This window comes from Xenopus tropicalis, chromosome 3 (assembly GCF_000004195.4).
Source record: "Xenopus tropicalis strain Nigerian chromosome 3, UCB_Xtro_10.0, whole genome shotgun sequence".
NCBI lineage: Eukaryota > Metazoa > Chordata > Amphibia > Anura > Pipidae > Xenopus > Xenopus tropicalis.
The window spans coordinates 124,811,159-124,872,106 of record NC_030679.2 but is presented as its reverse complement, the minus strand read 5'-3'; the positions used below and the strand labels follow the sequence as shown (position 1 = coordinate 124,872,106).

The 60,948-nt window shown below is 40.4% G+C and overlaps 1 protein-coding gene across 1 annotated transcript; it reads right to left on the bottom strand.

Annotated features, from left to right (window-relative positions):
- Positions 1-5,620: 5,620 nt before the first annotated feature.
- prom2 (prominin 2) lies at positions 5,621-47,402 on the bottom strand. The gene is made up of 23 exons (NM_001256292.1): positions 47,181-47,402; positions 37,762-37,811; positions 36,946-37,139; positions 31,935-32,055; positions 30,421-30,484; positions 29,510-29,599; positions 27,384-27,583; positions 26,746-26,820; positions 24,839-24,902; positions 24,585-24,744; positions 21,985-22,134; positions 21,779-21,902; positions 21,607-21,698; positions 21,270-21,354; positions 18,758-18,904; positions 17,722-17,793; positions 17,032-17,124; positions 12,921-12,974; positions 10,234-10,314; positions 9,451-9,519; positions 8,686-8,775; positions 7,210-7,316; positions 5,621-6,108 (listed from the first exon to the last, which is right to left on the bottom strand). The coding sequence occupies exons 1-23, from the start codon at positions 47,269-47,271 to the stop codon at positions 6,015-6,017; spliced, it is 2,367 nt and encodes a 788-aa protein (NP_001243221.1). The 5' UTR covers positions 47,272-47,402; the 3' UTR covers positions 5,621-6,014.
- Positions 47,403-60,948: the final 13,546 nt, after the last annotated feature.

Here is a 60,948-nt window from a genome sequence, read left to right as displayed (position 1 = left end):
AGCTGGCCATACACGCACCGATAATATATGTATGGCAAGTCGGCGAGTCGACCGGTATTGCAGGAAGCTGCTGATATCGGCCGACTCACCGATCGGGCGGGTTAAAAGATTTTGGTCGGGCACCATAGAAGGCGCCTGATCAAAATCTGCCGTCAGCGCTGAATCGGGAGAAGGAGGTAGAAATCCTATTGTATCTACCTCCTTATCTGCCGTTTCAGCCCTGACTGGTTAGTGGCCGATTGACCATCGGTCGCACGAAAGATCGGAAATTGCCACATGTGTGCCCACCTTTAAAGGACATCTGGTCAGTTTGACTTCAAATATAAATAGACAGATATATAATGAGAAATGTGCTTTTTGGTTCACAGATGACAATTCAGGTAAATTTGACTCTTGTGTATTAACACCTAGCAACGAATCAGAATTTATCTTGCTGTAGTTGATTGACTAGAGCAAACTGCTGTTACTATTGGTTGCAACCCTGGAGTAGAATGACTCCAGTCTAGTGATTCCCCCTACTGAAGAATAAAATGCCGACTTCATTCACTATATAGGGAATCTTATTGGCTCACAGCCATCCTAGGGGTTTTTTTTCACCATGGAATGGAAATGCACCGCATTTACTAAACAAGGGCCCCAATTAACTTTCCTTGCACATTATTTGCATCTTGTACAATGCACCGGCAATAAATAAGTTAACAAATGAAACCGAGAAGCTTCCTGGAACCTCATAGGTTTTCCATAGTAACGCCAATTAAACGGAAATCTAAAGAGGGCTGGCCATGTAGGTCAGTAACGAGCCATAGCAGTGGAATGATTTTATTTTAGTAACGTATGTGTCACTGGGAAGCTAAATTGAGAAGATGTCAATGATTTAATTATGAGGCACGGAAGGATATTGCTGTATATACATATATATTTTATAAATCTGTAATAAAATCTAACGGAATTCATTTAGAACCAGTGCCTTTAATGCATGAGTGACGTCTGTGCATAGAGGTAGGACACCAGGGGGTTTATTTAATTTTTCTCATATTTCTCACTCATTACTTGAATACTCAATTATTTCATAGTTTTGACTCTATAAGAGGAAGAGATGCGCTATTGCCTATATCTGCTGAGATGTTTATCGTAGACCTCAAAGAAGAGCAGTGCCCCTGTTGGCCAGGAATAAACAGAATTATTGCTGTTGTTGCCTGTCTTACGGCAAGCTGTAAACTTAAGTGTAGAATCCATCAAAGAAATCTGTGTTTTAACTGAAATGAACCAAAGTCTATAGAGTCTTTCAGCTTGTGGAGTTCCTTTTGTTGGTTTTACATTCACCCCCTTGATACAGGCCATGGCCATCTTGGGCATTTCTGTGTTCTTTGACTGACAGTGTTGAAGAGGCCATCAGTGCAAAGATTTGGTTGGGAAATATGGCCAATTTTCACCTTACTGCCCACCATCAATGGTTTTTGGCCACCCTTATTTTGCACCAACATGTGCTGAAGTGAGATTGTCTCAGTATGGCCACCTCTATTGCTGTTTATTGAAGATATGTGTGTTGATGTAATAGGTTCTGGGTTTGAGTAGTGAGCAACAGGCAACTCATTAGGAGACCGTAGGACTCAAGTATAGCCAATATTTTGCCATTAAGAGAAACCAAATGGATTTTTACCAGAGATGCTCATTGCAGAAGGCTCATTGATAAGAGGCACACGTTAATTATTTCCCCTGAAGGGGCTGATAGGAAACTCAACAAGGGTAAAGATTTGCATTGGCTTGTGTAATAATAACTGATCCATTGGGCATGAGTAGGTGGCAGTACATAAAATGGACCTTAAGAGAAACAATTTCCTAGGCAGGTAGCTTAGGCTCATGGGTTGTAACTTAGGTCAGATCCTTTAAGGAATAGCATGGAGGGGCAAAACCTGGCAGTGTTCATAAATGAACCTAATATTTGAGTGAATTGTGCAGTTTTCCAGTCAGGGCTGCCACCTAGCCAGGCAAAATGAGACTCCCTGTCCTTGTTAAGGAGGTAAGGAATAACAGAGAGAGAAGATGGTGCCAACTTTATCCAGAGTATGTGATAGTTTGGCTACTCTCACCCATGTGCGGAGAAATGTTTCCCACAATGCACTGTTTTTTCCCCAAGCATTCACTTTGTGAAAATATTCGGCACACCATCCAGTGCAACAGTCTGTCTGCTGCTATTTCCAGTTTGGTGTGCAAATCACATCTGTGTCAGATTCTTTAGCCGCCTATTGACGCAGGAGGCTAAAGGGAACCTGGGGTTACCGCCTGGTCAGAAGGTGGCAATAGCTCCAGGGTTCTTGGATGTAAATGAGCCCTAAGGCGTGTCCTCCCCCTCTGTGGGAAACAGTGCAGAAGATAGGACACATAGATGGGCATGTAAAGGTGCTTAGAAATCCCTCATCCTGCCTCCCTGTCACAGGAGATGCTTATTGCTATACATGGCTCATATTGTTTCATAAATTGACATATTTTGATTCATTATAGGAAGAATTTTCTATAATTTTCGCTTTTATTTCTATTGTTTCCATTGTGTTCTAGAAACACACACACATACACACGCACACACACATATACACATGCACACACACATATACACATGCGCACACACATATACAAAGGTAATAAGCAAAGTCTATCTTTCCAGCTACTCCCCTCTATTTGTCCCTAGCTGCCATCCTATAAAGCCATGGGTGGATTAATTGCCCATGGGTACATCAGTGACATTCACATGCCAATCGCACAGCCCCTCCCGGCGTGTCACATGTAATTTTTCTCCGGCACAGAAGCACATACAGAACATTGCAGTGGCACGCGGTGACAGGGACGTTTCCTAACATGCAACACAATTCCTGTGATTTGTTCTTTTGCACACAATAATGTCAGGTTGATTCTGAGCACGCATTCTGGAATGCATTCGGATTATATAATGGCATTTCCTGGCTCTGTGTGGCCCGGCCACGTCGTCTCACTTCCATCTCAGGAAACTTATTATATGGACCTTACATTGACCATGGGGGCATTAGGGCATTGGAATAGGAAAGGACCTTCCCAAAACTGTTCCTACAAACTAGGAATTGTCACAAACGTCATTGTATGATCAAGTGGCACCTACGTTGGCAGTGATGGATGTGCCTTAAATTGCCAACTCTAATAATAAGAAGGGGTGTCCAAATACTTCAAGCTATGTAATATATTGGTATTTATATTGCTCTGCCCAAAGAACGCAGCATCTTAAGAATTGCTGTTAAAAGGCACATCTTTGCCACACAATGCTATAAGGAAGCTGTGGTGCCACACTGTGGTGCAAACACTTCTTATAAACACTCTGTGAGATAAACTGTCCCTACGTCAGTCATTACCGGGGTTATGTAATAAACAGCGCTAAGTCTGCTGAGGAGCAGTAAACCCATAGCAACCAATCAGCAGCTAGCATTTACTGGTCACTTGTTTGAAAACAAACATCTGATTGGTTGCTGTGGGTTACTGCTCCTAGGCAAACTTAGTGTTTTTTTATTACATATGGGGGTAAGGCATTGTATGCATTATTATGTAAATATTATATAATTACCTAGGACTTTTTTGTTTTAAATTTCAGCTTTATTTTTTCTTTTAAAATACAAGACATGGGGTTATGGATTCATGTTTTCTCAGGGTGCTGTAGACCCTTTCCAAACATGTCATTTTTATACACCATCAATTCTGCTTCATACACGCATCTGTCAGGGAGATCCTGGGATGTTCTGCGTCACACATGGGCCCTAAGGTTCCAACATCCTGGAGAGTTGTCCTGCTGTCTGTATGATGGGCCCACATAGTATTAATGCTATAGTCCTACAGCAGGAGGGGCCCACATAGTATTAATGCTATAGTCCTACAGCAGGAGGGGCCCACATAGTATTAATGCTATGGTCCTACAGCAGGAGGGGCCCACATAGTATTAATGCTATGGTCCTACAGCAGGAGGGGCCCACATAGTATTAATGCTATAGTCCTACAGCAGGAGGGGCCCACATAGTATTAATGCTATAGTCCTACAGCAGGAGGGGCCCACATAGTATTAATGCTATAGTCCTACAGCAGGAGGGGCCCACATAGTATTAATGCTATAGTCCTACAGCAGGAGCGGCCCGCATAGTATTAATGCTATAGTCCTACAGCAGGAGGGGCCCACATAGTATTAATGCTATAGTCCTACAGCAGGATGGGCCCGCATAGTATTAATGCTATAGTCATACAGCAGGATGGGCCCACATAGTATTAATGTTATAGTCCTACAGCAGGAGGGGCCCCATAGTATTAATGTTATAGTCCTACAGCAGGATGGGCCCACATAGTATTAATGCTATAGTCCTACAGCAGGATGGGCCCACATAGTATTAATGCTATAGTCCTACAGCAGGATGGGCCCACATAGTATTAATGCTATAGTCCTACAGCAGGACGGGCCCACATAGTATTAATGCTATAGTCCTACAGCAGGACGGGCCCACATAGTATTAATGCTATAGTCCTACAGCAGGACTGGGTAACTCTATGGCAGGCAATATCATGTTGCCAAGATGTCTGTGAATTAAAATCTTATATTCAACATGATGTACATTTGGATAAGCCCCTGGGCATAGTCTTAGGATTAAAGGGTCAGGAACAGAAGGAAGTGAAAATGCCCGACGTGCATTTACACATAGTCTGCTTACTATATCTGCACTTTCAAGAATTCCAAAATATTTTTCTATAATTTATTAATGGATGGAACTAACCAGTATGATAATTTTATAAATTCTTTATTTTCCTTTTCAGTGGCCCTTTAAAGGCAAAGTATTCAGTATCTAACCACTGACGCTGCTATTCAGCTAGTGTTTGTTTCTGTGAAGTATCCAATAAAGGGCTGCAATAATGAGTCCAATAGTTATTTCGATATATTTTTATTAGAAACAGTACAGAACAAAAACATCTTGTAATAAATTATATTTTTTTGTAAAAAGTTAGTGCTTAGATTTGGGGTCATAGAATAATTAATAAAAGGACAGGCAATAAAGTACAAAGAAAAGTATTGGGGGTGGTCCACTCTGAATCACTGCTGGGGGCACTTACAGTACATAGTGTGGCCCTATAGAGCAGCAGTGCTCAGTAGAACTGAGTGCTGGAGAGCTCCATAATGTATTCCTATACGTGTCCCTTGAATGGGTATCTAGCTCTATGAAGCCTGCTGTGGGTGCAGTAGAGCAAAATGGCAATCAGAGCCAAATTTTCTGTATAGGTATATGTGGCAGGGAGCCTAGGGTGGCATAGGGGAACCTTTGGAGAAGGGGGTTGTCCATTTCCAACCGATTTGGCACCTTGTGGCTAGGGTGGTGGCATGCACTGATAAAAGCCCTAATGGCAACAGAATCACCAGTTATTGCTTTGCCTTTTTTCTATAACCTTCACCTTTCACAGATTTTCTGCCTGTTTTTCTAACTTTGCCCAGTTGATAACTTGGATTTTTGGCACAAATAACTTTTTTTTAAAGAGACTAGGGACTAAGTGCCTGATTCAAGAAGAAATTATCTTTGTTTTGATGTTGTTAAGGTATTGAAATAATGGAATTTCGATAATTTTCCAGCTTTGGCCAAACTTCTATTAGTACATCAGTAACAATTTGAATTTCATCTGCAAACAATAGAAACTTTTGGAGCATTTATAAATAGGCACTTCTGTCATTGCTCATTGCCGGACACTTTATAACTAGCACCTAAATGGAGACCCTTCAGTTGTTGTTAAACTTACAGCACCACTTTGTTGTACTCTGTAATCATAAAAGTCACCCCTAACAAAGCACCAGTTACATTTCTATTTGAAGTGGACTGCCCTTCACAAAGATGTTGACTGTTGACAGCTTACAGAACCAACAGAACACTTCAAGTACTCTCTGTGGCATTAAAGTTACTCTTAACCAGGCCCATTGGTTTCAGAAGGTCCCAAAGCAGCAGTGTAAATCCCTCCGGCAATACAAATCTTCACAGTATTTCACTGGTCCTTATACTTTGAACAGCAAAAGGATGGCTCTTTCCAGTTAAGGGAAAGGGGTTCTCTTCTTCCAGACGGGAGTGACTGCAGGTAGAAGTGAGAAATGGAGAGACAAAAGAGGGTAAGAGCCGTGAAGCTAGAGAGACACGCTGTGCGGGGAAGGCAGAAATGCAGTGAAAGGAAGAGAGGGACAAAAAAAGGCAAATAATATGGCAGAATATTAAACAAAAGGGAAAGCAACTAACGTATTTTAGTTGCATTTACCATGCACACCAAAAGACAATAAATTAACACTATATTACTGCAAATTGCCATTGACAATGCCTACTTTATAGTTATATACATAAAACCATGTCAGACTTAAGGCCAAATATATTAATATTATCAACATATTCTGCTGTGCTGTCCAAGATTTACATTACTGGGATAATTCTGCTTACATAAAACCACTCAGCTGTCAGTCCCAGGCATTTATACGGACATGCAACTCTTTGGTTATTTCTAATATCCATTGTTAATAAAGAAGAGCCATGAATAAGCTGTAAAATATATCCTTATAAATGTTGCTTAGTGATTTAATCTGTTATACCTAGCGCTTAGTAAATTGCTTTCACTGCATGGCTTGTGTATTATCAAAATAATGTATTACCCATTGTAAAATAGGAGGATATTAGAAGTCACCTTGGATATTGATGAACTGTATAAAAGCACTCAGTCTGGTCTGGACCTTTTGCCTTGTAAAACTCTTTAGTGTATCCTTATATTTTACAGAAGCCAATACATTATTATGGTGGGGATCTCTAAGTTTTTTTTACTCATTAGCCATGCTTAGATGTAAAAAGTGTTGGTGAGCCACACAAAAGATCTTTAGGGATGCCAAATCAGGACAGTGATTGGCTATATGGTAGCCCCATAGGGACTGCTGGCCTGCAGGAGGCTCTGTAGGAGTAAATCTGTGTCTCTGTGCTTCCAAAACTTGTCTCCAAGCCAGAAATGTAAAAATGGCACCTACTTTGAGGCCACTGGGAGCAACATCAAAGGGGGTGGTTGGGAATCACTGCCTTATATGTTTGCACCCATTTCTGTCCTTTATGGCTTCTGCTTTACTCAACCTGAATTCTGTCCAATGGAAATATCTGAATATTATATCCATACATATGTTTGTGGAGAGATAGCTGCACTCACCTTGATATGGGTTTGAGAAGGGAGAAATGCTCCACGGACTTTATACTCAAAAGGATATTGGGGATTAGGAAGAATGTGCACCAGGCAAGGCAAAACCAGAAACCATTCTAAAAAAAATGAAAAATAACCCCACAAGGTAATAGTTAGCTCTGTCTTCCATGGGCAAGAAGAAGGACGAGATGGAACTGTTCTTTACAAAAGGAAGAGTAAATAATGTAATGACTGCATTTTTTTTCTTTTTGTCATTTGCAACTTGGAGGAGATTTATGGAACAATTCATTGATTGGGGTTAAATGAAGCAAAATGGATCAATGGAAGGGAAGAGTGCAGGGATAACCCATCCATTACCCTCCTTCTGCCAATGAAATGCAACTCTGAGTTGTGTTAAACGAAATGAAAAGAAGATATTAAATAAGTGAAATAATACACAGGCTTGTTGGCATTAATGTGGGGTTTAGGGCTGCATGACAATGGGTGGCTATGCGAAGGCCTTTCTACCAGCGGCTCTTATTGTTGCCAGGGGAAAGGCATTTTGAGGCGGTTCGTCACCCACAATTTCACCGCAGAGAACTATCTCGGGTGATTAACACGCTCCATGGGATTATACAGAGGATTAAACATATATTAGGGAAAGTCATATTGATAAAGGGCAATATCTAGAGAAATGTGCTAAAACAAGGACTTTTAATCTTTGGATCTATAGTTGTCATTGGCTGACAGCATTTTGTAGATTGGCTAAAGCTTTGGTATAAGACAAATAGATACTGTATACTCTATGAAATTGAGCCCTTTGTCAAAAAAATGCTATTATGATGTGAGTTGATCCAGACGAGGTTAAAAAAACAAACCCCATCAGAATCTGTCTCCAATGCCAGAGACATGGAAGGCCAAATGCTAATTCTCAGGCCCTTCATTGGTTAAGCATTATAATATGTGTATTAAACCAGCAACACTCAGTTTCTTGATTTGCTAACCTCCTCTTCTAATCTTCAAAGGGTTGTCATTGGGTCCTCTAAAAAGATCTACTGTGAATATGGCAACACATAGTTTACTGTATGGACCCTTTATATATATAATCATAGTGATCATATCTCTCTTATCAAGTACAAACCATTCCAACTTTCAACCGACATGTTCCATTTCCAGTAGATCACTAAAGTAATGCAGTTGATATACTCTACCGCTCTCTAACATTGGGCTGCTCAGCACCACGGAGGTTAGAAGTTCAATATAAGAATGAAAGTGATAAGCTGGACCCATAGGGGAATTGACAGGGAGCGGTCATGTGGATAACTTGTAAAAGTGAGGGAGATTTATATGGAGTGAGTGATGGATGAGTGAGAAGAATCAGGTCTGGTATTGATTAACTGAGGTAAAACTGCTGTATGGAATAAATGGAGGAGCTACAGGGACACTGAATGGGAAATGGGATATAAATTATACACAGATGGAATAGATTCAGTGTATGTAACTCACCCAGGGATTGGTTATATTGTCACACACCACAGTGTGTATGTTATCCAGAGTCCGAGGCACTGACTGGCAGGAGGAGACATCTTCTGTTATCTAAAACAACAGGAAGATCTATCAGTTTTGCAAGAAGTGATGATTTCTTCATGGAAATATTCAAGGTAACAAGTGATAGACTGGGGTGTACAATACAGCCTGACAGTTCCCTACCTTCCCTGATACCACCCATCCTGACATTTTATACTCAAATAATTCTGAAGATCATGTTAACAAGAAGAAGAAGATCAGTGAGCATGAAAATCACCATGGGCAATGTGCATACTCTATGGCAAGGATACCTAGATCACGGCTTTTAGCAACTGTCATAACAAGCTATCATTCAATCACCTTTTTAAGATTAATTAATGTATATACTGTGTTAGGCAAATCTGGTACTTAGTTTTAGGTTTAACTACCTGTATTATTTAGAGCTGTGTGGGGCAAACCTATTTGGCAGCTCATGTAACAGGTCGTAATGGAACTACTCTGGGTTGTTAAACAGACCAAGTTCTCCAAGAAACAGCACACTTGCACTCCTGAACACTCCATGGTGGCCCCTTCTTGCCTCCCAAAGACTGAACTCTTGTCCTACTTCATCCTGCCAAGCACAGCTGCTCCAACCGCCCCAAACATGGCTGCACCACTCTTCTTTCTAACCCTTATTTAATCTTTAATCAGTCATAGACCCATATATACTGTAGGCTTTGCCTATATTTGTTCTTACTAACATACCAATTTTGTTACCCAATCCAGATACTGAGTAAAGTGCGCTATGGCTTTCCTGAGAAGGCAGGTACTTTCCTGGAAGAGAAATATAACATACAATATAACAGATGCCTTAAACGATCCCCTCTTAGCTTTATTATGCTTCATAAGGTTTCTCAGCAAATGGGAGTGACTATTAACATTAAATCTTCAGAATTGTGGTTTTCATTTACCATTTAAAAATCTTCTCTTCTCCAAGAGATAAAATGATGTTTTGATTTAACCAAGATCAGTTACCAGGTTTCAGAAAATTGATTTGGAGCAGTTACTCTGGCCTTTTAAGGACTATAACCTGGGAAGTACAACAAATGTTCTTGGATTTTCTCTATGTGGAAGTATCTGTCTTAACCAAGTTCCACTTTCAACCTTTGAAAATTTTGTGAAAGGCTTGGGCAAACCAAGAGGGAGAACTATACTATGGAAATGGAGATACCAGATGATTAACCTCTACAACCTCTGATGTTGCCTCTTTTATACAATAATAGGCCTCCTTGGCTTCTGTTGGAAGTACCCAGTTTCATTCTATAGTCTTTTCAATTGAAATAAGAATCTTATTAGAAATAAAATGGGGGTAGAAACCTTCATCACAACTTGCCATGGCCCAGTCTGTGCGGTGACTTTAAAATTAATTTAAAGTCTTCAATTGAGACTTTAAATTAATTCATTTATATGAATCTTATGGCACCACTTGTCACCACCATTACTGCCAATCTATCAATACAGCGTGACTACTGGATTATTATGACTTACATTTTTAAGCAGCTGGATGATACCGCCAATCAGCGTGTCTTGTAGGGAACGGATATTCTCTATGGTATGGTTAATATTAGCCTAAAATGACAAAACAATAAAGCATTTACATTTGAAAGTAGCACATTTAAGTATGTAAGTACTGTAAACAAGAACATTTTCACTCAAATATGTAACCCATTGGGGTTTATATCAGGTGTGGACCAGCAATCTGTGGATTCTGGCAAATGCCAGAGGGGCTGCTGTAAGATGCCATAGACACTCACTATTTATTGGGCTGGTGGGGGGCTGTTTGGGCCTCTGTGTATTTGTAATGCCAGGGCCTATTATGAAGTGCAGTGCAGCTCTGGTTCACATATAAATGCACTGATTCTGACAGTTTTGGAGATCAAGCTCATGAATGGTACCAGTCATTGGCTGACATGTGCATGAAAACCTAATGGAATCTCTCACAGCTCAATGAAATATTAGTTCACTGGTGTTTGGGCTTCAGCACAAAAAAGTTTTAGACTCTGTTCAGAACTAGGGCTTCCTGGTGAGCTGGGGCTTCTTGGGGAGCTTATTTCGAGTGGAGAGAACGTTTTCTTAGATAGAATAATTCCCTTTTCTCCTTCTCTATGATGGTACTCATCTATCCTACATGATATTCATAGTATTCCTATCTGGTAAGTTACCAGCAGTCACTTGATAAGTCGATTAGCTTTAATATCACACCTTGTGGTCAATTATCACCCCATAGAGAACTCTTTGGGCAATAAAACACAAGGAGATTTGTAGTCAGTGTTTAAAAAATGCTACTGCTGGCAACAAATACCCCCTAAAAATGCCTTGTAATAGACTAACACTGGGATAGCCACAAGTAAAACATATTGCAGTGATCTTGCTTTATTGGTAGAGTAATATGTTTTACTTATGATGATCCCTATGTTAGTCTATGGCAAGGCATTTTCAGCAAGATTTGTAGTCAGTGGTAGCATTTTTTTTATCTATCTATCTATCTATCTATCTATCTATCATCTATCTATCTATCATCTATCTATCATCTATCTATCTATCTATCATCTATCTATCTATCATCTATCTATCATCTATCTATCTATCATCTATCTATCATCTATCTATCTATCATCTATCTATCATCTATCTATCTATCTATCTATCTATCTATCATCTATCTATCTATCTATCTATCTATCTATCTATCTATCTATCTATCATCTATCTATCTATCCATCTATCTATCTATCTATCTATCTATCATCTATCTATCTATCTATCCATTATCTATCTATCTATCTATCTATCTATCTATCTATCTATCTATCATCTATCTATCTATCTATCTATCATCTATCTATCTATCTATCTATCTATCTATCTATCTATCTATCTATCATCTATCTATCTATCTATCTATCTATCCATCATCTATCTATCTATCTATCATCTAATTAACTAAGGAACCTACCCTTTTATTTCATTGGGAATTCTGTTCTTCATATGGAATACAGTTCAGTGTTATAAATACATCATCACATTTTTTTTAAATTAAATATTTATTTATTTTATTATATATGGCAAGGCATTTTCAGCAAGATTTGTAGTCAGTGGTAGCATTTTTTTTATCTATCTATCTATCTATCATTTATCTATCTATCATCTATCTATCATCTATCTATCTATCTATCATCTATCTATCTATCTATCTATCTATCTATCTATCATCTATCTATCATCTATCTATCTATCATCTATCTATCATCTATCTATCTATCATCTATCTATCATCTATCTATCTATCTATCTATCAATCTATCTATCTATCATCTATCTATCTATCCATCTATCTATCTATCTATCTATCTATCTATCTATCATCTATCTATCTATCTATCCATTATCTATCTATCTATCTATCTATCTATCATCTATCTATCTATCTATCTATCTATCATCTATCTATCTATCTATCTATCTATCTATCTATCATCTATCTATCTATCTATCTATCTATCTATCTATCTATCAATCATCTATCTATCTATCTATCTATCTATCTATCTATCTATCATCTATCTATCTATCTATCTATCTATCCATCATCTATCTATCTATCTATCATCTAATTAACTAAGGAACCTACCCTTTTATATCATTGGGAATTCTGTTCTTCATATGGAATACAGTTCAGTGTTATAAATACATCAACCCCTTTTTTTTCAAATTAAATATTTATTTATTTTATTATATTTTTATGAAGGAAATAATACAGAACTTTAGAAAGATAAAAGAACTGGAAAACAGAACTGGTTTCCACAGAACGATTGCTGTAATGATGAACTAGGATTTTCTGCTCAGGGGAATGTACTACTGCGGGTAGTGGATAATGATACTTGTAGGCTAGTTGTACTCGCCCATGGATCTGGGTCTTTATGTCTGAGAGATGTGTTTCTAGGAGCAACAAACTCTAATTATGAGCATACAGTAACTGTGTATCCACACAGAGGGTAATGCTAAACTTATGCCCATATTATAGACACCAGGTGATGACTTAAAACTTGCTGCCAACACTGCTGGGGGTGGCATTTAGCCAGGAACTGGAGGCGAACCGATTAGAAGTTTTGATGAAGGAGACCAGTTATTTCCATATATTGTACTGCAATAGGCACACAGAATGTCCGACCCACCTGCATATTAGGGAGATGTTCAGCCAAAGAGTGCAGACTGTCATTTAGTTTACTCTGTAAGACAAAAGAGAAGGTGGAATGTGTGTGATAGCTAAGTAGTGTCTTATAAGGATCAGAAGTAGTGCAAAAGGAAAAACAAACATCTGGCCCAGTTTAGGAGACCCAAATCTAAGAATGTGATACTTTTTAGAATAGTGACAACCATACGAGACAGACCTCAACATTGCAAAGCCTTATGAGCTTCACTCTAAACCATGGACTAGGCTTAAAGGACATGTAAAGCCTACATTTTCCTAAAGTAAATAAGGGCTTTCACCTGGTGGCCATTTTCCCTCTCATACATAATCAGTTATATTTAAATCTTACATTTAAAAAAGCATGCACACGCAAAGATCCTTATTCAACATAAATTTCATCAAGATTGCAGGCTCACACAGGCACAACTCTGATAAAAAGTTCTGCTTTGCCTGAGAACTGTAATGATTAAGCTGAGCTCAGGAGAGGAGGTTAAGAGAAACAAATAGCAGACAGCTAGAGCTGAGTTTCTATGGGAACCAGCAATGCCATCTCTACATTGGCTGCTAGACTAGAGGGCGTGTTTGGCAATCTGAGCTGAGAACAACTGAGCATGCCCAGGAGCCAACAGCGAAAGCAAATTCCTGAGGGAGGGGGCTGAGTGGGTTACAGGAGGAGAAGGAAATCCAAGAGATTAAGAAGATGTTGCAGCCTTACTAATAACCTCTGGACAACCAGAGTGGCAGGTATTAAAAGATTTCAAAGAGGCTGTTCACTGATAAAATTTTTGTGTGTGGGGTTTACATGTCCTTTAATATGACCAATAAAATAAGGACTCATTTACTTAGAGCAGGCACAAGCCTACATGGAGAATTGCTCTGCTTGAAAGCTATGTGCCTATCTGTGCCCCCACCAAGCACTGCCTGTTGGGCTCAGATTTGGGCATAAGGCACAGGGTGCAGGCTCCAGGGAGCAGGGGAACACTGAACTTTATGTCTGTCTTGAGTGGGTGGTAAGTACAGGGTTCCCGCAATGCCTTATACTCACAGGCACTCTATCTTGTACATAACATATAGCACTCGAGTAAAGCCTATGTCTTGCCAACAAATTGCCCCTTACACGGTGTGTGCAACTTTTGCTCTAATGCTTTCTATTCACAAACCTCACAGAACTGACCTTGAAGATTTGTCCTGGGTAGCAGAGGACACAGTTAAAATGGTGGGGAAAATTGCATTGTGGGTAAAGAAACATGGCAAATTACAACAGCTTTTGGATCTTTGCCAAGATCAGTAAATGAGTCCTGCCTTACCTATACAAAAGCAAATCTGACCATTCTGGCTTAACCAAAAGGTGCCCATACACTATAAGATCCACTCGCTTGGCGATGTCGCCAAGCGAGCGGATCTTCACCCGATATCAACGAGCTGATGCGGTCCCCGATCCGACTGGATTTTCTAACCTGGCCGATCGAGATCTGGCCAATTTCAGGCCAGATCTTGGTCGGCCAGGCCGCTCTGTTCTGCCCATACACGGGCCGATTAGCTGCCGAATCGGTCCAAGGGACCGATATCGGCAGCTATAGTCGGCCCGTGTATGGGGGCCTTTAGATAACATTCTTTAAAAACTCCCCTCTTAAACTTGAACGCACCCGGAACTAATTACACCCTAGAAATTACACCCTTTGTAGAAAAACTGTTGATTACATCTCCTCCAATAACAGGAATAACCAGATCCGCACGCTTCCAGCTGCATCAAAATGAAAGTTAAAAGTAACTCCCTTATTTATGCGAGTATGTGTAAACTGTAGCAACCCAACCCGTGTCTAATCAGCGTGTTGCTTTGATTGCCTATTGTGCTTAAATTCATGGATAGAAAATATCCAGCTGTCAGTGATAGCAGTGGGACCTCCAATCAATGCTGGGAACCCAGAACTGCCCCTTTTAACTGCATGGCACTGTTCTTATGACGTGCCCACTTCTACAGACAGCTGAAGTTCCTTCTGCCAAGGGACCTGCTAAGAACCAGTAGGAGAGCATGAAACCTAAATCATTTAGATCCATCTGGGACCAATCTATTATCCCCTCATGCCCTCAGGAACTCTTACATCCAAGTTCCAAATTGTCTCTGGAAGTAACAACATGTTAAGCTAACAATATATTAACACGCAGCCACACAAAAGTCTACTATCATAGTAATGCCAAGATGGAATCCATAAAGCTAGATGTCAGTGTCCTATCTCCCATGCAAATAAATTCTATGTTTTAGCATTCAGTTCTAGGCTTGGGTAAAACGTCATTGCTAGTGATGAGTGAATCTGTCCCGTTTTGCTTCACCGGAAAATTCGCAAATCTTTCAAAAGATTCGCGAAACAGCAAAAAATTTGCAAAATGTTTGCCCGCGGCTATTCTTTTGTTGCGCAGCTATTCTTTTGTCGCCCGCGGCTATTATTTAGTTGCGCGGCTTTTATTTTGTCGCCCGCGGCTATTATTTCACCACCCGCTGCTATTATTTTGTCGCCCGTGGCTATTCTTTTGTCGTGCGCCTATTCTTTTGGCGCCCATGACAATTTTTTTTCCGCTGCAAATTTTTTCATCCGTTTTGCAAAACAATCAAACGATGGTGAAACACGGAAATTCGCCGCGAATCCATGCCTGGCGAAACATTTGTGTCCTAATAGTATCGTTGTTCTAGGGTGGAGGAAAAAGAAGTTCTACATTTACTGCTTTAGAAAACGAATGCTACTTGGGCATTATGTAATAAAGCATCCAACTGTTATTGATTAACCCTTACCCATACAGTGGCACAAAGCTAGTGTTGCCTTAATGCCACCCAGTGCCTTTATATGGGCACGGAATTCCTTGGTGACTTATATTATCTTTATATTAGGAGGTACCACATTCACTCCGTATATTTCTGCTAATATAGTGTATGACTTGATGCAAGTAAGCACAAAAATACTATTAAAGCGTGTATGTCATTCATTAGTTGCCCTTGTAATTAGAAACACTAATATACATGAGGTTTCTGACTCAACACTATCCCCTTAAGGCAGGACAGTTATTAATACTATGAACCCATGGTGCATATAGTTCGTAGCACAATACATGTGCATTTCTCCTAAGCAGCCCTCAGACCTGGACTCATCACCTACGTCATTTCTATCAGTGTGGGTACTTTTGCACAATAACCGTGACAGTGTACGCCTGCCAGCTGAATTAAAAACCTCTTTTGGATTCTGATTATGGATGTATCACCTCTCCATCCCAGTCACTTAATTCAAACACCTTGCCCTCCAACTGAGAGCAATACATTCCCTAGATACGTATTTGAATCACACATGACTGTGGCTAAACAGCATTGTGCTTATGATATTTTATTAGCCATATATTTCTAAATACAGTATTTAAATGAATAACAGCCAAAACATAAAGGCGTAAGGAATCATAATTACGCTTACATTTCCTTTTTTAGTGACAATTAAACCTCTAATTTTAGGTGTGATAATCTCTTCTACTACTAACAGTGTGAGAACTCGTTTATACAAGGATTCTCAGCCCGATTAGGTTGGATGATTACATTGTGGGCTGAGCAGTATCAAAGAAAGTACAACAGGAAAGGAGAATCTGATGCATGTTGTAGGGCAGTCATCAATCCTACAGAACTACAGCTGTGGCCCAATGGAAACAGAGTAGACAGTACCGGCACAAACCCTGGAACAGACCCAAATTCTATGTCTCTATAGGTGTTACCAACTGTCATCTTGCAGTGTCCCCACATTTTGAAGTGTTGTGTAAGCCACAGTGAAAGCACTTATTATTATTTTATTTATGGCCTGATATTAGTAGGAAAGCTACCATGAAAATCATAATAAACAGGTCGACCACGTAGTCATAATAAAAACTGCAAACACCCAAAAATATTAAGATAAAGTGAAAACTACTGGCAGGTCTTCAACTCCAGGGCAAAATAAGCAAATACAGCAGCAGCTTCCATAATTTGCTTGTTTTGGAGCAGATAAGTTACCTTCCCCTGATGGTGGACACATTGTATCATGCTCTATGGACTATATCAGTAGTAGATGACTCTATTAACTCACCAAGTGAACGTTTTGTTCTCGCACAGTGCCATTCTGTATTCCTCCCAAGGCATTGGCTTCATTCTGTAGCTGTGTCCTTATAGTATCGTTGTTCTAGGGTGGAGGAAAGTTCTACACTTACTGCTTTAGAAAACAAATGTTACTTGGGCATGACGTACTAAAGCATCCAACTGTTATTGAATAACCATCACCCATACAATGGCACAAGGCTAGCGTTGCCTTAATGCCACCCAGTTTTACACTGGAAACTTCAGTAATACAGTAGGTAACAGTTGGGATCGTAGTGAGGGGTGGAATATAAGCTGGAGTGCCAAAGTTTTCCCTATTCTTGGTTTAGACCAAATGTTAGACTTACAGATGGTTGAGTAGAATCTTCCCAATCAACACAAGCTTTAAACCAATAATGATAATATACGGGACTCAACTATTAAGATACAGAAAAATATAGATATAAAGGGGATGTAAGTTTGCCAATTGTAAGATTTTGTTCTCTATACAGAAGGGCCTATGCTTTGTCTATGTACATAGAGCTTGCTGGTCCCTAATGACTAGTATTGAGCTTCGTTTGTATGTTTATTGCTGTTTTGGGACTCAGCTTGAGCCATAGAAAGGTAAGTTGTGAGCTCTGTAAAATTGTAGTCTTTATGTATATCTGAGCAAAGCTTTCATTTTGGGGCCTATAATGATTACCTGCACAGTTGCAAGACTTTTCAACATTGATGCAAGGTGGCCAAGATCCAATGTCACGAGAGGAGGCTGAATCTGAAGAGCAGAAGTAATATAATAAACACTTCATATAACAGAAGGAATGAGGACTTTCCCCTTCCTTTTGGTTTGTAAAAGATAAAGGTACATTTATTTATACATTATGGGGCTATATAGTAAAGTTGAGTGAAAGTTTGAAACTAAACCTATAATAATCAGCTTAGCAATAGCAGTATTGGGGAGCTCAACCCTCTGTTAACTTACCCAAACGGGTATCAGGTGCAAATACTAGAAGAACCTCACCTTGCATGGGGGTCAATATCCAACAGCAAAAAAATCCAGTAGCACACTGAAGATGCAAATCGTGAAAAAATTGTATTTTATTTGCCCAAGTACATATGTTTTATGTACTTGGGCAAATAAAATACAATTTTTTCACGATTTGCATCTTCAGTGTGCTACTGGATTTTTTTGCTATAATAATCAGCTTGTCATCATTGTTCTAGTGCACTTATCTGATTGGCTGTTGTGGGTTAGCTGATGAGGGCAACGCTAGCTCATATAATTACATAATCCCTGGGCTCATAGCTATGGGCTTCTGGTACCTAAGTAGGTCCCATGGGTACAAATAATTGCATCTTTTACCACTGTAATATGGAGTAGACAACACACAGTTGCACATGAACAAGATGGTTGGGACTGGTTAGGACACACGTGATCGTGGGGATTTATTTTGGGAGATAAGAAGCTGTCTCTTTACTAAGTTGTCCTGTGAAACGTTGCCTACTAACTATACCCCTGATATGTATCATGTATGTAAAAGCATTGTATCAGGCACGTGCAGCCTGTGTTTTTGCAGATGCCATTCCCATCAGCCAAGATATGTGTATGAATTAGACATATTAAAAAGATTTCTCTGCAGGTAGCAACATGGAGTTCTGTATACTAATTACTTTTTATTATCCCTGTGTTATTCCCCATCCACCAAGCCCTCTACCTTTGGGATAACTGGACTATTCACCTGTGCCAGCATGGCGTCATAAGGCACTTTCTCTATCCCACTGTGGCTGTACTCATACAGCGTCTTTATTGCAATGATGGTCATAATTGTCAGCCCGGAGAGATCCACTGTGAAGTTGTTGACCTTGTTCTGGATTTCAGCTGTGTACTGCCAGGGAGAGTAAAGGGAAAACAGGTTTAGTACTCAGCAAATCGGCAAGGGACACAGTGAGTCAGAGACATTGGCATACCTTCTGCCTTACGCAACCAAGGATTAACAACTGCCAGCCTGAGGCAACAACTATTAATAACCTTGAATTATATTACATAGTTGGAATAAACAATGGCGGCAGCAGCAACTGTAGCATCTGCAAAATATTTCATGTTTCCTATGTTATTGTTAGCGTAGAGTGATGTTTGTAAGATGAAAGTACTGATCCTACTACTGGCTACTGGGCAGAGGAGACTCAAAGCTCTGCAAGGATACTGGAAGTTCTGTGAAAGCCCCATGGGCACACTGAGAAATGCAGTTACCCCCACACAGATCCATAGCCACGAGGAACAAAAGCTGTTTGCTCCCCCAGCATATTCCAGCCAGCAGAATGAAATGCCTATAACCACTCAGACTGCCCGCCATACACTTACAGGGAAACTATCAGCAGATTTTGACCTCATAATGCTCAATTGTGGATTTTTGGCCATCATTTCAATTGCAGGCAGTGCGTTTTAATGCCAGCCCGACAGCAAATACCTGGTGTGCCTTGTGCCTTCTAGCCTGTTACAGAGATGCCACTTATACATAAATTGAATATGGAATTGATGGGTGGCACTACTAGAATGAAGCCACTAAATGATACCTCGAGACAGGTAATTTTGGATAGCAAGCAGTGCAATCTTTGGGGTGGTGATGAAGAACTCTCTTCCCTTTCCATGAAAAAATCAGCACACAGGCTCAGCCAATTGAAAATCCTACTTGGTTCATGTAAATCTAACTCCATATGCATTGTTCCTGCAATTGGAAGCATTAAGTATTGTATTTCTAGCATAGAACTTCACAGCAGGATGCCCTCATGTCTCATGTCTGATTACAGTGTATTAGGGCAAAGACACACAGAGCTACTAGTTGCAGCTACTTGTCACGGCTACTAAAATAGACAATCTGATCATTTACTGATAATTGTCTCTATGTGTGTTTTAGCAGAGGCAATTCTCAGTATTGTCTATGGCAGGGTATTTTCTGAAGTTCAGTAGCCTTGAAAAAGTAGCTGCTACTAGTAGCCCAGTGTGTCTTCACCCTAAGGGCAGTGGCACATGGGGAGATTAGTCACCCCGGAGGGATGGCATATGTGTCCCTGCAATGTCCTGAGGTTGTCTTGAGAGGGAAATTTGGGTGACTTTGGGACATCGCAGCGACGCATATGCCATCCCACCGGTGATTTACATTCTAGCCGGTGGGATGGCATTGCTGGGAGATCACGGAGCCACTAACCTCCCCGTGTACCACTGCCCTAATGGGAAGGTTACATGCCAATCTATGTATTGTATTTTAGATAAAAGCAAGATGATTGGTGTAGTGCTTGTAGGCAGGATTTTAAATGATAAAAGAAGAGCCTTCTAGCCTTTAGGAATGGGGTAGCCCACCTACTTCAGGGAGCTACTTGGTGCAGAGAGAAACCTTTAAAGAGAGTGTACCCTTTCACTTGTTACCCACTAACAAGCTCATCCTGTCAGGCCAACTGAGAAGGACATCCAAATGGTGGAGAATAGATGCAACTTCAATTAGAGGAAGGACAGTAGACATTGGTACTCATAAAGTGGACATTGGACATTGGACAACTTCAATTAGAGGAAGGACAGTTGACATTGGACTCATAAAGTGGACATTGGACATTGGACAACTTCAATTAGAGGAAGGACAGTTGACATTGGACTCATAAAGTGGACATTGGACATTGGACAACTTCAATTAGAGGAAGGACAGTTGACATTGGTACTCATAAAGTGGACATTGGACATTGGACAACTTCAATTAGAGGAAGGACAGTGGACATTGGTACAGAGGTAGATGGACTCATAAAGTAGTAAGTAATAGTAAGAAATTCATATTTACATTTACATTTATATTTTATTGCCCCAGATCTTGGCAAAATTTGTAAAATAATTTTTCATTCGTCTTTACGGCAATAGCTTGTGCATTGGCTTGATCTGAGCTGTTGCTTGATCGCTATGATTGACAATATTTTGAAATCTAGCAATACCCCTGCCAGTGGGTCACCTATGAAGTATAAATACTAAGAATTTCCTACATATCCCATTCTATTAAAGCTTCATGAAAAGAATAAAACCCTACACATTTCTTTCTGTTGAGAGTTTATGCCATTATGGCACCTCTGAATGGAAACCTCATTGTCACAACCCAAACACATATAAGTGCAGAGAACCCTGGATACATAGTAAATGCTGAAATGATGGTATTTAAAAACATACTCCATAAATGTTAGGGGAATAGGCAGAGATTCTGTAGTTGGACTAACCTGGGTGATGTTGATAGACTGCAACATACCAGTGGGGTCATCCACTTGAAGCACATCCCAAATCGGAGCTCCTTCTTTGCACAGTCTGAAGGGCAGAAGGGATGAGTAAGACAAGCACAATGGTTGGGGTTTCAAATCAGCTTCATCTACAGCAGAAATATCCAACTAGCTGGCAGCTAGATAATGTTCTGCTTGACCTGCATCTTATCAATAGCCAATGGGTGCTGCAGTGCCACGGCTTTGGATGTTGGTAACCAACAGCCCTTATCATTTTTACAGACTGAAGATCCAAAGCCTAACATGGCCATTAGCAATAAAACCACAAGCAGATACTTACTGATACATATAGCTGATGTTAACATCTTCTCTAAGTCCAAGGCGGTTACTCAAACTTACACTGGGAGGCAAATTATTAGGGTCATCCAAAAACTAAAAAGAATGAAACAGTATTTGAAACAAAGTCGATGAATGTAGGGTAATGCCGTATCAAGTTCTGCCCACTCACTCACGCTATATATTTCGCCATTGGCCCAGGGTTCACACAGCAGTGTCTGCACATTTCCTCCAACCAGGAAAGTGACATACACAAGGATTATGAGCAGCCAGGAGAAGCAGAAAGACACATACACTTCTCTATGAGAAACAGATACTGGTTAGAAAATTAGAGATTTTCACTAGTGGCTTGCTAGCCATCCCTATAAAGAGCACACCTTACCCTTTAAGCAGCAAATACCCTGTCTGTCTAAGATTGGAACTAACACCATCCTGCTGTAGATATAGGTACCAAACTCCGAGCAGCAGGCCGAGGAAAGTACAAATGGTAATTAGGAGGAGCACACAGCACAGAGTGATTCCAATAACCCACCTGCAATGGGACCGATGCTTTATTAAACACAAAGGGAAATACATTGTGGAAGGGGGAGATCAGGGTCAGAGGAACAAATAATACACATATATATCAAGCAGTACTACAGTATGTGCTAAAAGCACCCAAGTATTGGTAAAAGGTTGGTATGAGTATTGGTAAAAGGTTGGTATGAGTATTGGTAAAAGGTTGGTATGAGTATTGGTAAAAGGTTGGTATGAGTATTGGTAAAAGGTTGGTATGAGTATTGGTAAAAGGTTGGCATGGACAGAATCTCATAGAATTAAATCTAAAGCAACTGGACTTTCATCTGAGCGACTTCTTTAGTTCAACTGAAGAAAACTCAGAAAGTCCAGTTGCTTTAGATGTAATTTTACTAAATACTATAGGGCTGATTCACTGAGGTGCATTAAAACGAGCGCTATTTATAGCATGCGGTAAAAATTTTAGCGTGTCTTATTTTTCACTAAAAGGATTATTTAGATGCGACGCGGTTTGCGTTATTTAAGTCACGAAGACTATTTTTGTGCGGTATTTGAAGCAACGTGCACTAATTAACGTAGCGCGCTACTTGTGGCGCGCACGCCATATTAGCCATACACACCATTACGTTCGTAAAACTACTTTTTTTGAAAATAACAATTTCCCTGCAAACTGGAGGCTGCATCACTCTGGGGCCAACACAGACTTGAATAAATCCCACTGCAAAGTCCATATTGTGTTGCCAAAAGCTCATTAACCGCCAGCTCCAAGTAGGTGTTTTGTGATATTTAGCGTGTTTGAGGGGCACATTTACTAATCCACGAACGTCCGAAAAACATCCGAATGTGTTTTTTTCGTAATGATCGGTAATTTGCGACTTTTTTGAGCAATCAATATTGAGCGTCAATTCACGAAAGTCATAATGGCTATGAAAAAGTTGCGACAATTCACGAAAGTCATAATGCCTATGAAAAAGTCGCGACAATTCACGAAATTTTTAATGGCTATGAAAAAGTCGTAAGGGTTACGAAAAAGTCGGAACAGCGACAAAAAAATCCCAAAAAATAAGACAAAGTCGCAAATGTTTGTTTTCCAATCCGAATTTTTCTCATTCGGATTCGGAATCGTGGATTAGTAAATCAGCCCCTAAGTGTTTGTGAATCATGCGTTAGTATTATTTCTGCGTGAGAATTAATGCAATGCGGTAAAATTAATGCATTTGGTTGTGCACTATTTAACGCACGTGATTTGCGGCTTAACGCATGCGATAATACTTTAGCGAATCGCACGTTTTTTCGTGTCAATTTTAACGCAAAAAAGCATGCGATAAGCATTATTGCACTTTAGTGAATCAACCCTTATATATCTACCCCAGTATTGAATGACTCTAAAGAGGAAGAGAGGATATGGAGATTCAGGGTAGAATATTGGAGGTGCTCTCTGTAGACTCACTACACTGATGTAGAATCCAGAGTCCAATGGTCCACAGTGTATAAAAGGTAAAGGAGTCTTCCCTTAGGCCTTCATGGAAGCATGAGATTTGGGGATGATCACATATTTGCCCCCCTAGATATTTTTTGATGCTATGGCTGAATGACTCTTGCAGTGATGTGGCGTATCACCCAACTTGGTTATGGGCTACGGGAGAAGCCCAAGCTAAATGTTGCCTCTCCCAAAAAAGTCTGGAAACCATACAGACACTTAGGGGCAGATTTCCACGAATGTCAAATATTTATCAAAAAATCGGAATGAAGAAAGCACATGCGGGAAAAAGTCGAGGAATAGCCGTGAGAACTGCGACTTTTCCATTTGCAGAATAACAGTGACTTTTTTCCTATTGTTAAGCCAGTGTCAAAAATCTGAAAACCTCTTAAAATTCAAAGCAAGAGTATTTTTGGATTCGGAATTGTCACTGTTTTGTTGCATAATAAATGTCAAAAAAGTTGCGACTTTTTTTCTGTGACTTTTTCGGCGACAAAAAGCCTGGCCTGAAAAAGTTTAGTAAATGCCCCCCTAATATTGAAAAATAATAAAATAGTAATTTACCTTCCAGATAACGAAAAGCTTTTTTTTAGGGGGGTTCATTGGCATTGCCCAGACTAATTATATGCCTCCAGTTTAACCCTGAGAGAAGCATTTGGCTGCTATTCATTTCTAAAAAAGGCAGATAAATAAGCTTTATAGGCAGAATAACTGTGTATTTTTACTGAAATGAATTTACCTTTTCTGGTTGAATAATTTGATATATGAAAGACTACAGATTTGCTATAATATATCCTTTTAACCAATCCATTCCCCACCCCTGGAAATCTGTTGTGTCCTACAGGCATGTTTTCTCTAGATGATAGAAATCTGTGTTCTTTCTTCTGCCAATATATTGTGTGTTGTCACAAATCCCCCCCGGCTGTTCTGTTCTACAAACTGAATACACCATAACAGAACCTAAAGAGCGAGCTGATAGTTTTTACCTGTAATACTCATAACGTTCTGCCTCCTTGCCATACACAGCACTCTTTTCTTCAGCTTCCAGCAAGGCCTTGTGTATGGGCTCAGTGTATTGCTGAATGGGGACGCTGCTTATCAAAGAGTTAATTTTTCCCTCAATGGTATCCAATGCTTTTTTTGTTTCTGGAATGAAAAAAAAGAGAAATTCGCACATCAGAATATTCCCCATCACAGCCCTTGATTCATATCTGTAGCCTTTGGGGGTCTCAGAACTCACCGCTAATACTTTTGGAAGCCTGTGTGATCACGAATTGTGGCATTTCATTGAAAAGTCGAATTCCCTAATCGGATGAGAAAGATTCAGTGAGCCACAGGGTAAAGCTGCGCTCAGGAAGAGTAGGCGCAAACACACAAGTACAAAGGAAAGCAGCACAGAGAGGGAGAGAGAGGGAACATATTAGGTGATACCCTAATTGAAAGATTGAAAGAGAACGAGAAAAAGGCAAAATGACTGAGGGTGAGGGATAATTCTTATTAAACTAAATCCCACACATCCTATCCTTAAATGGAAAATTCCACACAAAAAAACCCAAAACAGTTTTAGGCATAAAGAAGGAGAAAGTAAATCTAATCTACTTTCCAATAGGCATTAATAGAACATTTTCTGTAGTTTTGAAGTTGTTTGTAAATGGAATTCACATTGAAAGCAAGTCTGTCTGATTCTATTCTCCGTAGTTCAGGTTCTGACTCCTGAAACCATGTAGGAGACAGCTGATCAGCTGACCTTGGGGGCACATTTACTAAAGGGCGAATTGTCTTTTTCTGGCGAAAGCTCACCATAAAGACAATTTCCAGGCGAATTTTCGCCCAGACGAGGAGGCAAAAATTCGGTAATTTATCAAAGGGTGAAATTTTCTCGAAATTTTCCCTTGACGAAGCTAGATCCGCAAAGTGACTGTATCAGCGTTTTTTCATATTTAAAGTAATATTCTTTTTATAAATTGTATATGTAAAACATATTTGACTTAAACAATTTTTCATGCCTCCTGTATTGTTAATAATCACACAATTGCATTGTAATCCTGTAAACACACATGCTGACTGCCAGCCTCCCACAATGACTTTTTTTTAATTGCTCAAATGATTATAAATAAATAATATTCTCTTAACCTGTTAATTGTCTGTGGTTAATTAAAGTCATTAACATATCTATGCTGTGCAGGTTATAATGCACTCAGAAATGTGAACCCCTGTGTTACAATTTGTTAGAAATAGATTGTTAATGTTGTTGTTGAACTGTAATAATGACATTTTTTTTCTGCCTCTGACTTTGTTCTTACTGCAACTGATAAGAGAATTAGTCTTCCTTTTGGTTCCATGGACATTTAGAAAAATAATTGGGCATTTTAACTAAGTTCAGTGACGTCATTAATAAATACACAATCTGTCCTGTATATAGCTGCTGATTTCAATTAACTTCAATTGCGCTAGAGAAAATTCGCATTTTAGTGAATAAGTGTATTCCTCGCGAATTACCGCCTGATGTAGCTTCCCAAGGCGAAACTTCCCTCCTTAGAAAATGTGCCCCCTTGAGTGGAACTAACTACTGCACCAAAACCAGGTGACAGAAAGGGATAAATATTAACTCCCATATGTCATAAAAGATACTACGTTTGCCCAGGAGCAGTAACCCACAACAACCAGTAAATTATGCTGATTGGTTGCTTTGGGTTACTGCTCCTGGGCAACTTAGAATCTTGTGACCGTTATGAAATTGACTTTATTCTATCTTCTCTGTCAACGTTCTAGCTTTCAGTTGTGGTGGTGGCCCCTGTGGGGGGTGCAGAGGACACAACATGGGCACCTGGGGGGGGGGGGTGTGGGGCCCCTGGGGCATTAGCCTATGTGGGCCCTGCACCCCCCAATCCGACCCTAGCTCCATTGTATGTACTGTAACTGGGCTACTGACAGGTCTGGAATGGGATTTAAAATAGGCCCTGGCATTTCAAGTACACAGAGGCCCAAACAGCCCCCCCCCAGCCCAATAAATAGTGACTGACTATGGCATCTTACAGCAGCCCCTCTGTACCCACAGATTGCCAGTCTGGGCCTGGTTACTGAATGAGTTGCTAACAGATCAGAGGGACTTCTGGAAATATACAAAACCCCTGTTCATTCAGTTACCTGCAGAAATATTCCAGTCAGGTTGATTTTCCTCACTTGTGTTAATTTTTTCACATAATCATCCAAAGATGGGATCTAAAAAAAGGATAACAAGTACATATTATGCTTCTCATTTCTCACACCCTATTTCCTGCCCATATGTTTCATATTCAATCCACGTATCTCTTTATGTTTCATCACTTGTGGGCCTTTTCCACTAAACGATGAGAAATGGATCATCACTTCCCCTGAGTTTTGTTAAAGGCTGTGACCAGTACTTTTCTCAGCACATTCTATTCTAGGTGGGTTCAGTGCAGTGCGTTGGCTTCCCTGTCCTTGCACTCAGAGGATACAAGTTCCTAATCATACAGCTATCTCTCTATATGCATTTCTAATAATATTTGACTTTTGTGCCATTGTGCATTTCTAATAATATTTGCCCTTTTGTGCCATTGTGCATTTCTAATGATATTTGCCCTTTTGTGCCATTGTGGGTGAAGACTCCAGCACCTCACCTCATATGTGCATCAGTTTAACATGGCAAAAACGTGTGTATCCATTTTTAAATTTGTCTACAGAACCATACAAATAGACATTTTACCACACATATTCCACCGGCCACCATTTCTCTGTTTTGCTGCAGCCACTTCAGTACACACCTGGCTATAATTCGCAGTCTGTTGCAGTTGCGGCACGATGGCTGCAGCTTCCTTGCATTCTTTACATTGGGTATCAGATAAAGTCCTCTCCAAGTTCTGCCTATGGCTGCTCAGTTCAGCCACCAGTTTGCTCTGGCTTTTCTGCAGGAGCTTCACGGCCACGTTGACGTCAACTACAGCCTGCGCCGCTTCCTTCAGTTCTATGAAAAAGTCATTAAAGGGATCAGAGGGGAAAAATGCCTGCATGTACTCATGGGCAATAAGCAGAACAATGAGCTTCAGCTTCAGGAGAGCTGTAAATTACAGCAAAGGACTTAGGGACAATGAGAATCAATGGAATAATCATTACTGTTATTGGCTATGGCCATCACATTTATTGAAATAGGCATTACGCTAATTGAAGAGACCACGTTGGTTAATGAAAGTTTACGAGTGTTGGTCAGAGCTTCGGGGGTGCCGTAAAGGTCTTTAAACATCATGGACATTACTGAGAAAGCCAATAATTAACATATACTGAGCAATTGGTGATATATACAGAAGTGATATACCACGGACTTTATATATATATATATATATATATATATATAAAACCAGATGCTAAAGGGAAACTGAACATTATAAAACAGCTTTGCTTCTATGAGAAGTATTTTACATGTGGGCAGTCCATCCCTTCAACACCTATGGGGCACACAGAGCAAGAATAGATGAGAAGTTACATCAGCCAATGAATGGACAGAAGTGCTGTCAGATGATCTGTAACGGTGCAGAGGGCATTACAAAATGGCTGCTCAAAGTAAAACATGTAAAATGTCAATATTTGTTCCCCTATATATAAGCCAATTTGATAAAATATTTTGATAGGCCACTTATTAGGATATGACTCTGTAGGTCTTATTTTTCTTTCAGTACATATCAATATCCTTTTATTAAGAAGAAAGGCAGACCTTGAAGATATTGTTACTAAGGAGGGAAATGAGATGTCAATTAGAGATCAGAATGGTGGCTTGGATAATCTTCAAATGAGATGTTGTGAGGGCGGGAACATGGCAGATGAAAGGGGATTAATTAGTGTCGGGCAGGATTTAGCAGCCACATTGGCAAACACACATCAGTGACTCATGGCTGATGCTCAGTTTAAGCTCCTTCCATCTTTATATAATAATGTTTAATATTGGTACAGTCACAGGGTAAAGGCTGGGCCTGGAAGGCAATAAAAAGGGGCTAAAGGACCGTTAAACACTGACATGCGTTCTTGACATTGCAGGAGTGCTTGGCAACAGAATAATCCAAACATATGCCACATATTCTTTATTTTCAGTTTCTCATTTGCTTTAAAAAACTTCAACTTGCTTTGTAAAAATACATATTGCGATATACACAGTTTTTTTTTTAAATTGCCCCATCCCAGCGGTAGGCTTCCTCACCTGGAGGGAGCTCCTGCTTTGTGTGGCCATGTTGTGGCACAGAGAATTTTGCCACAACTGTCGCCTGTTATGCACATATGTGTGGGGCATCGTGTGTTGTGAGATGCACTCGTTATGCACATGAGCGCCGCTAAACATGGCTGTCCATACCAGGAGGCCCACTACTGTGTCCTCCAATCAGAGTGCAGGCTCTATTAGCCCCACCTATGTTTAGGGAAACAATTATTGCAGTGTGCAAAGTGCAATTTCAAATGAAAATGATGCCATGTTTTACCCATAATGGGGAATACTTTTCCCTACTAGTACAGCGTATTTGTGGCATGGGGACTTGCGCCTGATTTGTCAAAACAAACAATTGCGTCTGTGTGTGATAAACTGGATTCTAGTCGTGGCTAACAGTTTCAGGATGGGGATTGTGTGACTTTGTTAGAATGACATTAGTGCATGGATTTTTTGCAATAAGACTGCGGTGCCTATTGATACCACCCTCTGTGAGTACCCTGGAATAAGTGCCAAGCTTAGGGTGGGGGTTAGTGCTTGGGCTTTATAGAAGCAATAGGGACAGCAGTCCCTCTAGTGAATGACACCAATAAGAGCAACACTTGTGTGCATTTTAGCAGAACTGCACTTGTAGCTGGATTAGTAAATGCTTCCTAGGAAGACGCTGCTCACAGACTCAACCCACCCCTTTTATGTACTTACGTTTGGCTGTCTGGTAAGAATCTTGCAAGAGAGGATAAATTTCTTGATTAAGCTTGGCACTCAGAGTTCTGTTAATATCTGGACCAAAGCCTAGAGGAGAAGAGCCGGTTATCAAAAAACAGGGACAAATCAGTCACCAAAGAGTGTTTAGAAGTGAGATACCTGGGACATGTCTAATATATAAGCAAAAACAATTGTCTTTTTAGGCAATTTGGTATAAATTTCTTGTAGATGTCTTGCCAGCTGGAAAGTCAGTGGTTGCCCAAGTCTGTTTGAGAATCATATTAGTGCCAGGTCACAAAAGCATGCTGGGAAAACAATATCATTGCACTGGATGTATACTATTTGTTGGATGGTTTCCTCTCTTTCCATAATGGATATCCAGTAAACAAACTAATCCCACAGCATAAACCTATTGCCCATTTATTTCCATTTCCTAGATGGGGTCAACACTCCCCCACAAAACACAAGCTCTTCTTTCTATATATGTACTGTATATTATGTACTCAAGAACTTTAAAACCTTCACAAATGAAATCTTGGAAAAGTAAGCTAGAGAGGAACTTTACTGAAAGTGAACTTAAACCCCCATATGTGATAAAAGGCACTAAGTTGGCTCAGGAGCAGAAACCCATAGCAACCAATAAGATATTTGCTTTTAAACAGGTAACCAATAAATTCTACCTGCTGATTGGTTGCTATGGGTTACTGCTCCTGGGCAAACTTAGTGCCTTTTATTACATAACTCCCAAAATGTTATTTAGTTTTAGGTCCAATCCAGTGACTAATTCCTGAAGATATGCATTAACACAATGATAACAATAGAAATGGACTGGGGACATAAATAGACTGGAGACTGAGGCTCTGAAGTTTGCCCTGCCTTACATTAAGTCATAGGAAATATTTACTTACTTTGTAATTCATCTAAAACCTTCTGTTTAGGGATGGAGAAATCAGATGAAATCTTTTCAAGAACCTGAAATAGAAAATATTACTCATATTATTCTAACTACAACTGCCAACCAACCAGTTGCCATTTTACTATGCCAAGAGTTGTAGCTCAGTACCAGTTTGAATGCCATAGGCTACACTCTCTGTGTCTCTCCCCCCCCCCCACCCACCTCTCTGTTTAGGCCCACAATGCACAGCTCATATATAAGCACGCCTGGCACGTGAGCTGGCTTGTACTACATTATTCATTGTGTTCTAAGAAATACCTGAAGTTTGTTCTTAGAATCCATGGGACTTGTTAAAGGCAACTCAGTTTTAGTACGGAGCTTCCCCTACTTTTGTATTTTGCCCAAGCTGGCCAACACCCCAGCACAGACTGGTATGATTTGTTATAGATATATCTATGGCTAATAATAATGCATTGTCACAGCACATATATGGCAACCCCCACTGCCAGGTATACCTATTTATAAAAATAATGGCACTTTGCTCACATGTCATCATTTCTCCAAATGTGTACATTTACTATATCACCCTCATACTTCCATTAAGATATTCTTCATTTGGGCCAGTGATATTTGGCTAGCTTATCTTTGCTTAGAGGGCTAATATAACAAAGTAAGTCAAGCCCTTCCTATTAATAATACTATGTTTATACATATATATAGTTTACATATAGAATCTTCCTATTACTCCTGCTATAACCCCATACTGACTTTGGAAGCTCCTGGGAATAATGGTACCCATGTCTTCATTGTTGTGTTGTTTCTAGTAAGAGGTGTTGCTGCAGGGTATTTTAATTTGTTTATTATGGATATGATAATATATATGATTATATTTTATACTTGCTATGACCCACCCCTTATGTGTGCAGTGGGCCCGGTATCCTGCAATTTAACATGGTACTGTGAACTTCCAGCCATTTTACTTTGTTAGGGACTCTTCTAAGACTCAGACTGTGACCTCTTTTCCCCTCACCAAGCCTTTTGGATGAGTTTGCTTCTCTCTCTGTCCTTATTACTTCCAGTTTGTCCCTTGTTTTGATTTGTTACCTTGTTCCCAAGAGGATCCTTCTGTCTCTGCTCATTAGAACCAGAGCGTATGAAGCACAGAACTGCACAGCAAAGTCCTTCACTTCTTACACAGTTTCTCACTACAAATTTGCTCTGAACATTAACTCCTTCCTAAGAGCTTTACTACTTTCAGTGCTTCTAAATAAAGTCAAAAATGGACCATTTAATTTGAAAAATTTGAATTGCCTTTGAAACTTAAACCTTTCTATATGGTATTGGGTTTTATATAGGTCCAAACTTCTCTATGGCTTTTTTTTTAACCTTGTGTTTACACTAGGAGACACGTTATCCCCTACAGACCACATTAAATAGGTACAAAATCCCTTACATTATTAAAATAAATATTACTATATTTACTAAAGCCTTTACTAAAGTCTTTGCTCCTTTTGGCAGGTTACCCACCAGGGGAAGGTTATCTATGGAGCTGCGGAACCTCTGCAGACTGTCAGTGACTTCATAGACCCCTGGAGCAAACTCTTCTTGGACCTTCTGGTTTAGACAGAATGTACAGATAACTCCAGCCCTAGGAGAGAGAATAAATATAAAGATTTAACTGGCCAATCGGATTTTCTGCCGCTCAAAATGCACAAATACTACAAGAACATCTGGGACCTAAATTACCTTCAACTGGTAGTGGAATCACAGCTAGAGGGCAACAAGTTCAACATCGGTGATGTATGCATTAAAATTATACACCAATATCTGTTAAACATGTAAAAAGGCATGTTTCCTTTTTCTTTATGTGTTTTGTTTCCCATTTTCCCATTTTACCCATTTTATGATGAGGACCTGTGACATTTGCCCTCTGTGCTGTACATTAAAACCAGACCTGTGTCATGGGCAGATATCAGGTGCCGGTGGGTCAAACCTTTTCCTGAACAATAGGGTGCGTTAACTAAAGCAGTCCATTAACATATACAAGCGCAATCTACAATTCTATGCCCATTTTAGCGCTACCTGTTGAACCTGTAAATAATAAATTTGTCCTGGAATATAATGGCAGGTATTCATTATATTGATTGAGATAGGTGGAAAATCTGGTCATACGGGACATGAATATGCAGTGCATGTGATCAGTGAAACCTGTTGCACTATTGTTATAGATCTGCATGTTTGGTGACTGTATATGGCAACTGTATATGGCAACTTAAGTCTGATTGCCATCTGCCCCATTGGTGATTTTGACTTTGGGGCCCACATTCAGAACAAAAAGGGCCAAAAGATTGAACCACAAGAGCCTGTATATGACTAGCAGTAGGAGCACCTCTTACATGTGTATGTTGCATCTTACAAAAAAACCCATGGGTGGTGGTATTGCAACATGTTAAAATTGCTGTGTGTTGCGCCATCCTTTTCTATTGTTTCCTACAATGGTTTTCAGGTCCTTAAGCTGTAATGCATGACAATAGTATTATACATGATGCACATTCTCTGTAATGAGCAAGTTATTACAGCCCAGCCCCTGCTATAAATAATTCTAATCTGCTATTGTGTTTCCAATCATATTTCCTAAATTGTGACATGTTGTATTTATGACAAATAGTGAGCCAGTTACAAGGCATCTTTCCCATTGAACCTCTCTTCTCTTGCATGCCTCCCCACCCCTGTTATATTACTGTACCCCATTTTACAGAGGCTCAGGGTAGTTTAAAAAAAAAATGAGAACATTCTACCCATGGTGCCTTTAGTCTAGGGGAATCGTAATGTGTATTCTCTTACTTCTGGGCCTGACTGTATGTATCACTGGAGTACTATGCACAGCATGTATAATTAGCCAGCATCAGTAATTCATGTGTGTGCCTGTCTGTCTGTCACACTCCAATGAAAAGAACATCCAATTAAGTCCCCTCCCTTTAAAGTGTTACCCTATGATCTGGTAGTCTGGCTGAGATCTCTAATGTAGTCAGGTGGTATGAAGAGTCAGTACTAGGCAGAACGTGCTTTTCTTTTCTTTACCAAGGAATAATAGTCCGCATTATCAATCTTTTGGTAGGAACTAAGTTACATTATTGCTATATATATTAAATCATAATTTATTATATACACATTAACCTTACTTAGGATAAGAAAAACACATTTGGTACATGCGTATAAGTGCTCCATTAGGATGCGAGAGCCTACTGCAATGTTTGTTTTTGCTCTATGTATTTGTGTGCCGCAAACTTTGATCCAACTTATACGATATGAGAATGAACACGACATACATTTTGCAAACAAACCATTGAAGCTTTGAGGAAAAGTCTTTATGGAAGGATGAAATAATATAGTTATAACATAACTGCCCTTTCATAGCCTTATAAAAAGGTATGTTGAGCCCTGGTATTAGAGATCTTTCAGTTTAATTTGGTAATGGGACTTGCACAAAATCTCAAGAAACCCAGAAATCAGACAGAGCTTCCCAGATCAATATCATGTGTATTATCTGTTCCGCCCCAATCAATATTTGCTTAATTTCCAGGACGTTCCTATTAACTCCATTCATATCTCTTCTGTCCTAACCTACCTTATACTAACCCATGTCTTCTGTAATATTATCTGGCATATTGACACCTCCTAGATTAGTAATCAGCATTTCATCTGGTTAATTACAATCAGTTCCATCTGATAAATCACATCTCTCTTAGATAAGCTCTGGGTGTATTATCTAATTCAATGCAAGACCCCATTCCCTTTCATACCCACATATCAATACAATCACTATGCTGTATATTATTAGACTACCAGTCACTTTTTCATCAATACCCTTTGGGGCTCATTTACTAAGACTGGACATATTGTCCCAGTGCAATTTCCCATAGCAATCAATTATCTGTGATTAGTTAGGGGCTGGCAGAGGCTAATTTGCCCAGGTTTAATTGAGGAGTTATTCAATACAACCATGTTCATTTTTCTGAACAAAAACTGTAGGCCATGAACTATGGTGCTTCCCTTTGTAGTCAACAGGAATTGACTAGTGTAATTTTTTGCCATCTGAGATGTAACTCTGTATATCATGGCCCTCGGAAAGGCTTTGGTTCAGTTCGCATTGTGACTTATTGATTACTGTATCTATTTTTGCAGCCTCTGCAAGGGAATGCAGAGGTGCAAAGTTCGCTCCTTGTCTAGTATGTATGTAGGTATGTTTAACTTTATTTATAAAGGGTACGCAGCGCTGTACAATCTTACAATATACAAAATTACACACAGGGAGTGTTATAAGTGTTATAGTGTTATAATAAATACAATAAATAAGTATAAATGCACAAGGTAGTAAATACCATGTTGTACCCATAGCAACCAACATTTAATGACTGAACGCAAGCATCACATAGGCTTCTGTGGATCACACTTAAACTTAACACCATTGCAATACCCCAGATCGTAAGCTCTATGAAAAAAGGCAGGTCAGTAGCAATGGAGCCAGGGGAAAGGGGGTGGAAGGAGTATAGGGGACCTTGGGAGGATCCTCTCTGATGTTTCAATGTATGTGTATAAAATAAAAACCTTCCAAATGGCTTTAGGGTTTGAGGCGGACTAAAAAAGTTTGTGGTGGGCCTTTCTACTTCTACATCTTCTTACTTTTACTTCTACATCTACTTACACCAAAGGGTAAAGCTTTTGTGCCAGGAAAATGCTAAGCATATTGCTGAGTATATTACCATTGTTTACTTTATATAATTAATGTATTGGCATCAGGGAAGGTTTTTAGGCAGTAAAACAACATGATAGTGGCTTAAAAATTGGTTCAAATGGCTGCAGAGAGGCCCTTGGAACGCCATACTGAAAGAATAAAATCTGTATTGGGGCAGTAACTAAATGTAAGGTCTCTCTGTAGCACAGGGATCCCCAACCTTTTACTCATGAGCCACACACACAGATGCAAGGTGTTGGTGAACCAAAATAAGGGGATGCCAAACAAGGAAGGTGATTGGCTATTTGGTAGCCCTATGGGGACTGCTAGCCTGCAGGCTAGGCTCTGCTTGGAGTAACATAGTTACATAGTTACATAGGGTTGAAAAAAGACCAGAGTCCATCAAGTTCAACCCATCCAAGTAAACCCAGCACACACAACCTATACTAACCAATCTATACACTCACATACATAAACTATATATATACAACCAGTAATACTAACTGTAGATATTAGTATCACAATAGCCTTGGATATTCTGCTTGTTCAAAAACTTATCCAGGCCCCTCTTAAAGGCATTAACAGAATCTGCCATTACCCCATCACTAGGAAGGGCATTCCACAACCTCATTGTAACTGTGTCTCTGGGCTTCCAAAACTTGCCTCCAAGCCAGAAATGTAAAAATGGGCACCTACTCTGATGCCACTGGGAGCAACATCAAAGGGGGTGGTGAGCAACATGTTGCTTATGAGCCACTGGTTGGGGATCACTGCTCTAGAACACCCCACTCCAATCTAGATGGTATATTGGATGGTAAAGAGGTGAACATAAAGATAATCCATATTTACAATGATACACTGTATTAGTTATATGGTTTATTTTCCTGTGGTCAGTGAAATACTGCATAGCTAGGCTTTAAAGGACATGTAAATGTTATCAAAAACACATTTTTTATTTAGCCTAACTATTGGATCTTTGGAGTGTCTGCTCATACTTTTGTGAATTGTCTCCCTCTGGCTATAGGTTTGGGGCTTGGCACCCAAACCCAACATTTATACTGTTAAGTTTATACATAACCTACATCTATGGGGTCATTTTCTTTTTCCTCTTTTCATTTTCCTGTGGTCAGTGAAATACAGATACTGTATAGCTGTTACTGCCTACATTCTAACCTTAGTCCTGCTTACCACAGGCAGGCCTACTGTACATGCAGCGATTTGCCTGATGCTCCTGGATTATGGTGCACTAAACTCTATGGCTATTAGAGGTCTATTTACAGGTATTGTTGGGGTTGGCTCTTTCTTCTCTGGAGGAAAAAGGCTGATTTCTAATCCCATATGCTGATGAACAATTTTATGTGCATTTGGTTAAGTCTAATTTTTTTTTACCATCACCAAACCCTAATGAGAAGTATTTTGGTACAGGTATAGGACCCGTTATCCAGAATGCTCGGGACCAAGGGTATTCCGGATAAGGGGTCTTTCCGTAATTTGGATCTCCATACCTTAAGTCTACTAAAAAATCAATAAAATATTAATTAAACCCAATAGGATTGTTTTGCATTCAATAAGGATTGATTATATATAAGTTGGGGTCAATTACATGGTACTGTTTTATTATTACAGAGAAAAGGAAATCAGTTTTAAAATTCTGAATTATATGATTAAAATGGAGTCTATGGGAGACAGACTTTCCGTAATTCGGAGCTTTCTGGATAATGGGATCCCATACCTGTACTATAAATGAAAGAAAATTTATAAAGGGTGGGTATATTCCCAACCACCATGAAAATGTTTACTTACAATAAAACAGTGCAGGTGAGGAATAGAAGCAGGAACACTGGAACTCTATGACAGAACATTCCCTCACACCTTTTGAAGATTCTCTCCCCACGGCACTGGAATACGCAGTAAATGATCCCAAACACTAGCATGAATATAAGGAACAGAATGGCAATCACAGCACAGGCCACATATCCCGCTCCATATCTCACCACCTAGAGGGAGAAAACAAACAAGAGATCCTAGCTTAGGTGGGAATAGAGAAGAACTAGAGTTGGACTTTGCAGGTAGAGATAAATAGTCATAGGGCTAATGTCAGAATGAATATTGCAGAAGGTGAAGTCATGCTAAAAATTGGGCCACAGAAGTTGATTCACAGGTAGGATGCTATTATTGCTCGTGGGGCCCAAGGTTCCCAAATTTTTAGAAATGTATCATGGTTCCCGATAGTATAGAAGTTTGCACCAACTGATTTAAATGTCTGCCTCTGGTTTTTACAGAACCTTGCATTTGGTGGAGACATCATGGAAAGGTGGTTTTATGGTATGGGAAGGAGGAATAATGCTGCAAAATTATATGTAATACTGTATGTAACAGTATGATGCCTTTATGATATACAATACATTAGGGATGGCTAACCTATAGTGTAGCTGTTGTTAAACTACATCTTCCAGAACCTACCGACAGCTGGAGGCAAAGCATATAATGGAACGAGAGTAAAAAGTAATAAATATTGCATAAAATGGGTATCATGCATTGTAGGAGCAAAGCTAGAGAGAACATGCCCAACATGCTGCTCTTCTGAAATGATGAGGGTATGTGTATAGCTTGGCTTACCTCTGCAGGCTTTATGGTGGAAGGATTGTTGAATAAAGAACGTAATACATCTGGGAGAAAAGAAGAAAATCGTACAATGAATAAACACTAGCGTCCCTGTTTATCACCATGGCTATCATCAGGGACTAGCTAAGCTGACTATGTAGTAAGGGTGAAGACACACAGAGCTACTAGTAGCAGCTACTTTTTACTTAACGCCAGAAAATACCCTGCCATAGACAATGCTGAGAATTGCCTCTGCTAAAACACACACAGAGACAATTATCAGTAAATGATCAGGATTGTCTATTTTAGTAGCCATGACAAGTAGCTGCTAGTAGTAGATCTGTGTGTCCTCACCCCAAGAGCAAATGTATAAGGGAAGGTTTTGCCTTTTCCCGCTACGTTTTTCCATGCTGAAAACATATCATCAGCATATACATAATTGGCTCTCAATTACTTTCATTGCTGTTAATGGGAATTGAGTCAAAATTCCAACATGGGTAGTTCTGACATGATTCATTCCTGAAATATCACTGTGCATATGGCATTGCTGGCAGGGCCGGAACTAGGGGTAGGCAGAAGAGGCAGCTGCCTAGGGCGCAACGATTGGGGGGCGCCAGACAGGAGCCTCTCCTGCCTACCCCTAGTCCTGCTACTATGTCATTGCCCCCGCCGCTTGTAATTAGCGATGGAGGCAATGACCGATCAGATCACACTCCCCCTTGCGTTTGCTTTGGCGCGCATGTGCCGTTTGGGGAAAGGCCGAATGCCTAAGCACACGCAAGGGGGTGGGGTGGGGGGGGTGCAGGTGGGGTGGCCGACCGGGTTGCCTAGGGCGCCCCGTCAGCTTGGCCCGCCCCTGATTGCTGGCATTCCTTTTGGGGCAGAAAATACATTTACCCTCCACTAGCCAGAGTTATATTTTTTTTTTATTTGGGCTGTAAAATATACCGGACAAATCAGCTATTGATAACTACAACTTCCAACATCCCACTGGCAGTCAAAAGGTTCTGGGAATCACTGTGCAGCAACAGATGGTGGATAATAAGGATACCAATTCTAACTTTGTGGGGGCATCAGCTTTACTGTATTGCACAGCACATATTATTTTCTAACCCCTTCCCTGACTGTATGAATGCATTTGTATATGCAGTTCTTTTTGTATGAATGCATTTCTATATAATAATAATAATGACTTTTCCATATATATATATATAGAAGGTGCTTGAGAGAGGGTCAGCACTCACAGGACTTATATAAACAAATTATTTTTATTAAGCAGGAGACTAACGTTTCGCCTAGCACTCAAGCCTTTATCAAAGTTTGTCTCCTCTTTAATAAAAATAATTTGTTTATATAAGTCCTGTGAGTGCTGACCCTCTCTCAAGCACCTTCAACATTATTTGGACCTGCACACAGGCAACAGCAACTTATCTATACGTGAGTGCCAGCATTTACTTGGAAGTTTATATATATATATATATATATATATATACAGTATATATATACAGTATATCAATCCAAATGGTGTCCGCACTCCAAGGCTCAATATTCTGCGGGGTGCTTAGCCAAAATTATGTATGTATAGAAAATAATCATCTGTGGCCAGCACACCCTTCAATGTTTCATCAAAATTTTTTTTATTGTAGATATATTGTTAAAACCAACGTTTCGGTCCTTATTAGGACCTTTCACAAGGATCCTAAGAAATTACATTTCCCCAAAAGACTTTTCTGTACATAGAAATGGAGTAGGCCTTCTAGAAGCATCTGGAACACCGCCATGCCACTTCATGCCTCAGTAGGACTGGCAGTAAAAACAACAAATTGCAAGTATAAATTTGACTGGGCAGGCCAGTGGGCCCCCTGTGTGCCAGTAAATATGTCTATACATACCAGCTGATGTCTATGGAGTACATAACAAATGTCCATTTTCTTACCTTTGGGGAAAGAGTTTGGTTGCACAGCGCCAAGGAAAATTTTCACCATATGGAAAAGGGGTTGCAGTCCCCCCCATGTTCGTGGCTGTGTAGCAATAACAGGGCTGGGTTCCAATGCTTCAAACGTAAGTCCCTCAGTGTTCAGGTCTGGGGAGCATTGCTGAGAGGCCACCTGTCCTGTCTGACACAATAGGACCCAAAATAGCCAGCAGATAAGAAGAGGAACTGAAGAGCTTCTGCCGTCCCGACATTCTGACATTGTTATCAGCCAGTCAATTACTCTAATACCTGAAACCTTATGTTCCAGTATATTGCTCTGTCCCTGGATGTAGTAGAAAATGGGTCAGGAGTAGATAGAGCAGTGAGACTTCATTCTCTTCAGAGAGTTCAGGCACTATGTGTAACTTGATGGACCTGTTTATTTATACTGGGCCAGGCCCTAAATCCAGCATATATCAGCATTCTGTAATATCCTCCACTGAGTCACACAAAACATCAGAAAAAAATCAGAATCTCTGGATAATGGTGCCCTAATACCAGTGCCCATGTGTAACTTTGCCCACATACACAGCAATACACTCACACATACCTGCACATGGGAGTAGCGTTCCTCGGTAGTGATATGTATTGCTCTATATCTATAAGGCTCCTATATTTAGAATAAAGCATGTTATTGTTTTAATTGATCATTTCATTGTTTTATTTTCCTTTGTTCTCTATACCATTGTTATATGCTAAGACAGATGCACCCAGTTGTAGGAATATAATCTTTATTTATGAATGTGTGTGTATACATCACCACGAATGTGCACAATGCTTAACAAAGCCAAACCCCAGACAGGGTACAGATATTAGGGTGCTGTGGACAACTTGTGTCAAAATGAGCTTCTTGTACTTCTGTATAGTTGCACTCGGCACCAGTCAGTCCTTCTTGTTCCTCAGCACCCGGCGTCAATAGGCTTAGCACACTTGCACTGAAAAAATAGGGCTCACGCTTGGTCAATGAATAGCGGAAATGACGCTGGAAAAAATATTTAGCACCCAATTTGCTACAAAGTGCAAACTGGAATCAACTGCAGTAGGCTCAGCACACTTGTGTCAAGAGACTTGCTTTGGACTCTTTGCACCCACAATGAAGCCAGTTTGCTGGAAAACGGCTCATTGTGCGGAAAAAATATGGTGATTGCACCTTAATTGCACTTTACTCACTGCACCTCTGGAGCTACATGCACGCAGGGCAGTGGAAAACGGGGAGATTAGTCGCGCCACGACAAATCTCCGTTGTCGCGGGCGACTAATCACCCCGCAATGCCATCCCACTGGCTAGAATGTAAATCACCTCCGAAGACAACTTCGGGTGACTGTGGGACATTCTTTACATTCTAGCCGGTGGGATGGCATTGAGGGGAGATTATTCACCAGCGACAACAGAGATTTGTAGCGGCGCAACTAATCTCCCCATGTACCCCTGCCCTAATACATATCAAATAGTGAGAATAAGTACACTAGTTCCTAGCCATCAGGCCCTGGCCCTTCTAACTTTGTGTACTGGATTACATTGGGATCCCTGTGGGAGGTGATAAGGAGCTTGTGGTGAGCCAGCAATGAGACAAATTATATGCTGACCCAATAATGCTTGGACAAACTGAAAATAAAAACATATTAATATTTTGATATTTCTGATAAGCATTGTCATGGCCCCACATTGTCATGGTCTCACAGACAGAGCATTACAATAGTCTCTCAGATTACTTTTTTTTACGCCTTGACGGAGCTAATCAACATCCGAAAGAATTCTCTCTTACAACCAAAATTTTTCCCAACGGTTTGAAAACTGACCAGCAGGTGGAGCTGTTGTTAGAAAATACATTTAAATGCAAGCATGCAAAATTTTAGGAGTTTATAGACCAGGGTCAAAACTAGGGAAAGGCAGGCACTTGGCACATACCTCTTTGCTTGTCTGCCTCTAGTTTTGGCAGATCTTAAGTCCTGAAGTTTGAGCAGTCTGAAGTCCCACCATGTAAACATGTGATTTGGCAGTGAGAGGAGAGGAACGGGCAGGGACGCTTGCCTTAAATGCCCCCAACCCTAGGCCCACCGCTGTAATAAACAGCTTAATATCTTGAAAATGGGAAAAAAATGTAAATACCAAAAGTGCTTATAAGAGAGCTAGGAACAATTGTACATTTTTTAACAATTACACTTTCTGTAAAAGAAAGATATATGTATACTTAGATTACTTAGATTGTAAGCTCTATGGGGCAGGGACCTCCTTCCTACTGTGTCTCATACCACATGGCACTTACTCCCTGTGTATTTATACTTATTTATTGTATTTATTATAACACTTGTCCTCCCTGTGTGTAATTCTGTATATTGTAAGATTGTACAGCGCTGCGTACCCTTGTGGCACTTTATAAATAATATTATACATACAGACATACATATATGTGTGTGTAAGTTAATGTGTATTGAGAATATTATCACACAAGATGGAACCACATGAATCCTTGTAGGTTTATCTTAGGCCAGATAGTGGCATCTGGTGGCAATGTTATTTAACTGCAAGATGTATTGAATTCTATATTGATTATATTGATCATTAATGATGTTATGTTTGTACCTGTACTCTCTGTGGGAGGAGAGTATAAGAATTGTTTAGTGTGCACAGATAACTTTGATAACAGGCTGATTGATGCCACGTTTACTCCATCTTTGTACACTAACAATTCAGTTAGCCATTAAATTGGGGGCTACCACTCAGGTGGGATAGGGGAGCATATAGGTGACTAGGTGGGGCCTGAAGGCTTCTATTAAACACTTGAATGGAACGGTCCTCGGTCCAACGGGTGCTGATGGTAGTAGTTTTACTATATTTTTAGAGACAAAATTTTCCCACCAGATGTGGAAGGCTTGGGTCTACTGGTGGATCGTCTTGTATATAGTAGTCCACTCTGATGTTTAGTTCAGTGTAAAAATGAAGCTGGGTAAAATAGACAGACTGCAAAATAAAAAAATATTTGCAATATAGTAAGTTAGGAAAAATGTAATCTATAAAGGCTGGAGTGGGCAGATGTCTAACATAATAGCCAGAACTCTAATTCTGGCTTTCAGCTCTCTAACCTCTTAGTTCTGTTAGTTTGTGAGCTCACAGGTCAGATTCAAATGCAAACTAACTGAACAGTTATGGCCCATATGGCCCTCCCTCTCAAGTCACTGATTGGTTACTGACTACTAACAGCTTAGAAAGCTTTATCGGAGGAAGTAGTGTTCTGGCTATTATGTTAGACATGTGCACACTCCAGCCCTTATAGATTACAGTTTTACCTAACTATATTAGAAATAGTTTTTATTTTGTGCAGTCTATTTATTTTACCCAGTTTCATTTCTACACAAAACTGTTCCTTCAAGGCACCTTTAGAATTTCCCAGACCAATCTAAGCCTCCTAAATGTTCCGAATTCTGCAGGTCCTGTTGTAATTTCCCCCTGCCTTCTGACATATATAGCTTGGATGTGCTTTGAGAGAGGATGAGCCTAGAAAAGTGGGGGTGGCTTAACAAAAGTGGGAGTGGCTTAATATATTGCCATTCTGCTTCAGCTGGCAGTTGCAAGTGTAGGGACCCATAGAGTTAACAGTCCCAATGGCTTTAAATTTCTGCTGCTTCAGTTCCCTTAGTTGCTGGGCAGAAGGGAAAATATCTAAGAAAGTTAATTTACATATGTGTGCTATTGGCTGGCAGGTAGGGTGACCAAATCCTGCCTCACTTTGGTATAGTGCTGGGAGAAGTGGTACTTGCTCTTTGCTTTCACCTGAGGAACAGAGTGAATGTGTGCTGTGAGCCCAGGGCATGGGCCTAGGCCCAGTGAAGTCGGGGAACAGGGCTCTGTGAATGAAGCATTAGATAGTGGCAGGTGTAGCCCCCTTTAGTATACTCTAGGAGTGTAAGGCAGTTAGGGCTGAGCTAGAAAGAGCAGTTCTGAGCTCCTACATAGGACTGGTGGTTTTGGAGATATCTCTCCCAGGCCATATTGCCTGTAGTGTAGGGGTCAAAGTGAATAGGAAATCAGGATAGAGAATTCCCCGAGGGGATCCACTACGGGGTGTGTTGCAGAGGTGAAGGGAGATTCCTGCCAAGTCTGTACTCAGGGGAATGTCAGTCTGTATAACACTCTGTATGTGATTCTGAGCAACTGTGCTGTGAATAAAACCCTGTGGATGTTCAATAAATACTTTCTGTTTTGTTGTTTGCAAGAACCTCTGGCACCCTCTTTCTTTATTTTTCTGTATAGCAGGAAGAGAGGTGTACAACACCCTCACCTTCCTCTCCCACTTAGCGAAGGCTCATTCTGGGTGAGAGAGTCCAGTATAACCCATGTTCTATTAGTACTAGTCCAGGAAGGCAGATATTGAGCTGAAAAAGAGGTTCCATATGTATTACTCTCCCAGATTTTAGGTACAAAATCATTTTAGGTGGTACCCTCTTCCCAATATCTGCCCTGTGAGTAGAAGAAATGTGAAAAATGATATTTAGTCACTGAGATGCATGAACTAGTTAAGCAAGCATGATGTTTGAATCCACGGGCAATGCATTAGCTTATACCATGGCACCATCTTGTGGGCAATAAGGAGAAAGAGGTGCACAAAGGTATATACAATACCCAAATCCTCAGCGCTCAAAATAAAGTTCCAGTGAAGTGCTGTAATGGCTGTGATGCTGCTGCTCCTCTTACAAAAATAACCCCTTTGACTGGGTCTCCAACGTGTCCAGAAAAGTGTGAAGGGAGCGCATATATAAAATGAAACAAAACAACTGATAGTGTAATAACGTTTTAAACCTTTGTTCAGCTAACAAAGCCAATCACCTTATTGTGAATAATAAATATTAATATATCTACCAGTGTGCAATAACTCTAAAGGCTCACCGGAAGGCGATGAAATCAAGCTCTACAGCGGGAGATCAAGGTTAGATGTAGGCGAATCCACAGTTCAAACAGAAAGAGGAAAAAACGCCAAATAGTGTAACATCGTTTAATATAAAATTTCTGCTAAAAATAAAACTACTTACAAAATGTAGAAGTAAGCAGGCGAAATAAAACTCAACGCGTTACTTCTACATTTTGTAAGTAGTTTTATTTTTAGCAGAAATTTTATATTAAACGATGTTACACTATTTGGCGTTTTTTCCTCTTTCTGTTTGAACTGTGGATTCGCCTACATCTAACCTTGATCTCCCGCTGTAGAGCTTGATTTTATCGCCTTCCGGTGAGCCTTTAGAGTTATTGCACACTGGTGGATATATTAATATTTATTATTCACAATAAGGTGATTGGCTTTGTTAGCTGAACAAAGGTTTAAAACGTTATTACACTATCAGTTGTTTTGTTTCATTTTATATATGCGCTCCCTTCACACTTTTCTGGACAAATAAGGAGAAAGAGAACTTACAGTATAGCTACACAAAGAATACACCTCATACGAGACAGTTGCTGTAAATGAAATAGTAACATGCCAAGAGGATAACTGCCAGCGCACACCCTGCTTCTATTTCCCCAATAATGGAACCCCTATGGCTGTTCACTAGGCAATTTCTTTAGATATCTGACATTCTGCCAGTTGGTGTCACTGTGTTTCTCTTTCCAAAATTTTCCCAGGGATAACTATGTGGAGACAGATTTGTTATAAGCTGCCACTTAGCCAAAACTACTCACTATGGGTAAGGAGAATCTAATTTTGCATCTAGTACTAGCCAATCTGGCTTATACAATAGAGTCAGCATCTGTACAGAGCCAGCCAAGGTGGAGAGAAGCCAAAACCTCCCAACAGGAGGGTAAGTGGGTTAGTTGCCTGGTTGTACATAGGTAGACAGTTCTCTTTTTATAAAGGATAAGTAAACCTTAAAAAAGTATAAGAATTTTGCATTAAATATTTATTTTGGTTAGTTTCCTAATCATATCCATATATTCCTGTAGAATATGACTCCCCAACTGGAGGCCCATGAGCTGCAGATTGGCTCTACAAAAGATTTTAACGACTCCCAGACTGCTCAACAGCTCAGTTAACCTCTTTGGATGACATCAACATTTTATTATAATTTGTCTCCCCCAAAATGTAGTTTAATGAATAACTGGCCCCCTATAACGAAACAATTGAACATCAATGCTATAGTGCCTTGGGGTACTGTAGGCAGGTGCTACATGAATAGATTATAATAGCTAAAAGGAGAAGGAAAGTCAAAATCTATTAAGCACACTATTAAATAGTACTACTATTGTGTAAAAATGCTCTATTCCTGGCTTGCCTAATGAAAGATTTACAGAGATACACATACTAGAACTTACATACTTGTTTCAGTGAACGGCGCCGCCACCTTGTCCAGCATGTCACAGTGTCCCCCCCCCGTTGCTGGCTACTCATATCTGCCATACAACACTGTCAAAAAGAGATATACTCACCCACCCCCCTTCCCCGCCGCTCCCGCTCCTGCCATGCTGCTCCCCGCTCCTGCCATGCTGCCACAAACCCCCCCGCTCCTGCCATGCTGTCACAAACCCCCCCGCTCCTGCCATGCTGTCACAAACCCCCCCGCTCCTGCCATGCTGCTCCCTGCTCCTGCCATGCTGCCACAAACCCCCCCACTCCTGCCATGCTGCCACAAACCCCCCCGCTCCTGCCATGCTGCCACAAACCCCCCCGCTCCCCGCTCCTGCCATGCTGCCGCAAACCCCGCTGCTCCCCGCTCCTGCCATGCTGCCACAAACCCCCCCGCTCCTGCCATGCTGTCACAAATCCCCCCGCTCCTGCCATGCTGCCACAAACCCCCCCGCTCCCCGCTCCTGCCATGCTGTCACAAACCCCCCCGCTCCTGCCATGCTGCTCCCTGCTCCTGCCATGCTGCCACAAACCCCCCCACTCCTGCCATGCTGTCACAAACCCCCCCCGCTCCTGCCATGCTGCTCCTCGCTCCTGCCATGCTGCCACAAACCCCCCACTCCTGCTACAAACCCTCCGCTGCTCCCCACACCTGCCCCCCGCTCCCCCCACCTGCATGTCACAGAGTTCTCCGCCGCTGCATTGCCATGGCAACCAGACACTCCTGCTGTGTGCACATGCGCCGCCTACAGTAACAAGTCGCCAAGTCTGGAAAGGAGCGATGCATTATGGGAATCTTCTCTACACTGCTCAGCGTTTTTTTTTCCTGTTTGGCTTCTGATCATTTGAACAGGAGAAATATTGGGAGACTTAAGGGCACTATTGAGACAACTGAAGGTATGCCTGCAGCTTGAGATTAACTCTTTATTAGCCTTTCCTTCTCCTTTAAAAATTTGGGTTAAAAACAGCATAATTTCTGTGAAACAGCCCCTACTGTCCATGTAGCCTGTCACTGTGTAAAGCGAATATTTTCCCACTTTTTTACATGAATACATTTAGTTGGGTTTATGTAGATAGGGTGTCTAAACATCTGAAGTTCCAGATATAAATATTTCTCACAGACATACCTGATTCCACAGACTGAAGGGAAACCATGATAGTCTGACTTGTTGGAACCATTTCCCAACATCCTTTAGACTCCTCTTTCAGCTTTTCCATTGTGAAGTGATTGAATCTGGGACATCAGTGTTTGCACAGGTTCTTTGGAAGGTGGAGGAATTTCAAGTTCCAGAATCCATCACTTCACAACGGAACAAGGCATGGAAAAGAGGTTGGATTACTCTGTGAGCCTAAGGGGGTGGGGAAATGGTCCCTACCAGTCAGAGATAGACTATCATGGTCTTTGGTATCAGGTATGTCTGTGTAAAAATTGTATATCTATTTCTGGAAGTTCAGTAGTGTTTATGCACCTTTTCTATCTAACCCCAACTGAATGAACAAAAGGGGGGGATATTTTGCCATTAAATGACTTTAGACTGGCACCTCAGGGAAATGGAAGTGTGTTGTACTTAGGTCTCTTACACATAATTACACTTTAATAAGTAAGGTATGTAAGGAGGTGAAATATATTTTATTTCAAATGTTTCAAAAGTCAGTAAGTAGTTAATAACGTTGGTTGAAATGGGGATATACACATTGGCAGGACGTAGTAGGTTGGTGGCCATTCTGGCAGTGACAGAGCCAGGAAAAGGGAGGGAGGGTTAGGCCAGGAGACAGGGCAGGATATAGAGGTAGTTGCAGAGGGGGAGGGGGAGTGAAGTCAGGGCTTGCCTTGGGCGCACACAACTACACAACTATAGGCCCAGTGCTGCTGGGAGATATAAGACTGGTACAACAGTTGGAAGTGAGACAGAGTGGAAGCGTTGTCATGTAAATTACGTTTGGTTAATAAAAAGACAAGTTTGGTCCAACAGCTGAGTCTTCCAAGCAGACATCAGCCATCAGGCAATCTGGAAAGATGAAATGGATAAAATTCAGTGTTCTGAGAGTAAATGGAGATTACCCTTTGGCTTGGCTGAACTCACTCGGTGCTGTGTGCTCATTTAGTTGCATTGTGAAACCGCTGCCCCCTTCATACGCTTTTATTTATTTACTTTTTTTTCTTCCAAGATTTGATCCTAGTTAATGTGCCGCAATGATGCTTCTAGCAGCGTGAAATTAGTTTTTCTTAAATGAAGAGCTTTATCCCATATAACATTCATTTTCAGATTCCAAACGAGAACATTTTGTGATCATTATTTATGCCAAATGTTAAAATGCATAAAGGGGAACTACTGGCCCACAAAGTAGTATTGCTCCGTAGGCATGTGCGGCAGCCCTGAGCAACCCTGTGCGCCCAACCCTGTGTAACACTATTTTGACTAGCGTAGTGTAGAGCATGTGTTACATGCGACCCTTAATGCTTAGGCATGGGCCTCCGCTAAGTGGGAGAAGTGAATAGGAGCTGAGGGTGTAGTTGAACTACAACTTGCTGAGATTTGTGTGGTGCAGAGGATATAATTGGACGCCAGAGGATTCTTATGGTGAACTATGATACAGATTTATTGTTACACACCACAGGTGTTAGGCAGGGTAATCATATACTCACAGTGGACTATTGGATCCACTATTTGTGGTGCAGCTGATTTTAATTTATTATCTACTTTTAGCGCAGTGTTAATACTACGTATGTATACTCACAAGCAGTTAATATAGAATGTCACAGTGGTTAGTAGCAGTTGTGACATACAGAGACAATGCAGCACACAGTGGAGATAGGTAGAGTAATAACCGGGTTCATGGGGTCCCTGTCCCCGAATTCACTAGAGTGGATGTTAACTTGGCTTAACTGGGGCCTATTCTGATCTCAGGCTCAGTGGACCCTCACCTGAGACAAAGAGGCAGCCAAAGAGGAAGACACACCCTCCTGCTAAACACTATATGAGAGTGCAAGAGGTGCGGTAAACCCAATAAACCAAAAAGTTTTTGCCCCTGATCCAAAGGCTTCAATTCTGCATCAATAGAGATGGCACCCCTACTTCTGTCAGAGTGCAGAAAAGGGGAGCGGCATCGGAAAGGCAATAGAAATGCCACTGATTATACAAAAGTACATGTATTCATTCCTTGGAAATGTAGGGACCCATAGGGTTAAATGGCCCCTATGGCTTTAAATCCCTACAGGTTCAGTTCCCTTAGTTTCTGGGCAGAAGGGAATGTATCTAAGTAAGTTCATTAACATATGTGTGCTATTGGTTAGAAGGTATGGTGACCACGTCCTGCCTCACTTTGGTATAGTGCTGGGAAAGGAGTGGCACCTTCCTGTTTTCTTCAACCTGAGGAACAGGGTGGATGGGTGCTGAGAGCCCAGGGCCCAGGCCCAGTGAAGACGGGGAAAAGGGCCCCGTGAATGAGGCATTAGATAGTGGCAGGTGTAGCTCCCTTTATAGTATACTCTAGGGGTGTTAGGCAGTTAGGGTTGAGCTAGAAAGAGCAGTTCTGAGCTCCTACATTGGACTGGCAGTTTTGGAGGTATCTCTCCCAGGCCCTATTGCCTGTAGTGTAGGGATCCCAGTGAATACGGAATCAGGAATAGAGAATTCCCTGAGGGATCCACTACGGGGTGTGACAAAGGGGAAGTGAGATTCCTGCCAAGTCTGTACTCAGGGGAGTGTCAGTCTGTATTACACTCTGTATGTGGTGTTGCCTGTACCACTGGCCTCTGAAGCTGTATTGTGAGTAACCCTGTCGATGTTAAATAAACATCTACATAGCATCAAGACAGGTGTAGTTGCACAACACCCTCCTCTTCCACTTAGCGAAGGCCCATTCCGAGTGAAAGAGTATAGTGTAACCCATGTTCTACTGGTACTAGTCTGGGAAGGCAGCTATTGAGCTGAAATAGAGGTTACAGAAACATTTTTATTTTTTGGTGTTACTGTTCCCTTAACACTGCTTTTTTAAGCACATTCATTCTATATTTAGAGAAGTATAATTCACTGGCACATTCTTCTTTTTCACACAATGTCTCCTTTAATATAGATACTGTAGGGACCCATAGGGTTAATATGCCCCTAGGGCTTTAAACCCTACCATTTCATTCTTTACCCTGTTACTGGACAAAGACCCAAGTATCTAGTTTACCATTAGCATTTGTGCCTTATTGGTATATAGGTAGACCACTCCCATGAAACTCTAATATAGTGTTTCGCAAAGGGGTGGATCCTCCTCTCCTGTTGACTCAGGTGGAAGGTCCACTGAGCCTGGGATCAACTGGGCCCCAGTAAGCCATTATACCTTAGTGAACCATCTGACTCTAGTGAAAGTCGGGGACAGGGAACCCCGTGAACGAGGAATAGCCAGAATAGTAGAACATCCTTAAGAGCACTTTCTAGGAAAGTGAGATCAGTTAGAAAGAGCAGTTTCTGGCTCCAACCAGGAGAGATTATCTGAAGTACTCTTCCCTACAGGCCTTAGTGCAGGCCACAGTTAAGACACAGGAATCAGGTTAGTTCCTATCCCTGATTCATAGTCGGCTGTTTGGGATCCTTAACAGCCAAGGTATTCATCCTGAGGACCTGAGATACTTATCCAGACTACTCTCCATAGGGGTGCTGTGCTGTTTGGCTGTCTTTACCTTGCCCATCCTCTGTAGAGGTGGGATAAACCAGTGGACACCATCTCTTTCTATCCTCAGAGCTTTTAACTGCTGTCTCCTCTGTGTGAGTATCTGCATTTACCCTGTGGACTAATAGTCTTGGACAATAAACAAATTGATTTATGTTTCACTGCAAAGAACCTTCTGGCGTCCATTCTTTATATTACTTTGCACACCGCCTAAGTGAGTTGTAGTGGCACTACACCCCCAAGGATATTTCCACATAGCGAAAGCCCATTTGGTGTGTAGATTGCTATGTACCCCATGCTCTGAAGCCAATCTAGCTGGTGTTGCCTGTTTTCACAGCCAAATAAGGGTTACAATACACTAGGTAAAAGCATTGGAGCGTAGGAGCAGAAATATGAGTGCAAAAGCAAAAACCCCAGTTTTGTCTTATTCTCAATTCCAAGCAATCGTTTTGTACCAGGATTCTCTTGGCAAAGCAATTATAACATTATAATCAAATACCAGTTTTATAATAATATACGGGAGTGCCAGGATAAGAATGAAACCTACCATGCCTAATGTATAAAGGCAGAAAAAAAAGGGCTTGGAAGGTAGGGTGTGTAAACATTCCTGCCCCCCCATCCCAAAAAAAAACTTTATTTTTGCAAACAAAGGACTGATAGATTTACTTTCTTCCACATGAAACAACTTGTTACAAAATGTTATTTCAATAAATAGAACTGGTCTTAAATTCTGGCCTGAGTGACTGAATATAAAAATGGCCACTGGGTGGTACTCATGCTCCACTACTTATTTATAAGTAAAAAAACTATAAAAATCCTTTAGAAATTTAGTGTAAATATCTCTAGGACGCTAGAAGTTTTATGCAAGTGATGACATCACATAGGTAGAAACGCAGGCGAGACTCTGATGCAAGAGGTTTGTTGGATTCTGCCCCTTTACAGAGTAACATAGAGAAATCATAATTGTTTATTATTTGTTATTTAGTGTATGTACATCATTCTGGCATATACATATATATATACGTAAGCTGTAATATATATATATATATATATATACAGGTATGGGACCTGTTATCCAGAATGCTCGGGACCTGGGGTTTTCTGGATAAGGGATCTTCCTGTAATTTGGATCTCTATAACTTAAGTCTGCTAAAAATTATTTAAATATTGAATAAACCCAATATGGCTGTTTTGCCCCCAATAAGGATTAATTATATCTTAGTTGGGATCAAGTACAGGTACTGTTTTATTATTACAGAGAAAAGGGAATCATTTAACCATTAAATAAACCCAATAGGGCTGTTCTGCCCCCAATAAGGGGTAATTATATCTTAGTTGGGATCAAGTACAGGTACTGTTTTATTATTACAGAGAAAAAGGAAATCATTTTTAAAATGATTTATTTTAAATAGAATTATTTGCTTATAGTGGAGTCTATAGGAGATGGACTTTCTGTAATTCGGAACTTTCTGGATAATGGGTTTCCGGAAAAGGCATCCCATACCTGTATATATATACATAAGCTGTAATAATAATAATGTAGGCTGGCATCAAAAGTGGTGACAGCGCCTGCTCTAGCACACAAAGGGGCAATTCAGAGCAAGAAGTTGAGCGTTAGCATAGGCCAAGATGGCGACAGTAGGGCAATGACCGTAACACATATCTCTGTTTACCAACCTGTCAACCATTTGTTGAAGTACAACCCCCCAACAACAGCTAAAAACCATCATTTAGAAAATCCTACTTTAAATAAACAGCCAGCACAGTGCCACTTTTGCCACAGACCCTGTCACAAGAAAGGTCTGGTCACTATTGGTGGTATCACTTTCGATGCCCAGTGACCTATGGAAGTGTCTTTCTAGAGACATGTCTCTCCATGCAATGACTTAAGTACAGGTATGGGACCCGTTATCCAGAATGCTTGGGACCTGGGGTTTTCTGGATAAGGGGTCTTTCCCTAATTCAGATCTCCTACCTTAAGTCTGCTAAAAAATTATTTCAACAGTAATTAAACCCAATAGGATTATTTTGCCTCCAATAAGGATTCATTATATCTTAGTTGGGATCAAGTACAGGTACTGTTTTATTATTACAGAGAAAAAGGAAATCATTTAACCATTAAATAAACCCAATAGGGCTGTTCTGCCCCCAATAAGGGGTAATTATATCTTAGTTGGGATCAAGTACAGGTACTGTTTTATTATTACAGAGAAAAGGGAATCATTGAACCATTAAATAAACCCAATAGGGCTGTTCTGCCCCAATAAGGGGTAATTATATCTTAGTTGGGATCAAGTACAGGTACTGTTTTATTATTACAGAGAAAAGGGAATCATTTAACCATGAAATAAACCCAATAGGGCTGTTCTGCCCCCAATAAGGGGTAATTATATCTTAGTTGGGATCAAGTACAGGTACTGTTTTATTATTACAGAGAAAAGGGAATCATTTAACCATTAAATAAACCCAATAGGGCTGTTCTGCCCCAATAAGGGGTAATTATATCTTAGTTGGGATCAAGTACAGGTACTGTTTTATTATTACAGAGAAAAGGGAATCATTTAACCATGAAATAAACCCAATAGGGCTGTTCTGCCCCCAATAAGGGGTAATTATATCTTAGTTGGGATCAAGTACAGGTACTGTTTTATTATTACAGAGAAAAAGGGAATCATTTAACCATGAAATAAACCCAATAGGGCTGTTCTGCCCCAATAAGGGGTAATTATATCTTAGTTGGGATCAAGTACAGGTACTGTTTTATTATTACAGAGAAAAGGGAATCATTTTTAAAAAGGTGAATTATTTGATTAAAATGGAGTCTATGGGAGATGGCCTTACCGTAATTCAGAACTTTCTGGGTAATGGGTTTCCGGATAAGGGGTCCGATACCTGTATGTGTCAATCAAGCTTTGTAACCTATCTAAACAGGGTTTGATGTAGACCACAGGCATCCAAAGATTCAGAGGTTTGGATGCATTTTTTTTATAGCTCTTAAAGGAGAAATATAGCATAAATTAAAATTAAAATCACACTCATCTTGTAGGCAATAATGAATAATAAATGGTGTTGGTTTCTCTCTGGGCTAAAAATTATCATTATCTTTATTGGAACTCCACATAGATCTACTTTGTTCCCTTTCCATGTTTCAAATGAGGGATGGGTATGTTGTAACGGTCCCTACCAGAAGCATAGTAGGAGGGGGACAGCCAATCACAGCCCTGCATTTACTGCCAGCCCCCCTGCACAGCTTGGGAAAGGAGGCAGCAGGGAGTAGATGGGTGTAGTAAGGTCTTTGGAGAAATTTCTTCACCCCAGTGAGTTGGCGCTCTCAATAAACTTATATTGTTATAAGTTTTTTTATATTGTTTTTGGAGAAATTGTCAATAAATTAACCCAAAACACTACTCAAGCACATACCTTGTATATTTAAAAGAGTATAATACACTGGCACATTATTTGTTCTTAACACATTGGGGCCAAATCACTAAAGGTCGTTATAACTTAATGCATAGTTTTATACATTACACCTCCCAGGAGTAGGTGCTACTAAACAACATTGCAGCTGGTGATTATCTCTGGTGACAAGATGGAGTTTGCTATCAGAATCTGAAGATCCCCAACCAGTGGCCCGGGGGCAACATGCTGCTCACCAACCCCTTGGATGTTGTTCTCAGTGCCCCCAAACCAGGTTATTTTTCAGGGAAATGGTAATTTTTAGAACGGTAGTTTTCAGAAAGTAGCGGTTAGGTGTGTAATAGCGTGCGCTAATATCGCGTTCTATGAAATAACACATAAATATACCGCATGCTTTAAAATATCACTTAAAAATAATAATCGCAACATAAATAACGAAAATAAAATCGCTTCTTAATTCAGACAAGTCTTTTTTGTGATTCGATTGTTAATTCTCCCAATATAAGAAGCGATAATATTGTTAAAGCATGCTAAAAATAACACTCGGCCTTTAGTGAATCGGCCCCAATATGTCTCCTTTAACAAGTAAAAAGAACTCTAAAAAAGGCAGCTGTTTTTCCCTGGTGGAAACCCAGGTACCAAGGAACCGTGTACATCATTTTCAGCTCACAAATATGTAATTAACATACCTATATTGATAAATGGCCATTATGACATTCTACTGTCATTCCATTTATATAGACAATAAAAAACGGAAAATTGCGAACCATAATTCAGAGAAATAGAAAACCATCCCCCACGGGACACTAAAGAAACAAGTGAATGTTTAAAAGTGCTTCTATAATAGCTATGGGTGATATTTCCGACGCACCTCTGGGTGCCTATAAAACAGTAATTTAGCATTCTGGCACGACAGCTTCCAGTGTCAATCTCGAGCCTCCGAAGTGACCAGAATCACTGAAAAATGTATAACAATGTGACACTTTGGCAACCTTATCTAGTGAAAAATAAATGACAATACCAATAAATATTAAAACTGAAATAACCCGATATGAGCTTCATAGATATAGGAGAGTGACAGTTCAGTATCTTTGTGCAATAAACATAAAAGGTTTATTACAGATCATTATTATTTTAATAAAAAAAAATGAAGTCTTTCAGAAAAGCTTCAAGAAGTTAAATGGAAAGAGAGAGAGAAATTCATAAATATGAGAAAAGCAAAGATAGATGATGAGCAGCGACGACTGCATAGTTATTGTACAGTAACCGGAGAGATATTTGTGTTAACCTTAGTTCCCCCCCTGTGCAGCCTCAGGAACCAATGCGGTTCATTGCAAAGCAGCACATATCCCATAATAATGAGAAATTCTGGGCCAAGTTCTCTCAAAGTAGAGAAGGTTTTACCGGCACCTGTGAGAATAAAAGACGCAATGGAAAAAATCTTCATAATGCACCGCAAAGTTTTCACATTATCCCTCGCTTTGAAGTCTTGCACCTCATGACACTGCTCTTCAGGCGCCAAATTGACAGCTGCAGTCACTCGATTCATAGTTATATCTCTGTGCTTGCATATTCAGCCAAGGAATGGACATCGCATCTTATTAAAAGTTTGCTCCAGGTCTAGTAGCACATATCAACCAACCAGATGTGTGCTTTTAAAGATATACTGTCATGTATCAGTTATTAGAGCTTCTCCAGCAGAATCCTGCATTGGAATCTGTTTTTCAAAAACACAGATTTTTTTTTATATTTAAATTTGAAATTTCACATGGGGCTAACCATATTCTTCATTTCCCAGGGTTCCACAGCCATGTGACCTGTGCTCTGATAAACTTCAGTCTCACTTTACTGCAAGTTGGAGTGATATCACACCCGATTCATACACATCTCATCACTTATTTGAATTATCTTCTTATTTCTTCCTAATTCTCTATGCATTTTTTTCATCCATATGTATATTTCAGGTGGACTGGGGGACACATTATATTTTACACCTGCCCACAGCTTACAAAGATCTAAGGCTGATGGCCCATGGAGCGAGTTAGTCGCCCACGATAGATCTCTGCTACTGCGGATGACTAACCACTCTGAAATGCCTTTCCTCTGGCAACAATAGGAGTTGCCAATTGAAAGGCCCACGCTTAAGAGGTGACATGATAACTATGTATAAATATATAAGGGGATCATATAATAACCTCTCTAATGTTTTATTTACCAGTAGGTCCTTCCAACGGACACGAGGGCACCCACTCCGTTTAGAAGAAGGGAGGTTCCATTTAAACATTCGGAAAGGATTTTTTACAGTGAGAGCTGTGAGGTTCTGGAATTCCCTCCCCGAATCAGTCGTGCTGGCTGATACATTATATAACTTTAAGAAGGGACTGGATGGATTCTTAGCAAGTGAGGGAATGCAGGGTTATGGGAGATAGCTCTCAGTACAAGTGAGGGAATACAGGGTTATGGGAGATAGCTCTCAGTACAAGTGAGGGAATACAGGGTTATGGGAGATAGCTCTCAGTACAAGTGAGGGAATACAGGGTTATGGGAGATAGCTCTCAGTACAAGTGAGGGAATACAGGGGTATGGGAGATAGCTCTCAGTACAAGTGAGGGAATACAGAGGTATGGGAGATAGCTCTCAGTACAAGTGAGGGAATACAGGGGTATGGGAGATAGCTCTCAGTACAAGTGAGGGAATACAGGGGTAGGGGAGATAGCTCTCAGTACAAGTGAGGGAATACAGGGGTATGGGAGATAGCTCTCAGTACAAGTTGACTCAGGGACTGGTCCGATTGCCATCTTGGAGTCAGGAAGGAATTTTTTCCCCTCTGCGGCAAATTAGAGAGGCTTCAGATGGGGTTTTTTGCCTTCCTCTGGATCAACTTGTAGTTAGGCAGGTTATATATAGGCATTATGGTTGAACGTGATGGACGTATGTCTTTATTCAACCCAACTTACTATGTTACTATGTTACTATTTTACATCGCTTTGGCCTTTGCTGGTCACTCGCCCGTGGTAGCAGAGATCTATCTCGGGTGACTAACTCACCCTGTGGGCCATCAGCCTAAGGAATGAAGCTGCTAAAGGGAAGAAAAGGATGAAGCATTAATATGAAATCCAGTGACCTCCTTATCTAAGTGCATGCCTCTCAATGGACAACAGCCAAGCCACATTATAGGGTTGATTCACTAAAGGTCGATAAGCGTTATTGCATGTTTTTTTGTGTTAAAATTGACGCGAAAAAAGCAAGTGATTCGCTAAAGTATTGTCGCATGTGTTAAGTCTCATATCGCGTGCGTTAAATAGCGCACAACCGCATTGAGTTAATTAGCGAATAGAAATAGTATTGTATAACGCATGATTCACAAATACATATGACGCGTTAAACGCGCTAAATATCGCATTAGTCTGTGCGAAAATTAACACCCACTTAGGACAGGCGGTAATTATAGAAAAGTACAGTTCATGAGCTTTTGGCAACACAATATGGACTTTGCAGTGGGATTTATTCAAGTCTGTGTTGGCCCCAGAGTGATGCAGCCTCCAGTTTGCAGGGAAATGGTCATTTTCAGAACAGTAGTTTTCCGAAAGTAATGGTGTGTATGGCTAATATGGCGTGCGTTTTTTCGCACGCGGTGACAATTTGTGCGCACTGTGTTAATTAGCGTGCGTTGCATCAAATACCGAACGAAAATAGTCTTCGTGATTTAAATAACGCAAACAACATCGCGTCTAAATTAACGCAAGTATCCTTTTAGTGAATCGTGCATTAAGTCGCGAAAAATAAGACGTGATAAAATTTTTAACGCATGCTATAAATAGCTCTCGTTTTATCGCACTTTAATGAATCAACCCCTATATGTCCAAAAGTATATGGGCACCCCTTCTAATTATTTTAATTGGCTATTTACACCACTAACAGATTCTACTACATCATAAATTAATGTTTTGACAATCATGTATTTCCTTCTTTATGGTTTGAGTTTCCTGTTTTAGCAGATCAATAGCCTCTATACAAAGTAAGGTCCATGAAGAATTAGTGTGTGGATACTGGACTGAAAGAACCTCACTGACTGTCACAGAGCCCTGACCTGAAGCCATATGATCACCTTTTGGATGGAAATTAAAGCTAGGTCTGATTGTCCAACATCAGTGTCCAATTTCTTAAAAGAATACTGTCATGGGAAGACATGATGGGAAGACATGTTTTTTTTTCAAAACACATAAGTGAATAGAGCTTCCCTGGCAGAATCCTGCATTGAAATCCATTTTTCAAAAATACAAACAGATTTTTTTATATTTAATTTTGAAACGTCATATTCCATACTCTTTATTTCCCAGGGTGCCACAGCCATGTGACCTGTGCTCTGATAAACATCAGTTGCACTTTACTGCTGAGCTGCAAGTTGGAGTGGATCTCCCCCCCCCCAGCAGCCAATCAGCTGAACAATGGGAAGGGAGCAAGATTACAGCTCCCAGTAGATATCAGAATAGCACTCAATAGTAAGAAATCCAAGTCTAACTTGGGACTCCTCCAGTTACATGGGAGTAGGAGAAACAATAGGTTACCTGAAAGCAGTTCTAATGTGTAGCGCTGGCTCCTTCTAAAAGCACACCAATATTACAGCTAAAAAAAATACATTTTAAATGGCAGAGTGAATTATTTGCTATGTAAACAGTGAAATTTAGACATAAAAAGTATACCATAAAAATCATGATACTTTCTCTTTAAGTACAATTGGAAGCCAATTGCACCAACAATGATCCAATTTCTAGTAGAAAGGCTTCCTGGTAGAGAGTAGAGCCTGTTACAGTAGCAAAAGGAGGGCACCCTTCATATTATTCCCTTTGGTTGGAGAATGAGATGTTGAACAAGTACACATACATTTGCCCATAAATTATACATTGCATATGACAGTAGAATTCTGTACTTGTTGGATTAACCCTTTCTAGAAGCCATGACAACCCCTCATTCCTGGATAGCATCTCAGGTAAGTGCACAATCTAGTTTATCCATCATGCAAGACATACTGTCAGTTTCATTTTGCTGTATATACAATCTTGCCATTGGAGGCGCTAGAAATTAATTATATTTTCTCTCATTTATGTCTCTCTCTGTCCCTGCACTTCCTATTCACCTGTCTCTTTACTCCGCACACACGCACTGCCCATCCTGCCTCAAGCCTTTCTATCTTGCTGCTCTTTATGTGTGAATTCCCCTCCCAACCTGCATATGCCAGGCTTCATTGCTCCTCTATATTAAAAGTAGAGTATTAAAGCTAAATATAGCAGTACAGTAACAAGCTCCATTGTGAGTGGAAGTGCACTTCCTAAGCCAGAAATGCTTTGAACTACAGTTGCCCTTTCCTGGATATTCCTGTTGTTCATTTTCACATGCACTGTTTCCATTTTAAATTGACTGTTGCTTTTAACATTAATATAACAATTTCTCCCAGCGTTGGCAGTGAAACAAATATTGGAAAAAATCCTCAGAAAACCTAAACCCCAGGTTTTAAACTAAGCCTTTTGAAAATCCCTTTTACCAGAGTTGAAGAACATTGGAACCGCTTAATGATTAATTCATTCTATTTAGAAATATTATAGGACGAAAACCAATGTCAAGAAAACTTTGGAAAGGTTCATGTTTCATAGAGTCCATATTTAGCAAATAATTATATCTTTCCTTCATGATTTGCTTGGACTTGATGGTAACTAAGCTGCATGAATCCATATTGGAGGCAAAACAATCTTATTGGTTTTATTTAATGTTTAAATGTTTCCTAGTAACCTTAAGGTATGGGGATCTAAGTTAAAGAAAAATACCTGGAAAAGCCTCGGTCCTTAGCATTCCAGATAATAATTACATAGTAACATAGTAAGTTGGGTTGAATAAAGACATACGTCCATCACGTTCAACCATAATGCCTATATATAACCTGCCTAACTACAAGTTGATCCAGAGGAAGGCAAAAAACCCCATCTGAAGCCTCTCTAATTTGCCGCAGAGGGGAAAAAATTCCTTCCTGACTCCAAGATGGCAATCGGACCAGTCCCTGGATCAACTAGTACTAAGAGCTATCTCCCATAACCCTGTATTCCCTCACTTGCTAAGAATCCATCCAGTCCCTTCTTAAAGCTATATAATGTATCAGCCAGCACGACTGATTCGGGGAGGGAATTCCAGAACCTCACAGCTCTCACTGTAAAAAATCCTTTCCGAATATTTAAATGGAACCTCCCTTCTTCTAAACGGAGTGGGTGCCCTCGTGTCCGTTGGAAGGACCTACTGGTAAATAAAACATTAGAAAGGTTATTATATGATCCCCTTATATATTTATACATAGTTATCATGTCACCTCTTAAGCGCCTCTTCTCCAGTGTAAACAGACCCAACTTGGCCAGTCTTTCTTCATAACTAAGACTTTCCATACCCTTCACCAGCTTAGTTGCCCTTCTCTGGACCCTCTCTAACTCAATAATGTCCCGTTTGAGCACTGGAGACCAAAACTGAACAGCATATTCTAGATGGGGCCTTACCAGCGCTCTGTAAACTGGAAGAATAACCCCCTCCTCCCGTGAATCTATACCCCTTTTAATACAGCTCAAAACCCTGTTTGCCCTTGCAGCTGCTGCCTGGCATTGCTTGCTACAGCCAAGTTTATTATCTACAAGGACTCCAAGGTCCTTCTCCATTATGGATTTGCTTAGTGCAGTTCCAATGAGGGTATACGGGGCTTGCATATTTTTACATCCCAGGTGCATGACCTTACATTTATCCACATTAAATCTCATCTGCCACTTAGCTGCCCAGATTGCC

What these genes read in the sequence shown, in the direction of transcription:
- prom2 (NM_001256292.1), bottom strand. Translation starts at nt 47,271, where the DNA reads ATGGAAAAGCTGAAAGAGGAGTCTAAAGGATGTTGGGAAATGGTTCCA. An exon ending in CCACCATAAAGCCTGCAGAG is followed by an intron (nt 37,140 to 37,761) that starts GTAAGCCAAGCT and finishes TTCTCCCTCTAG; the next exon opens with GTGGTGAGATATGGAGCGGG. An exon ending in CCAATGGCGAAATATATAGC is followed by an intron (nt 21,699 to 21,778) that starts GTGAGTGAGTGG and finishes CATTCTTTTTAG; the next exon opens with TTTTTGGATGACCCTAATAA.